General features: G+C 45.2%; 3 protein-coding genes across 3 annotated transcripts; 2 read left to right on the forward strand and 1 right to left on the reverse strand.

Moving 5' to 3' along the window:
• Positions 1-18054: 18054 nt before the first annotated feature.
• On the reverse strand, positions 18055-23009 carry LOC129406451 (tripartite motif-containing protein 75-like). Its single transcript, XM_055144232.1, has 2 exons — positions 21786-23009; positions 18055-18138 (listed from the first exon to the last, which is right to left on the reverse strand). The coding sequence occupies exons 1-2, from the start codon at positions 23007-23009 to the stop codon at positions 18055-18057; spliced, it is 1308 nt and encodes a 435-aa protein (XP_055000207.1).
• A 25454-nt stretch (positions 23010-48463) lies between these two features.
• Positions 48464-50400, forward strand: LOC129406452 (tripartite motif-containing protein 75-like). Its single transcript, XM_055144233.1, has 2 exons — positions 48464-48567; positions 48912-50400. The coding sequence occupies exons 1-2, from the start codon at positions 48464-48466 to the stop codon at positions 50398-50400; spliced, it is 1593 nt and encodes a 530-aa protein (XP_055000208.1).
• A 15729-nt stretch (positions 50401-66129) lies between these two features.
• On the forward strand, positions 66130-67551 carry LOC129406453 (tripartite motif-containing protein 75-like). The gene has a single exon (XM_055144234.1). It carries the CDS (start codon positions 66130-66132, stop codon positions 67549-67551), a length of 1422 nt encoding a protein of 473 aa, XP_055000209.1.
• The last annotated feature ends 4538 nt before the right edge of the window (positions 67552-72089 follow it).

Raw genomic sequence — 72089 nt, forward strand, 5'->3', positions numbered from 1 at the left:
AGAAAAAATAGAGGAATAGCAATGAGTCAGAGGCCAATGGCATTCGGATACATCAGTGGTGGTGAGGGATGTACAGCTGAATATCAAACCAGAGAGTCAACCACCACTGGAATCACGAGACACAGACTTCAGGAACCAGACTTCAAAGTTGACTGTCAAGTTGGAACCTGGGGCTGCAATGGGGCTTGGGTGGGTGGCAGTGGTTAGGACATGGAAACTAGGAGCACTGGTGGAGGGAAGTTGACAATGGTGGTAGGATGGTTGTTCGATCTGTGTACGTCAAAAACCCAACAATGAAAAACTTTGAAGTCACAGTGTTTAATACAATAAAATTGATAGGGCGAGGGAGGGAGAAAATAAAATAAAATTTAAAAATAAAGATAAAGAATTTCCGAGTCTGCTTACGGATTGGCGCAATAGTACTGCAGGGAGGGTGTTTGCCTTGCAAGTGGCTGACCTGGCATCCATTCCTTTGTCACTGTCAGAGAGCCCAGCAAGCTACCAAGAGTATCCTGCCCGCACAGCAGAGCCTGGCCAGCTACTCGTGACACATTGGATACGCAAAAATAGTAAAAACATGTGTCACAATGGAGACGTTACTGGTGCCCCCTTGAGCAAAATCGATGAACAGTGAGTGTGCTTATGTTCTCCCCTGTTGTTTGCTGGGCAGTGGTGTATCCAGGAAAGAAACTTCAAGACCTTGAGCTTCAGGCTCCTGGAGTGGTTTCTTCAGGCCCAGAACTCCCTGCACCCTGTACCCGCTCCCAGCCTTACTGCTGATAGTCTGTAGAGGACCACCGCCCAAACCCTGGGGAACATCCTTTCTTGCGGCCTTCATGCTATGGATCTGACCTGGCTGTGGGGAAATGCTCTCCTGCAAAGCTGACTTCTGGGGATTAAACAGGATCTTACTCATTCTTATTTCGGAATGAGGGTGGCAGGCGAGAGTGTATGAGGAAAAGCTCACCTCAGCTGCCACGTCCTCCATCTCAATCCCTGCAGGCCCCAGCTCTGTTTGCTGGACCTGTTGAATGATCCCAATGGTCTTTATATTTTGGTTTTGCTTACATTATACTAGAGTTTCTTTTGGTTTTTCTTTTTGGCTTTTTTTGGTCACACACGGTGATGCTCAGGGATTATTCCTGGCTCTGCTCTCAGGAACCACTGCTGCCGATGCTCTGTGGATCATATGGGATTCTGGGACTTGAACGCAGGTCAGCTGAGTGCAAGGAAAATGCCCTACCACTGTGCTGCTGGTGAGCGACTCTTCTTTCAGGATGCTGACTTCAGCCTGGCACAGCGCACTGTGTGCCCGGCACTCAGCACCGTGCTTATATACATTATAGGGTGGGTCTGGTGCAACCCACCCAGGAATGGTGGATGGGAGGTAAGGGTGGGCCTGGTTCTTGAAAGGATTTTCAGAGGGGTGATTGATTTCTCCCCAACAATAGTTTGAATATCTGGATTTACACGTGTACGGAACCTATATTTATTTTATAATCTAATCATTGTATGAAGCAAGCCCTTCCTTAGCTTTTGTTGTGCTCCTCAATTTCATTCTTTCAGAGAAAAATAGAAATGCTCCGTGAAGTAGAAATAAAGCGCTGTTGGATCAGAGAGTTAGTAGTGCCATAAGGTGTTTTCCCATGTGATCCCTGCCTTAGTCCTGGGTCAGGAATAGACCCTGATCACTCATTTGTGCCGAAGAACAAAACAAACAATACCAAAGAACCTGAATGTGCTTTGGGTTCACTCTCTCCGCAGGCAGTTTAGCTGCTCCCACTATTTCTTCTTTTCAAGCTTGCTATACTGCAATTGAGGCCATTGAGAATATTTTTCCTCCTACATGTATGAATTATCTCCTGATTAAAGTCAAAAACACTGTTGGTGGGATTGCTGTTGGAACAGTGTACACCAGAAACTTGACTATAAATAATTTGTAAATCATTTTCTCCTAATAAAGAGTTTAAACAATGAACCATTAAAAAATTTTTTTTTTTTGCTTTTTTTCCGTCACACCTGGCGTTTCGCAGGGGTTACTCCTGGTTCTGCACTCAGCGATTACTCCTAGTGGTGCTCGGGGGACCATATGGGATGCTGGGAACCCAAGTCGGCTGTATGCAAGGCAAACTCACTACCCACTGTGCTATTGCTCCAACCCCATTCACGAATTTCTTAAAAAATTTTTATTGAATCACCATGTGGAAAGTTACAAAGTTCTCAGGTTTATGTCTCAGTTATACAATATTCAAACATGTATCCATTAACCAGTGCCCAAAATCCACCACCAAAAATCCCAGTATACACCCCACCCCTACCCCCTCACCCCCAACTGTATAACTGATGAATTTCACTTCATTTTCTCTTTACCTCCATTCAAGAATTTTTAAAGTGAGATTCATTAATCTCCCCAGCTCAGTGATTGCTGCATCCTTCATTTCCCTAGTTTCCTATCTGCACATGTGAAAATATTTGGAACCATCTATTAATTTTCTCATTCTAAAATTTTACTGGGATCAAATTGGTAATATTTCATAAATCTTCTATGTCACATAAATCTTGTTACTCAGGTGATATCTGAGTATGGAGGAAGGAATATATGCTAAGCTCTTCTGGATGAGACCCAGAGACTAAACTACATACGTAAATAAAATACAAAATGAAAAAAGTTCTACATTTCATACAAATAAACTTGTTATATTTAGGAAGTGAATCAGGAATCATATAACACACATTATCACAATTCTGTACTCAGAAATAATTGGTTGTAGATGTCAATATTTTTTCTTCTGTAGAAAAGGCAGTCATTTTTTCAGATTTAGGTGCTTTCATTAGATTCTTTCTAATAATATGTTACTATTTTAGCTATCAAATACCTTCTCTTTCAAATTTATCTCACTGTCACTTTCACTGTCATCCCATTGTTCGTTGATTTGCTCAAGCCAGCACCAGTAACATCTTCATTTCTCCCAGCCCTGAGATTTTAGCAGCCTCTCCTTACTCATCCTTGCCAACGATTGGAGGGTCTTTCAAAATCTGGGGAATGAGACCTCTTATGTTACTGTTTTTGGCATATCGAATACACAATGGGTAGCTTGCCAGACTCTGCCATGTGGACAGATACTCTCGGTAGCTTTCCGGGCTCTCTAAGAGGGATGGTGCAATTGAACCAGGGTCGGCGACATGCAAGGAAAAGGCCCTACCCGCTGTGCTCCAGTTTGTTATGTTTAAAAACCCCAATTAACCCTCTGTGCTAGAGTGTGTTTGTTAAACCACCTCTGACAGCATACGATTGCCAGTAAAGAATTTTTATTTTATAACCAGCCATATAGGGAATTTTGTGTTTCTCAGACCATTTCAAGCAGAACATTTTTTTATGTGTTTGTTGTGTGTTTATATTCTAAACAAACATCCACCCCAGCCCTGATGTAGGTCCTGTCACTCTGGTCATTATGAAGTTCCTGGAAGCTTATTCACAGCAGCTTTGCCAGTTGACAGGTTCTTTTTGTTTATATGTTTATTGTTTGCTTACTTTGGGGCCACACCCAGATAGGATTAATGCTGACCCCTGGCTCTGAGTTATGGGATTTCGCTTGAAGAGTTTGAGGTCCCTACCATTTCTGTTCCTGCAGAGAAAAACTCCCTGTATGGAAGACAGGACCTTAAACTCTATATTGCTGACTTGAGAACTTTTATCTTATTTTATTATTTATTTATTTATGCTTTTTGGGTCACACCCAGCGATGCTCAGGGGTTACTCCTGGCTCTGCACTCAGGAATTACCCCTGGCTGTGCTCAGGGGACCATATGGGATGCTGGGATTTGAACCCGGGTCGGCCGCGTGCAAGGCAAATGCCCTACCCGCTGTGCTATCTCTCCAGCCCTCTCTGTGTATTTTTTAATTTATGGCTATTCTATATAATGGAATTAACCTTCCAAATTGGAGCATGCTACAAATTTTAGTTTTAGTGTATATGTTGACTATTGGTACAAACATAAAAGATAAAAAGAACCCTCACAGGGTTCTGAAGGAGATAATAAATAATCACAATATATTATTTGATATAATAAAGGAGGTTTTTAATTTTTATTTTTTCTCTTCATGACTATTTTTCTTTTTATCATTATATTTTAGGTTATTGCAATACTGTCAGAGCTTTTATCTATGTTCAAAATTACTGCACCCCTGGAACACCAATGTACTCTCCAATGATATCCTTATTACACAGTTTCCCATTAGAAGGAGTTATTTTAAAAAAAATACTACAATACAGTATACCTGACACTTTCTATGGATGCATGAAAAGTGAAACTTATAAAAGATGAAATGCAATATTTTGGCGATATTGCCAAGCGAAGTGTAGAAATGCAACATGATTTCTTTGTTACTGACTGCATTTAAAGATGAGACTCAAGAGATAAATTGAGAAACCCGAAGGTCTCTCAGTGATGAGTGCATACTTTGCTGGCATGAGGTCATGAGTTTGATCCTTAGCACCACGCTACCTGTCAAGTGAGAAGCCAAATCTGTTGTCCTTTAGAATCACACCTTGCCACATCAATAACAAACGGTGTGATTCTCACAGGTAACACAGCCAAGTGTTAAACTTCTGAGAAGCACCATAACTACTGCCCGTGAGCACTAAAACCAACTAAAGCACCCGTGAAAGAACACAAAGTTGAGGGAAAAAAAGGTAAACAGGTGTTGATGAATTAAGTCTATCCATATTGAAAATAATTAAACAAATAAGTAGATTTGAAAATAGGAAGTGCTGCAGAGATTAGGGTTGTAGGTACACCTCACTGAGTGTCTACTAAATGGAAGGAAGTAATCACAGAACACGACTAATTAGGGTTTACTATTTAAGAAATGTTAATTCCCAAACCCAGCTTATCAGCGAGAACCTGAAACGCACCTGTCCAAAGGCTTCTTTTGACGATTCAGCTGTGGATCTAGAGGCCTGCCAATGCCTGCAACAGGTGCTGGCTCCGCCTCACATCCAGGACGAAACCATGGCCACTCCCCTGCATCGGCACAAGTGTCTTGTCACCAGTTCAGAAGAAATATTACACCCAAACCTCTTCTTTTTTTTTTCTTTTTGGATCACACCTGATGATACACAGGAATCACTCCTGGCTCTGCACTCAGGAATTACTCCTGGCGGTGCGCAGGGAACCATATGGGATGCTGGGAATCGAACCCCAGTCGACCGCGTGCAAGGCAAACGCCCTACCTGCTATGCTATTGATCCAGCCCCCACACGCAAGCTGCTTGTCATTTAAAGAAGTTAGGGGATAGAGTACAGTGATTAAGGAGCTGGCCTTGCATGCAGCTGACCTGGGTCTGTTCCCAGTACCACATAGGGTGCCCTAACTACTGTCAGAAATGACCCCTGAGCACAGAGACAAGAGTAAGCCCTGAGCACATTTGGGGGAGTGATGCCCTCAAATCATACAAAAATTGCAACTAAATAACCCACAAGGTACGTAGTGTCTTTCCTGAGGCTGTAGAGAGGGCAGGTGAGGGAGAAAGTCCAGGGAGAACCTGAATGTTAATGTGCAGGAACTAGCAGATTTAGGCGAATACATACAAATTTGAATTTGGGGAAGACTGTGTGTGTGTGTGTGTGTGTGTGTGTGTTTCAATAATTAATCAAAATGCTGCGTGTGTATGCGAGGGAAGGCGTCAGGCCGGGACAGCGGTGGGCAGGCGCACAGTGGGGCCAGGGCGTGGCACGGTGTGGAGGGGGGGGTGGGTATTTGCTGCGGGTGGGCGGGAGGGCTACACATTCTTGCCGCGCAGGCGCAGCTCGCTGCGCTGCAGGTGATTGTAGAGCAACTGCAAGCACATAGGTGAAGACGCACTTGGGGTCTGGCTTCTTGCCCATAATCAGAATGTCCTCCACCTCCACGAGGGGCACGCAGTCCACCAGCACCCTGCAGGGAGGGGGCACGAGGGTGGGGGTCAGCTCCAGCCCCACCTCTTGAGGTGACCCTTTACTGAAAGGTCTTTCCAAGGCCGCGGGTGGCTGGTCTTCCATAAATTCCTGTCTTGAACCCCGCAGCGGTCAAAAACCTTCCAGAAAGGCAGAAAATCCCAAGCCCCACCTAAGCCTGGAGGGACATGTTAGGGATGGGGGGGTTGGGGGGAGGCCATGAAGATGTAGACGGGATGGCAGAAGTAGGGGTCAGGATCTCTGTCCTGGGAAGGTCCTTACTCCAGATCTCCTCTCTGGAGCGCCACCTCCTGGCCACCTTGGGTGGCACAAACCTCACCGCTAGGCCTGGGCACCTGCAGGGCCCTTAGCTCAGGCAGCACTTTCCCTGCATCAGTGATTCTCTGGGCTGCAAGTCAGCAGCCGGCTGCCTTGCCTGGCACCTCCCTGCAGGAAGGAGAGGCCCAGGCACCCTTGTCCTTGCTCCAGGAGGTGAGGGAGAGGTATGTGTGTGTAAGGGGGTGGAGGGACACAGACTAATAACCCCACTTGAGTACAACAGGGGGTGCAGGAAACGGCCCAATAAATACACTGGAGCTATCTACACCCTGGGCACGAGCAGCTTTCAGAAGTATGACCTGCACTTGAAAGATTGGGAAACTGAGTCACAGAGCAGAGGAGTCACTCGTTTTGAGCCTCGCTGCTTAGCGGCACCATCCTCTCCCTCCTAAGGACCCCCCACTACCAGCCCTGGGCCCTGATGCCTGCCTGGAGCCCCTTCCCAACTGAAGTCAGTGGCTGCTGTTTCTCAGTGGCTGCCAGCCTGGAGCCCGGAAACTGGAGTTTGTTCCCTGCCTCCATCTCCCTCCTGTCTCAGAGCAGGCCCTTCTGCCTCCCCGCTGCCGTCTGCTGCCTGCACTGAGAAGCGCTCTGGCGGAGGTGGTGAGTTTTCTGTGGTGCAAAAGACAGAAGGGCAGGACTCATCTGTGGAATATAAAGTAAGAGAATGGGAGACTAACACCCAAGAACGGTAGAGATAAGTACCAAGAGGATTGCTCCACAGCTTAGAAGCCGGCCTCACAAGCTGGGGGAAAGGTTCTCAGATAGAGAAGGGACCACCAAAAAAAAAGGGTGCTAGGAGGGCCCGCTCGGGATGGGAGATGAGAGAGAGAGAGAAAGAGACAGAGACAGAAACAGAGAGACAGAGACAGAGCGCAAAAGGGAATGCCCTGCCAGAGGTAGGGTGGAGGGGGTGGGGTGGTGGGCGGGATACTGGGACCATTGGTGGTGGAGGGTGGGCACTGGTGGAGGGGTGGGTGCTCAATCGTTGTGTGACTGAAACTGAAGCACAAAAGTTTTGCTGTACCTCACAGTGATTCACTAATTAAAAAAAAAAAAAAAGACACAGAAGGGCAGGATCTGCTCCTGTGCCTAAGACCCCGAAGACGGGCGGACGCCTCCTCCCAGCCCACCCCCGCTGCTTTGGAGAAGATGCGGGAAGCAGGTGGGCTGTTTCAGGCCATGCTCTACTCCATGGATGCCAAAAGCATCCTCAAAGCCCTGCCAGTCTCCCCATTTTTCCATCTCTGCCTTCTTTGAGACCTTGGGCACACATCAGACAAGAAATTAGCTCTTGACTCTGCAGCTGATGTGCCTGATGGGCCTCCCTCCCCTCCAGGGCACATTTTTCCTGCTGAGAAGCGGCCTCTCTCTACTCTTTCTTCCTGTCTCCGTTTCCTCCAGCCGTGGCTATCTTCCCCGGGATCCCGGCCTCCCTCCCACAATCTGGAGCTTCCATCCCACCCCTGGTGTCTTCCCCGGAGACCTTACAAAGCCTTTGGTTATACCGGGGCTCACAGCGGAGGGCTCTGAAGACGGGTGTGTCTAGAGTTGAGGCACTGAAGTTATACAGGGACATTGACAATATTATCTACTCTTTCCCAGTTGCCACTGAAGTGATCAGAACTGCCGAAACTTGATCTTTAACCCTATGCTGCTCCTCCACTGTCTTGAAAGTTTCTATCTTTGTCTCTCTCTGATTGTGGGGCCATACTTGACAGTGCTCTTGGGCTTACTCCTTTTTCTGCAAGATTTCAGGCATATCAATAACAGTTGCTGACAAGCAAAGCGCAGCATCCACTTGAATCAGGAACATGGTGGCAACCTTTGGGCCCCTCATCAGTTTTTGAGGACGCAGGAAGTATTCGGGAAAGCCGCTGGTGTTCCAATAGGCAGATCTCTCAATGCTGATTCTAGGAGTGTCTCTAATGTATTTTGTTGTAGATAGATTTTAAAGTGATTCCCTTGTTGGGGCTGTAAGGAAGACTCATTTAATTGGGATGATTAGTAGGAAGGCCTTAAGTAAAACTGTTAAGTACGCTGGTTCGATACCATAAAGACTTAGAAAATGTTGGGTAGTTTTGCATCATATGTGGACTGGAGATAAAATAGATATGTTGGGTGATGTGTCGTGCCCAGCCATGATCATGGGCTGCCCCTGGCTCCGTGTTTAATCCTCCATGGAATGCTGAAGATTAGACCCACACTTCCTGCAGGAAAATCGTGCTCTCCAGCCCTGTGAACAGTCTCTCCCTAAAAATATCACTGCTGTAACTATATAACTAAGGTGGTGATCAGGGTTTTTTTTTATGTAAAGGAAGAAAAATAGAGAAGCTTTTAAATAAAAAAAATGTATCACTGTATCACTGTCATCCCATTGTTCGGCGATTTACTTGAGTGGGAACCAGTAACATCTCTATTTCTCCCAGCCCTGAGATTTTAGCAGCCTCTCCTTACTCATCTTTCCCAACAATTGGATGATCTTTCAGGGTCAGGGGAATGAGACTTATATATATATATACATATATATATATGTCTATATATAGGCATATATATAGACATATATATATACATAGACATATGTATATATAGGCATATATATATACATGTACATATATGTGTGTACATATATATATATATATTACTTTGTCTTCTGAGCTGGAGAGATAACACAGCAGTAGGGTGTTTGCCTTGCACGTGTTCAACCTGGGTTTGATTCCTCCGCCCCTTTCAGAGAGCCCGGCAGGCTACAGTGAGTATCTTGCACGCATGACAGAGACTGGCAAGCTACCTGTGGCGTATTCAATATGCCAAAAACAGTAATGAACAAGTCTCAAAATGGAGACATTACTGGTGCCTGCTCGAGCAAATCGATGAGCAATGGGATAACAGAGAGACTTTGTTTTCTACTATAAATTTATTTCTCTGTCTGAGTCTACCAGAGACTCTTATGTCTCTTTACATAAGGTATGTTTGACTTCTCTTTTTAAAAAATAATCCTTTAAACAAAAGGAGAGTTTTCCCCCCTTCTACCTTATTTTAACAGAGGAAATAATCTGTGTTGATGCTGGTGGCCACAAACTCACTGCACTAAACCGCCACAGATATGGGCACTGGTGAAGGGATGGTTGTTTCAGCATTGTATGACTAAGACTTAAGCCTGAGAGCATTGTAATTTTCCACATGGTGATTCAATAAAATAAAATTCTTATTATAAAAAAAGAAAGAAAATAAAAGGTTATTCTATAAAAAGTAAAAAAAATAAAATAAACCGCCACAGACCCCCCACCCTCTGCTGTGTCCTCTGTGTTCAGACCGACACAGTGATGCTGACACCACGGTACCAACGTTACAAACACTCTAAAAAAATGCAGCAGCTGAAGGCGCACCTGTAGTCACATGGCTGTGCTACACGGCTCTCACAGGACTGGGTGCATCTCCTGGGAACAGGAGTTGTGAGGATGACAGTGCTCCAGACAGGATCCTTTCTGCAGGGCAGATCTGGGCAGCAGGGGGCACTCAGGGCCCACCAGCCCGGGTTGCAGCCCAAGAGCGGAGGGTGAAGGGTCACCCCATACACACACGAAGTTTAAATAAACTCCGTGGTTTACAAGATTGTTTGTGATGATTTGTTACAGACACTCATAATGACTAAAATTTATGTACGTGGTTTATGAAATTTTCTTATATATTTCAACGAAAGAGGAAAAAGCAGCCCCTACAGGCCTCTCTGCCCTGCTCCTGGAGCACAGCCCTGAAGTCCTGTGAGCGAAGCGCCCCCTGCTGGTCACACGCACCCCTGCAACTCTTCCATCTCCCTCAACAGCTTTGTGTCTGGGCTCACAGTGAGGACAAGGGACTTGCCCTCACTGTGCCTCTTGCACAATAAATCATACACGTACGTGTCCTCAGTTACTCAGTTGTTTGCTTAGTTTTAAGGAAACTTGGCTCTTGGAGGTGTCTCTGGTGATGCTGACAGGGGGCTGAAGACGTGGTTTATAGTTTGTGCTTCCATCATCTTCCATCTACAGAGGAACCAACCCAATCCAGCCCCTTTCCAGGGGACTGGCGAACCCAGTCCATATCAGAGCTGGTTATAGAGAATCCAGAAACGGGACAGGTGAGAGACAGTGCCTGCAAGGGCGTCACCAGGCTTGGTCCCAACCCCTGTAACTGTGCCTGGGACAGGGCCCCTGGGGACAGAGACCCACAGTGAGTCATGGGCTCAGAGGCCCCATCCCCACCTTTTAGCCTCTGCCCAGGAGCTACATCCGGGAGCTGACACCAGAAAGAGGAGGAACCAGCGCTGATGTACGTTCCTGCCCACGAGGTCCAAGATCTCAGACGCCATGTCAGGGGGCGAGGGAACCCAAGTTGGAGAGTGTGAACATTATTTTAGTCCTGGTTCCTGAGTGCAGATTTGCATGGAGGGGAGCCTCTGTAGAGAAAGGAGGGGATCCAGGGGAGGCTGGTGTGGGGGCTCCCCTGGGAGGAGGTGATAACTGTGGCTCAGAGCTCTCAGGCCTCTCCCAAGGGCTGTGTCAGACCTGGTGGGCCTCTTCCTTTAGCACAGAAAACATACTGAGGAGCTCTCAGAAAGCAGGAATTGCTCAGGGGGAAATGGCAGCTGGGGAGGAGAGTCCCAGGGCGCCTCAGGTTCCTGACAACCAACCCACCCCCACAGGGCCTCTACCCTGTAGACAGACACCTGATCCTCCTGTGTTTTCAACCCAAGTCCAGCAGACTGGGTGGTCAAAGAATTGACCCATCAGGGAATTTTCTTTTCATGTTAGGTTCTGGTGTATATCTGTTTACAACCCAAGTCCAGCAGACTGGGTGGTCGAGGAACTGACCAATCGGGGATTGGGAAATTTTTTTTCAAGTTAGGTTCATGGCTTGTCTTCCTTTTGTTGCCTTTTTCCTTATTCACCCATATGAGAGGATTAGGGGGTCACAGCAACGAATCCCAGATAAATTCATGTCCCCCGAAGAAGAAAAACTGTGCATCAAGTAGGCATTCACTACCAAGCATTCCACTGGTCACTTTTTTAAAGAAATTATTGGCGATCCTTTCTCTGTCTATCCTTTCTTGCTTTTGATTATGGGACAGTCATTGAGTAAACATAATACGTTTCTCAGGGGGCTTAAGGAGTCCCTTAGGACACGGGGCACTAGGGTTAAGAAGAAGGACCTGCAGAAATTCCTTACTTACATTGGTGAGGTTTGTCCCTGGTTTCCCCAGGAAGGTACTATTGATAAAAAACATTGGGGGAGAGTAGGAGATTGCCTAAAAGATTGTTATGAAATCTTTGGGCCTGAGAAAGTTCCCGTCCAAGCCTTTTCCTATTGGAATCTTATTAATGATATTCTTAAAATTTATCATCACTCCCCATAAAGTAAGGAAGATTATCCAACAAGGGAGAGATTTCTTAAGAACATTGTCATGACCCCCCTCAACCTGCTCTTCTGTTGTTATTCCTATGCCCAATAGTGACAGCCCTCTCACTGGTAAGGCACAATCCAGAGATTTGCCTCAGACCAAGGCACTTTACCCCTCCCTAAAGGGTCCTCCGGACAAATTATCCCCCCAATGATCTTAGAACCCTGAAGAATGAGGCCGCCCATTATGATAATGATTCTCTTCCCCTTCTAGGAGCCTTTCCTACCTTACCCCACCCTATTCTAATCTTGAGCCTATTTTGGCCTCTGCACTCCCTTGTGAGCCTAAAGACCCTCCCCTTTGTGCTCCAATTCTTGATTTTGATTTAGTTTCCAGTTACCTGTCTAGGGTGAAAAACCAATTATGTAGAGGGGGGCTTCCCACTCCATGCATTAGATGAAGAATTAGTGAGAGTTTCCCTCCCTAAGAAAGCCCAATCAAAACATCCCCAAAAGCCTAAATCTTCTGCCTCTCCCTTCCCAGTCACCCGTAGTAAGACCCCCTCAGAGGCTGACCCTGCTCAGGCTGGCACCACTCTGAGACCAGAACCTGCACAAGGCATGGAAACGCCTCCCCCCTAAGGGGTCTGCAATCACCTCTCTCGCAGATGAACCCTATAGCAGTTTCATCAGCCACCTGACTGACGCTTGATTGGCAGCAGAGAAAACAAAAATGCTTTTGTAAAACACCTTGCTAGGAGTGCTTTGCATTTAGTTTGCTGGTTGTGAATTTTGCCGGACCACTGCCTAGATTTCAGTGGAAGGTGCTGCCGCAGGAATGGCTAATAGTCCACACTGTGTCAGAAATTTGAAGCCCAGGCTGTCAATCCAATAATATGCCATTGGCCCTCAACTTATATTATTCATTACATGGATGATATACTTTTGGCAGCTTCTGATGGCTCTCAACTCCTTGTGTGCTGCAAGGAACTGGTTATGAAGTCAGCCACATTTGGCCTTCAGGTGGCCCCTGATAAAATCCAATTGAAAGGCCCATATTTTTACTTAGGTTTTGAATTGCATGGCACTAGGATCTTTACCCAAAAAATGCAATTGCAAACTGCTCATTTGAAAACTCTTAATGATTTCCAAAAATTGATAGAGGATATTAATTGGGTCCGCCCTTATTTACGGTTGACCATGGGAGAACTTGGACCACTCTTTGATATCCTCAAAGGTGACCCTGACCCTTCCTCCCCAGACAGCTTACACCTTCTGGTCTCGCTGCCTTACAGTTGGTTAATCTGGCCATTCAAACTCAAAATATTTCTTTTGTTTCCTATGAGAAACCCCTTCTTTTTGTTGTATGTGCCACCTCCCATGCATCCACCAGAGTGTTCTGGCAGGAAGGCCCCATCCTTTGGTTACACCTTGCATCCTCTCCCTCAAAAGTTTTAGCCTTTGGGCTGGAGCGATAGAACAGCGGGTAGGGCGTTTGCCTTGCACTCGATCGACCTGGGTTCGATTCCCAGCATCCCATATGGTCCCCTGAGCACCACCAGGAGTGATTCCTGAGTGCGTGAGCCAGGAGTAACCCCTGTGCATCCCCAGGTGTGACCCAAAAAGCAAAAAAAAAAAAAAAGTTTTAGCCTTCTACCCATCACTGGTGGCTAGGCTTCTTATGATCTGAAGAGAGTGTAGTCTCCAACTATTTGGTAATGAACCATATACTCTGATTGTTCCCTATTCCCAGTAACAATTGAATTGGCTCATGTGCAAATCTGATGATTGGCCAATTGCCTGCCTTTCCTTTACTGGTAACATAGATAGTCACTATCCAACTAACAGACTTTTACAGTTTGCTAAAGCATATTCTTTTATATTCCCTAAGGTCACCTGCTTTGCTCCCATACAAGGCGCTCTCACCATTTTCACAGACGGATCCTCTAACGGCCAAGCTGCCTATGTGATTGATGGCAACCCCCAGCATAAGAAATCTCCCCATACCTCTGCCCAATTGGTTGAATTGTTTGCTACGTCCAAGTTTTTCAACAACTATCCACTGTTCCCTTTAATCTATATACAGATAGCTCCTATATAACTTTTGCCCTTCCTCTCTCGGAAACAGTTCCCCTTATTAAACCTTCCACAAATGCCTCCCCTCTTTTTGCTCAGTTGCAAGAATTGATCCACTTACGATGCCAGCCATTTTATGTGGGTCATCTTTGCACTCATTCTGATCTCCCCGGACTTTTAGCTGCAGGGAATGCTATAGCCGATGCCACCACTCAGTTTGCCTTCCCGGTTCTCATTGGTTCAGTTACTCAAGCCCAGCGAGCTCATAGCCTCCATCATTTGAATGCTAATACTCTTAGGCTTCTTTACAAACTCACCCGGGAGCAGGCCCGGCAGATAGTTAAAAAGTGCCCTGGATGCGTTACTATGTTGCCCTCACCACATCTGGGGGTTAACCTCTGAAGATCGGTACCTAATGATATTTGGCAAATGGATGTTACTCACTACAATCAGTTTGGGAAAATTAAATATATTCATGTTACTATTGATACTTACAGCAGCTTTATCCAAACTTTATTACAATCTGGAGAGACTTCCAAGAATGTTATTGCCCATGTTTTAGCCTGCCTTGTCTTTATGGGGAAGCCCAGGATGATTAAAGCTGACAATGGCCCAGGTTATGGGTAAGAATGTTCAGACATTTTGTCACCAGTTCCAAATAAAACACATAACGGGCATTCCCTACAACCCGCAAGGCCAAGGCATAGTGGAGAGTGCTCACCACACCTTGAAGGCCTACCTTCAAAAACTGAAACAAGGGCCTTTCCAGCCCCGCTCGAGATCGACCCCAGAGGCAACTGGACCACTTTGGACACGAGCAGCGCCCCCAAAATGCCTCCAAACTGTGTGCTCGGAGCTTCTGGCCCAGGCGCTGCCAGCGGGGTATGGTCTTTTCTCTCTCAACTCTTTCTTTTTGAACGCGGCGAGACAATAGCCGGTTTTTAGACTATGCAGGAAGCCCGGGATAGCCGATGGGCGGGACTCCCGGATCCGCCCTGTGCCGGCCGACATTTAAGCACAGAGCCATGTGGTGACACTCCTTTCTGGCCCGGCGTGAGATCGACCCCGGAGGCAACTGAACCACTTTGGACACGAGCGGCGCCCCCCAAAATGCCTCCAAACTGTGTGCCCGGAGCTTCTGGCCCAGGCGTTGCCAGCGAGTGATGCAATTACCAAAAGAATTTTCCCTGGACTTCATATAGAAATCCAAAACCTAATATCTCTTGATTGTCAGCAACGTGTAAATGTTCCTTTTTGCCAGGGCTTACCGTAGGGGGAAACTCCAAACAATAGTACTGAGTTTTTTGCTGAAGGGTAAAAGATTGTAGAGATAGAATTTTAGGCAGAATTTTCCCTGGACTTTATATAGAAACCCAAAACCGCGCGGCCTCAGCAGCCTAATGTCATCTAATCATCAGCAATATGAAATGTTTCCGTTGTAATGGGATGGACTTTGGGGGGACCATAATAGGGTTAAAATTTGTAGTGATGTGTAATTTCTGGCTGTACTTTCCCTGGACTTTATACAGAAATTCAAAGCCGCGAGGCCGCTGCCATGGCCGCGCAACCTATTGTCATTTAATCATCACCAATATGAAATGGTTCCTTTTTAACGGGTCGAACTTTGGTGGGAAATCCTAACAAGAATAGTAAGTCTTTTGCTGAAATATTGAAGGCTACCAAAGTGGTAGCCATCTCTATAGACTGAACTAAGCAATATCCCCACGCCGGCTGAGAAGAAATATCCTTTCTCCGGAAGAAACGTGGCATGGCGTTAACCATAGTATGATGTCCATTAAACTGACACGGACCTGGTGGCGTGGGAATGGGATACAAGGGAATAAATTATTATGTACTTGGAACAGCGGGACGCTGGTGGAATGTCGAGCCGGGGCCGATACCAGCGTATTACTTTTGGTTCCAGAAACTGCTTGCAGACATTCTACCAGACTATCAACTAAGCCAGAGCCCCACGCCGGCTGATGACGGGAAATAACCATCTTTTTTGGTTTGTTTTCCCTTTGTCAGGCAGCGTGGTGATTACTAAACAGGTGTGAACTCGGTGGCGCGGGACGAGGGGGGAAAAAAATAGAAAAGCTGGGGCTGGAGCGATAGCACAGCGGGTAGGGCGTTTGCCTTGCACGCGGTGGACCCGAGTTCAAATCGCAGCATCCCATGTGGTCCCCTGAGCACCGTCGGGGGTGATTCCTGAGTGCAGAGCCAGGAGTAACCCCTGTGCATCGCCAGGTGTGATCCAAAAAAGCAAAAAAAAAAAAAAAGAAAAAAAAGAAAAGTTATGTAACAAACAGCGGGACTTAATATCTCTGCATTCTCAGCAATGGAGAGCCATCAAAGGCTTCCTTGACAGTGGGACTGTCTTTTCTTTTTTTGGGGGAAACCCTAGCAACAATAGTGAGTTATGTGTTGAAACATGGAATGTAAGCAAGATAAAGCGTAAACGAAGTGAAACTTATCACTTACAAGGGCGGGGACTGGGGGGCGGGAGGGGGCGAGAGGTATAATGGGGTGGTTGGCGATGGAATATGGGCACGGGTGAAGGGAAGGGTATTTGAGTATTGTATAACTGACATAATCCTGAGAACTATGTAACCCTCCACATGGTGATTCAATAAAATTTAAATTATAAAAAAAAAAAACTGAAACAAGGAATTACCTACCCAAACTTGGGTGCTCCTAGAAACCTTTTGAATCATAACCTTTTGTTCTTAATTTTCTAACCTCAGATTTACAAGGATGTTCAGCAGCAGACCGCCTCTGGCATCCATCTACTTAAAATAACCATGCCCTTGCCATGTGGAAATACCCTCTTACCTTTCAATGGAATGGCCCGTGCTTATCTGGGGACTAGGGTCCGCTTGTATTTTTGATAGCCAAGAGGGCACAGCTCACTGGCTCCCTGAATGGCTAATTAAACCCGTGAATATACGTCCTAACACCAAAAAATCCAGGGAGATTCAAATCCCTGAGAATAGATTTTTTTCTCTTCCCACAGATGGAGATGACAATCATACTTCCCCTCCTGTTGGCGCTGACACAGACAACCTACGGTTAAAAAAAAAAGACACACACTGGGAATTTCAGATTCTTGCTGTTGGGTTTAATCCACCTTTGCTTCTTCTTAGGTCCCGATATAATCCCCTAACAGATAGCCACGTAGATCTGTACTTTGATGCCTGCAAGCCCACCTCTGGGCAAGGTTTCTGCGGCAGCTGGGAACAGTCTTATGCCACATCCCATAAATATATTTGTTGGAAGCACGAGCAATCAGGAGACTGTGATGATGCTCAAAAGGGCTACTGCCCTTATTGGTCTTGCCCACACGTGCAACGTTCCTTGAAGGCTAACCTGGAGCTGCTACGACCTACCAGTGAAACTTGCACTCTGGGGAATTGCAACCCAGTTAAATATAAAATCCCTGACCCCAACATTCAGCTTTGGATAACAGGTGCCTTAGCAGGGATTTGAGTGGACGAAAGGGGGACGGACCCCTATGGGCTAATTAAGATTCAGAAAAGATGGGTCCCAAGGCCTACCACTTCCCCCACCGAGATTATTCTTGAAAAGATAGCCAATGTCTCTCAAACCTTCCACTTGCTTGTTCAGCAGCCAGATCCAACACATTCTTGGACCTTTACCCTTTTGCTTAAACTTTTGGAGTTCTCCTTTCAGTTGTTTAATACTACTCAGACTGGGTTTGCTCAAGGGTGCTGGTATGCGCCTCTCTTCTGAGGTCCCCCTAGATGCCTCCATATTGCTGATTAATGATACCCTTAATTCCTCTGAGCTAATCAAGCTCTGTCATGATAATAGACTTTTGTATTATTTTCCCCATTATGTGCTGTCCACAGTTCCAGAATCTAACTTGCTTTAATAATTCTAATTCAGCCGCTATTCCTACACGAAAACTTTCCCTTGATTGTCAAAGATTCCTGGAATCCCCAGTAATGGATGCTTCCCTCACGTATTGTCCCTCATTTAATGCCTCATTTCTTTGTGATACAGGTATCCACCGCCTTTTGTATGGAAATTGGACTGGAATTTGTACTATTGTTTTTGTTTTCCCACACCTTAGTATACTCCCAGCATCCAAACCCATCCCTATACTTCACTTCTGAAAGAACATACTTGTACCCCCCTGTTCCCTGCCTTTATCCCATTCATTGTTGGTCTGGGGGTAGCAGCTAGAGTAGCCACTGGTGCAGCAGGAATCACTACTGCTGTCTCCTTACATAATTCCTTGCAGAATCAGCTGATAGGGGACACCCAACAGGTATTCCAAATTATTTTGACTGTTCAGGAGCAATTAAATTCTCTTGCCCAAGTTGTATTGCAGAATTGGCGAGGACTGGACCTCCATACCGACGAACAGGGAGACCTCTGTGTTTTTCTGCAAGAAGGAGACAGACACAAGAAGAAAGAGACAGACACAGGCAGACACAAGAATGGGAGCAAGCTCCAATTTTATTTCTCCAATTTTACTTTATTTTATTGCTGCTTCTTTGTCAACCAGAGCGGAGTGGTCCAAGATTGAATAAAACAGCTCCAAAAAAACCTTGAGAAGTGGAGATGACTCACTAACACCTCCCAGGGGTGTTGGGGGATGGGAGGAGTACTACCTTTTGTGCATCCCTTGCTTGGTCCCCTTTTCAGTTTTCTGATTGTATTATCCCTGGGCCCGTTTTTGTTTAATAGAATTATGGCCTTCATAAAAGGGAACATTGACTCCCTGGCATCAAAACCCATCCAAATTCATTATCATAGATTGGATCTAGCTGATCGAGGGCTGGAGATACCTGAATGGACTCCTATACCGGCCTTTCTATGCCACTCTCAGGATTAACACCTGTTCCTTGTGCAGCTACTGGCTCCTCACACCCAATCAAGGGTGACTGCATCTCGGGGCAGTTGTAAAAATGCTATGGGCAACTTCAGGGGGCAGAACCAGGTGGTATCTGCCGACGAGAAGCCTTCAAAGGTCGTCCCAAGCTTGTAGAAGTACGCCTATCTGCATAGAGGTTGGATCTGAACAATACTCCTCTCCCCACTAAAAGGTCCTTAATAGTGACTGGGGGATAGGCCCCTACTTCCCCCACTGGTTAAGCCCTTTATTTCTATGGAGGTGAGCTTGCCTTCAGTGAAATGGGTTGAGCCATCTCTGGAGCTGTGAGGGCAGGTTTGCTATACTACCAATACCTAATTACCTATTTTAGAAAATAAAAAGGGAGGAGATGCCAGGAACTGATGCCTGGGAACCACCAGGAACCAATGCCTGGGAACCAATATGTCAGTACAAACTGACCTGTAACTAAGGAACAACCACTTCTTGGGAAAAAATATGAAAGTACCTTTTAAAGGTTGCAGATCAATGCCCAGGGTAATTGCCATCAGGGCCCACATCCAGTTTCATCAAACATTTGCATTCTTTGCTATTCTCCCATTCTGCCCACATCCTCATATTATCAATTATAAAAGACTAGCTTAGGAGAAATAAGATTGGAGCTTGCTCCCATTCTTTTGTGTTTCTCTGTGTCTGTCTCTTTCTTCTTGTTTCTGTCTCCTCACTCGCACACCCTCTCCCGACCACCCATGTTGACCAAATCCCACAGGATGGGACATCTATGAAAACTTATATCCACCCACCGACTTTATCTGAAGATTTTATATAAACATTTTAAAATTTTATTTGCAGCATATTAAATAAGATGGATTTCTTTTTTCAGTGCTTCTTGATGCATTTTGTGGGTGTTTCACTCATACGAATGTAAACTAAGCAAAACATCCTGGTTTATCACTAGTAATTTATTAGAACTGGACTCCACACCAGCCTGTTTTCACTCAGGGCACCCCAAAGGGAGATGGGTGAGAGCCTTCCCCGCCCCAAGCGACCCAGTCCCGGAAGTCGACCTCCACTACCCAACCGCTGCCACGCTCCAGGCCGCTTTCCGCACACTCAGGCCAAGCCTCATGCATAAGTGAATATATTCCTGGAACATGTGGCCTTAGTGTAGCTGCGCCACACATCATCATAAAGGGAAATACATACATATATATATATATATGTGTATATATATATGTATTGCCAGGCTTTCTGAGATATATATATATGTATATATATATATCAGAGATATATAGCTACTGAGAGTATCTCACCCACACGGCAGAGACTGGCAAGCTCCCTGTGGCATATTCAATATGCCAAATACAGTAACTATAACAGGTCTCATTCCCCTGACCCTGAAAGAGCCTCCAATCATTGGGAAAGACTAGTAAGATACCCTTGGCAGCTTGCCAGGCTCTCTGAGAGGGACGGAGGCTCCAGGAAGCACTGCCTCAATAAATAGGTAGAGGAGCAATGAGCAGAAGTCTGCAAATGCCATATAAAATAACACAGCAGAAAGTGTCTAGGAGGGACCCTCTATGCCTAAAGACTTTGATTCCAGAGACCTAATACATTCGGGCATCCAGTGCAGCTTCTTATAGCAATGCACTGGGACTGTGAACTGGGCTACAACCCCGTGCTGCCCGGGGGTGGATCTTTCCTCCTCACCCTGTCTTCCTGCACAGAAAATGGCGGAGGCAGCAATGTCCACATGGCAGGAGCCATCTTCTAAGACTCCTAACCCAGAGGTATATGATTTTTACACTTGGGGCTCCTAGGGAGTCATGGGAAGGGGGTGTAACCGGCACACCCTCGACCCAGATAAATTCGGAGCTACTGAGAGTGAAATGGGCCCTCTGCTCCTAAAGACTTTGATTCCAGAGACTTCTTACAGCAATGCACTGGGAATGTGAGCTGGGCTATGCAATTTCTGGCAGAATTTTCCCTGGACTACAAATGTCAGCAATGTGAAACGGTTCCTTTTTAACAGGTCTGACTTGGAGCTGAAACTCCAAATAATAACAGTGAGTTTTTATTGAAATATTGAAGGTTATTAAAGTAGCAGCCATTTCTCTGAACTGTGAACTAAGCAACAGCCCCATGCCGGCCGAGAAGAGGGAATATCCCTCTTTCCCGGTTGTTTCCCATTTTCAGGGAGAAACACAGCATGGTGTCCACCATACTATGACGCACGGGAAGGGGTATGAGGGGGAAAAAAAAAAGGAAAAGGAAAAAGGAAAAAAAAGAAGAGTTATGTACTTGGAGTAGTGGGGCTACATATCTCTTCATTCTCAGCAGTGGAAAACTAACTATCAAATGCTTCCTTGGTAGTAGGGCTGTCTTTCCTGGGGGGAAACTCCAACAACAATAGTGAGTTTTGTGTTGAAATATGGAGTGTAATCAAGGTAAAGAGAAAATGAAGCGAACTTCATCAGTTATACAGTTGGGGGTGGGTGGGAGTGGGCAGGAGGTACACTGGGGTTTTTGGTGGTGGAATATGGGCACTGGTTAAGGGATGGGTGTTTGAATATTGTATAACTGAGACATAAACCTGAGAACTTTGTAACTTTCCACATGGTGATTCAATAATTCTTTTTTTAAAAAAAGAAAAGAAAGTGTCTAGGAGTTCTGGAAGCAGAGATGATGATGGGCAAATAATGATAAGCTGGAAACACATGAGGTAAAAATACAAAGTAGGTCCCCAAAGGACCAAAGTTGCCCAAAACAAGCATTTCAGGTGTTCTGGGGACTGGTGGCTGCATGTGGTGATGATTCTAGCATTACTAGGGTCTTGCTTGGCTTAAGAGATTCCCTTGATACAAAAGGCTCTCCTGTCAATTTTCTCAGGCAAAGATGAAAGGAGAAAAAAAAGAAGGCTTTTAGCAGCTGTGTAAAAATCTTTATTTATAGTGACCCTTTCAACAGCAGAGGAAGGAAACATAACATATCGCACATTATCCTCTAGTATGTTCACATCATTAGTCTGTAACCATATGAACTTCAAGAGAATTCGATAAAGGTCCAATAGCAAAATATGGTATTACTTTTCCTGAGAATGTACCAGTGAGCCTATGCAAGTATGATCTGTTGGACAAATTATAAAAAGAAACTTCTCCCATTTCATAATCCAAAAAAACACCAATTCTTATTCTCACAAATTGTTCTGGTTGTTCAATGCGCAAATTACCAGGGACAGTCAAGGATACATCCGATTGCCATAAGTCATTTTCAGAGAAGGGAAGTGTGAAAAGCCGATCACGGAAGGATTCTTTACACACTCCTAGGGAACATTCGCCTATGCCTCTCACTTCAATCTGCCAAAAATGCCTGCCTCCATCAAAGGCCTCACAACACAGCACAGCTGGGAAAGGAGTAATCTTGTCAACATGGGGGTCGTCCAGCAGGGGCGGGAAACTTGTTCCAAGGCTGACACTTTTTCTATCTTTGGAGACAGTCAGATTTAGATGGGCGGTCTCAGGATCCAGTGTCAAACCCACCTGGAATTTGCTCATCATTTTGTGCAGACCAACATAATGAGGAGGAAGAGGGCAGCTCTCTTTCTCCAGTTCATATGAGGAGACTGCGGGGGAGGGCGGGTTTTCATACCTGCTCTCCAGGTCCTCAACACTGGCTAGTAAATCCTGGTCAGCCTGCAAACACTTCTCTGTTATGTCACGCAAGAGAGTTTTCACCATGTCCATATCGCTTAAAATTTGGCTCTTGTTTTGCGCTAGCTTTTCTTCCATCTCTCTCTGTCTTTTGAGCAATCTGGCCTGAATTGAAAACTGCTCTTTGTTCAAGAAAATTTTGAACTGCTCAATTTCAGAGCGTAGTTGTTCCTTCCAGGTTTCTATCTTCAACTTCCTTTCCACACTTTGTGCAATTTGATTTTCACACCCGCTTTTAGCATCCCTGATCTTTGTCTTCAGAAGTTCTGTGAATCCTTTGAGCTTCTTCCTTTGACTCTCTGCAGCTCTCTCAGTGGGGATCAGGTGGTGATCCTGATGTTGAGCGGAGACTCGACACTGGGGACACAACAGCTGCTGGTCCTCCTCACAGAACAGGTCCAGGGCCTCACTGTGCTTCTTACACAGGGGTTCCTCTGCCTGCCATTTCCTCTTACTCCTTCCAGTGCGGAGCTGCTTAAGGACCTCAGCGATGTGACATAATTGGTTGTTCCTCTTGAAGTTCCTGTCAGGGCAGTGGTGGAGGCAGACGGGACACGGGAAGACGTCCTGTAGGTCAACCCAGCACTGGTGGATGCAGGCTTCACAGAAGTTGTGGCCACACTCAAGGGTCACTGGGTCTCTCAGGTAATCCAGACAGCGTGGGCAGCTGGCCTCTGCTTGGATGTCAGCCAGGAAAGCTGCAAACGCCATTGCTCTGGAATAGGGCTAACTGAGAAAGTTTCTTAGAATGTTCTAGTTCTCCAGCTACTCTAAGGTTAGAAGTAAAGTTCTTCTTAGTACTCACGTCTTGAGGAAAGCTGACCTCTTTCCAGCTTCTCAGCAAGTTCCAGTACCACAAATTTGTTTTTGCTTTCTCCTCTTCAGATCCTGAATCAGCTGCCAAGTGAGAGTGGGACCAGATAATCACCAGTCACAGTCTCTGGGTCTCTGTGTCCCCTTCTCTCAAATTATCTGGCCATTTGGTTCTTTTTGTTATGAAACAGATACAAGGTCAAAAAGGTGATGAAATTATGTCAAGTAGGGAATATCCAAGTGACTTTGGTTTGATAACTTCACCACAGACTGTCAAAAGAAAAAAATACATATGTAACAAGAGGCATATATGTCAATGCAAAGTACATAAATTGTCTGACACAGATATATTTTGGAATATATATATATAGTATACAAAATCATAACCAAATGCAAGTTGGCATCTAATTTGACTTTACTTATGGTAAAATCATGCTATTATGATTTAAATGTTAGAATAGAGTACATTGTGGAGAATTTCCACTAATATTCACTTGTAGTGTGGAATTTGCTCCGTGATATTAGAGAAGATATAGAATGGTACAATGTTGTATGGCTAGATTTATGAGGCTTATCATATATCTTTTTCTACTCTTATAATTTTAATATGGTTTCTAATTTAAAAATGTAAGTCAGGAACCAAGCTGCTCATACCTACCTGCTGAGAGACTCCCAGGAAGAACTGAGTGTGGCCTCATGAGCAATAAAATGACAGAGCTAAGCCAACACATCCCTGCACCTCACTTTTGGCTGATCTGTTCTACAGAGGAGGGCGGAGAAGCTTACACAAGGGAGAGAGCATACAGCCAGGTATGATAGATGTTTTCAGAGGAAACGAGGGAGAGAGAGGGAGAGAGAGAGAGAAAGAGAGAGAAAGAGAGAGAGAAAGAAGCTCTCGTTAAGATAGAGAACCAGAGGGGCTGGAGCCATAGCACAGCCTGTGGGGCGTTTGCTTTGCACGCGACCGACCCGGGTTCTAATCCCAGCATCCCACATGGTCCCCTGAGCACCGCCAGGGGTAATTCCTGAGTGAAGAGCCAGGAGTGACCCCTGTGCATCGCCGGGTGTGACCCAAAATCCAAAACAAACAAACAAAAAAAGATAGAGAACCAGAGAGCAGAATTAGCCCTCCCCCCTCCCCCCCCCCCCCCCCCCCGTCCCTCACACATATGACTAGCATGCACAAGTTCTGTCCCTCGTAGAACTATCAGAAATCTGACCAGAGACAAGATCTGGTCAGACTCACAATTTTAGTCATGAATTACTTAGTAATTATTTAGTAGTGAATAACTCCCTGATTGACTAAACCTTGATAGCCAAGAAGGAGAGAAGCACCCATGTGAATCTTAAGCGTCAGAATGACAGAAGCTGGGAAACAAATCTGAGTATTTGAACAAGATGCATTCAAAGATTCAGAACATTGTATGATGGAAACGCAGACATGGAAATGTGTAAATCTGTAACTGTACCCTCACAGTGATTCACTGATAAAAAAATAAATAAATAAAAAGAAAAAAGAAAAAAATCTCTATTACACTGAAAACAAAAAAACCACAAAAATGTTAAATGAAGATACTACCAGAGATGGTTTGGCATGAAGAGAAATATCCCTATTATAAGGGTCTCATAGAAAAGAGAATAGGGGGTTACATTTTGGAGAGATAATTTAAGGTAAGAACATCTCCAAGGTACTTAAGCCTGAAAGCATTGTAATTTTCCACATGGTGATTTAATAAAAAAATAAAAATTAAAAAAAAAAGAACATCTCCAAGGTAAGGCTTGATTCATACATTCAGATCCAGGAAGCTGTTTGTTTGTTTGTTTTGGTGCCACACCCAGTGGCGTCAGGGATTACTCCTGGTTCTGCACTTGGGATTTACTCCTCAAGGGCTCAGGGACCTGGGAACGGGATACTGGGGATCGGGATACTGGGGATCGAATCAAGGTCGACTGAATGCAAGGCAAATGCTGCTCCCACTGTACTTCAACTCTGGAAGCTTTAAGATTTTCAAATAAGTCCAAAGAGAAAAACTTCAAAACACATCATAATTAAGTGTCAAAGATAAATACAAACCTAAGAGTAGAGAAGTAGAGCAAAAAAAATTATGTATGAGGGAGTTCTCTTAAAGATCACAATTGGCTGGAGAGAAAGGTGAGTAAGAAACTCACCTTGAATGTGTCTGATGTGGGTTTTATCCTCAGCAGCCCACGTGGTCCCAGGAACCCAACTGAGAGCAGTCCCTGAGCACAGAGGCAGGAGTAAACCCTGAACAGATAGATGCTCAAAAACCAGTTTCGACCCTTCGCACAGATAGATGTCAAAGAACAACTAAAAAAAGAAAAAATGAACATTATTTCATTCATATGTGGAGAATAAAGAAACAAAGCAAGGAAATAGACAACCCCCAGTTACACAAACCCTGCGATATTGTCCACATAATTGTTAACTGAGCATGCAATGTGGGTGACGGTACGTCGGGGTAAAACTTGATTTAAAAAATAATTATGTCCAACCCAAACTACTAATGTGTCACTAACCACACTCTCTGGACACGCCAATTTCCATATTAGTGCTTATCTTTTTCCCTTAAATTCAAAACTGTACTCCAATCTCCCTCTGCCTCTCTGTCTCTCTGACTCTCTCTCTTCCTATGTGTGTGCCTGGGGTCAAACCATGGTTAGATGCATACAAGGAAAGTGTGTTACCTTGGGCTACTTCTATGGTCCTCTATTTAAAGACAAAAAATGTTATTCTTTAGATAATAAGGCCATTATAGCATTACAGCTATGGGAAGCTATGGAATTGGTATACAAAGTGAGTGTCCTCACCGACAAAGTACCCACTAACCGTCCAGCTCTTTCCCTAAGTCACTTCCAGTCCAATATTCCTTACTGAGACTTTCTAGAGGATTCCACCAGTGACTGAGACCAGCTCCTTCAGATGGTTCATCACAGAGCAGGTGTCAGACACTGTGTCCCCTCTGCACCCTAAGTCCCACAGTGCTCCCGTCCATCACATTCCCCCACTTTTTCTGATCTAGGTCAGGGTGCAAATTGATCTCTGAATTTAGCAAGAATATATGTGATGAAGAGAAAGGTGAAGGAACTGGAATTTGTAATAACGGAAAGTCTTTCCCAGTAAACTAAACAGAGGCTGCATTTCCTTTGCTGGTGCAGATCTCTGTCTCGGCAGGGCCAGAAATCTCCAGAATCTGTGTCCCTTCAATGTTCTACCTCCCCACATTCCACATCATTTCATTTCCCTGCTTACTTGGATGGCCAATTGCAAAGGTCTTGAATTCCTCTGGGCTCGGTCTGCAGCGGATCTCCTGGATGCTCTGTGGCGGCAGCCTGGCAGTAGTGCGTGGACGCTGAGCTGGCCAGCTCATTTATAGGCTACTGGGTGGATCTCTTCTGGGTGGGTCTTCCAGCTCCAGCGACCAATCCCAGCTCCAAAGAGCGATGACTTCACCTCCAAGTAACAGGGGCTAGACTTGCCTGGGGCTAAAGGGCTATTTACAGCAACCCTTGCACCTTAATCCTCACTAAATCCTTTCACTGCCACCAGGTACTCTTAGTCTAAAAAGAAACTGAAAGGACATGTTCTTTTGTTCCCCACTGAAGAATTAATTGAATTCATAACTTCCACCCTAGTCCACTGTTAGCAGTTTCCTGCTGCCTGGACCCATTTTAAATGATGGTTCATCTAACAGGTACAAAATAACTCTTAACTAGAAAATGTCTTCATCTGACACACACACATGCTGGCACACGCATGCACACACAGATATGTATATGTGTGTGTGTATAGATATATTTTGTTGAGTGTGTGTATATAGATAGATATGTATTTATGTATATCATCATCAACATCATCATCCCATTGGTCATTGATTTTCTGGAGCGGTCTCAGTAACGTCTCCATTCATCCTAGCCCTGAGCTTTTTTTTTTTGCTTTTTGGGTCACACCCGACCCAGTGACGCACAGGGGTCACTCCTGGCTCTGCACTCAGGAATTACCCCTGGTGGTGCTCATGGGACCATATGGGATGCTGGGAATCGAACTCGGGTTGTCCACGTGCAAGGCAAATGCCCTACCCTCCGTGCTATCGCTCCAGCCCCATAGCCCTGAGATTTTAGAAGCCTCACTTTTCTTGTCCTTCCCAATGGTGATGCATTGGAGGCTCTTTCAGTGTCAGGAGAATGAGACCCATCATTGTTACTGGTTTTGGCATATGAATATGCCACGAGAACTTGACAGGCTTTTCCATGCGGGCAGGAAACAGTAGCTTGCCAGGTTCTCTGAAGGGGAGAATTAGGCTATAAAATGCTGGCACTTCTGGGAGCTTGGTCAATGGATGTTGATCATTGATGGGATTACATAGTGCCAGGGGCAGTTTCTGGGTGTGACCACCTAGCTACTGGAAAATGGGGGATCTGGGAGGAAGAGGCTCAGTCCCGATCTGAGCAGGCATGGAGATCTGAGCCCCGGATCTCACACCTGGGTTCTTCTGCCGGTTTCTTCATGCGTGAGGCTCATCTGAATGCGTGGAGAGGGGCCTTGAGCATGACTGTGGCTGGGTTCCGGAGGTCGTTGGGTGCCAGGGCTCTGCTAGGGGTGGGGAGGGAAACTCAACCCACTCCCTCCGAGGGGCCCTGGTGAAGAAAGCCAGGCGCTGTCTTTTCACCTTCTCCAAATTCTCTCTGCATATATATTATATACATATATATACATATATATATATGTATTTAAGTATATATAGACATGCACACAAACTAAGGAGTGAGGGGTTCATCAGTTTACGAATCCTTACTCCTTAACCACAGGACTCATCTCAACAGCAGTTGTTGACTCAGTGTGAAGCTACATCACAGCAAAACATTTCACACTGGTTGCTTAGAGCATCCCATGCTGTTGTTCCCCTGCCTCTGTTCCCACTTTGAGCTCCCACATAAGTTATTTATTTATTTTTATTTTTAAAATTTTTTTATTAGTGAATCACCATGAGTTACAGTTACAAACTTGTGAACTTTCATGTTTGAATTTTGTTTATATCCCTCCACCAGTGCCCAGTCCCCTCCACCAATGTTCCCAGGATCCCTCCCACCCTCCCACACCATCCCCCCCCACCTCTGTGGCAGGGCATTACCCCTTGTTCTCTCTCTCTCCTTTTGGGTGTTGTGGTTTGCAACAGAGGCACTACATGGCCATCGTGTTTGGTCTATATTCTATTTTCAGCGTGCATCTCCCATCCAGTGCAGGTCCTCAAACCACACTTTACCTGGTGTTCCCTTCTCTATGCGAGTTGCCCCTTCCTCCAGCATGTGGGGCCAGCTTCTAGGACTTGGAGCCAACCTCCTGGTACTTATCTCTACTATTATTGGGTATTAGTCTCCTATTCTGTTACTTAATTTTATATTCCACAGATGAGTGCAATATTTCTAAGTCTGCCTCTCTCTGACTCATTTTACTTAGCATGATACTTTCCACCACATAAGTTATTTAAAACCTTTCAGAATACACACTGTTTAAAGATAACCAGCCTTGGTATTTGTAACTCTAGTACAGTTAAAGCAAAAGCAATTTCAAAACCCCACAGCCATCTTCTAGCACGGGGAAACAGCTCCAGGAAAAGTGACTGTTGGGGACATTCAATAGCAAACCAAGCTGGTGCCTGCTGGGACGGCGAAGGGGAAAACAGCAGAAGAGGTTGGATTCTCTATCCTAGTCTCTCACCTGCAATTTATTACTCATCTTAAAGTAATAAAAATGTGATGCTAATGATGATGATGATAATAATAATAATGTAGCACTGTAGGACTATAGCACAGTAGTCCCATCGTTCATCGATTTGCTCGAGCGGGCACCAGTAATGTTTCCATTGTGAGACTTGTTACTGTTTTTGGCATATTGAATATGCCATGGGAGCTTGCCAGGCTCTGCCATGCAGGCGAGATACTCTTGGTAGCTTTCTGGGCTCTCTGAGAGGGACGGAGGAATCGAACCCGGGTCGGCTGCATGCAAGGCAAATGTCCTACCTGCTGTGATATCGCTCCAGCCTAATAATAGTAATAATATGAATATTATTTAATCACCTGAAGGAAGTTTTTGGAAAAATTTATTTCCCCACAGGCCTGGTCAGATTGGAAGCAGGACGGCAGTTGGAATGGAAATCAGTGGCCCTTGGGGTTTCGAGGCGAGTCCTCTGCAGACTGGCAGCAGCACGTAGGGGTCATGGGGTGTGTGGGACAGGGAGATCTGGGCCCCAAGGAACTGCTCGAGAAAACCATGTGCTCAGTTAGTTCCTTTCCTGAAACTGCCATCACTGCAAAAAACAGGGGTGACCATAGCCAAGCTCTGCTATTCTTTTTTTTTTTTTTAATAATTTATTTATTTTTAATTAGAGAATCACTGTGAGGGTACAGTTACAGATTTATACACTTTTGTGCTTATACTTCCCTCATACAAAGTTCGGAAACCCATTCCTTCACCAGTGCCCATTCTCCACCACCTGTAAACCCAGTGTCCCTCCCACCCTCCCCAATCCCATCTCCCCCCCAACCCACCCTGCCACTGTGGCAGGGCATTCCCTTCTGTTCTCTCTCTCTAATTAGCTGTTGTGGTTTGCAATAAAGGTGTTGAGTGGCCACTGTGCTCAGTCTCTAGCCCTCATTCAGCCCGCAACTCCCTTCCCCCACATGGCCTTCGACTACAATGTAGTTGGTGATCGCTTCTCTGAGTTGCCCTTTCCCCGGAACGTGAGGCCAGCCTCGAAGCCATGGGGTCAACCTCCTGGTACTTATTTCTACAGTTCTTGGGTATTAGTCTCCCACTCTGATATTCTATATACCATAGATGAGTGCAGTCTTTCTATGTCTGTCTCTCTCTTTCTGACTCATTTCACTCAGCATGAAACTTTTCATGCCCATCCACTTAACTACAAAATTCTTGACTTCCTTTTTTCTAACAGCTGCATAGTATTCCATTGTATAGATGTACCAAAGTTTCCTCAACCAGTCATCCGTTTTGGGGCATTCGGGTTTTTTCCAGATTCTGGCTATTGTAAACAGTGCTGCAATGAAAATACATGTGCAGATGTTGTTTCGATTGTACTTTTTTGCCTCTCTGGGATATATTCCCAGCAGTGGTATTGCTGGGTCAAATGGGAATTCAATATCTAATTTTTTGAGAATCGTCCAAATTGTTTTCCAGAAGGGCTGAACCAGTCGGCATTCCCACCAGCAGTGAAGAAGGGTCCCTTTCTCCCCACATCCTCTCCAACAGCGGTTGCTTTTGTTCTTTTGGATGTGTGCTAATCTCTGTGGTGTGAGGTGGTATCTCATGGTTGTTTTGATCTGCATCTCTCTGATTATTAGTGATGCAGAGCACTTTTTCATGTGCCTTTTGGCCATTCATATTTCTTCCTTGGTAAAGTTTCTGTTCATTTCTTCGCCCATTTTTTGATGGGGTTGGATGTTTTCTTCTTGTAGAGTTCAACCAGTGCTTTATATACCATTGATATCAACCCCTTATCTGATGGGTATTGTGTAAATATCCTTTCCCATTCTGTGGATAGTCTTTGGATTCTGGTCACTGTATCTCTTGCGGTGCAGAAGCTTTTTAGTTTAATGTAGTCCCATTTGTTGATCTCTGTTTTTACTAGATTGCTTAGTTCCGTGTCACCTTTGAAGATACCTTTATCTTCAATATCGTGGAGGGTTTCGCCGACCTTGTCTTCAATGTACCTTATGGTTTGTGGTCTAATGTTGAGGTCTTTAATCCATTTTGATCTGACTTTTGTGCATGGTGTCAGGTCAAGGTCTAAACCCATTTTTTTGCATGTGGTTGTCCAGTTTTGCCAGCACCATTTGTTAAAGAGGCTTTCTTTGCTCCACTTCACATCTCTTGCTCCCTTATCAAAGATTAGATGATCATACATTTGGGGTTGTGTAAGCTCTGCTATTCTTAGTTCACAGGGTGAAAACATGCAGGACAGGAGGATTACCCTGCAGAGGGCCCCTATAATTCCTTTCCCATCCCACATGTCTAGTTCTAGATAGTTCTTTCTGAACTTTTTGCAAATTCCTGTACCTGTGTTTCTTAAGATTAATTTTACTAAATAATTTTTTCCTCTTTTTCTTTCTTTGTTTCTTTCCCTTTTTTTTTTTGTTGTTAATTTTTGGGCCACACCAGACCTAGTGCTCCGGTCCTGTTCCTGGCTCCTGGTTTGGTGCTCAGGGCTGCTGCTCAGGGTGCTCAAGGCTTTAAGTGTTGCTGAAAATTCACCCCTGGGTTCCCCTGCAAAGCAGGCACTCCAGCCTCTCAGGCTGTTTCTCTGGACACTAAGTTGTTTTCTGATTCCAGACCATGTTCCTCATTGCTTTATACATGTTCTGGCTTTGTCGTTGTTGCTGTTGGATGTACCGAGCATTTGGAAAAACCGCCCTGTCTCCATTATCACAAGGTTCTCTGCCGACGGACTTCACTGATGAAGCAGAAATTATTTCGGTCTAAAATTCTGCCTTAAGGGAAACCTTCACTACTAGAACCCACCAAGCTTTTCTGAGCAAGCCTCCTTCCTGGCGCTGTGTGCGCCATTCTCTTGGGTGCAGGCGTTTGTCTTCTCCCGCCAGCCTGCCGAGAGTGGCCTCTTGCTCGCGCTCCACACACTGGTGCTCTGCACCTGGCAGCACATTTACATACATCAGTGGTGGAGCTGGAGATACTCACCCAGGAACGACTGATGGGGTGTAGGGAGGGGCTGAACTGATGAAAGGATTTAATCAGTTTGATTGGTTGCTTCAATGATTGGTTGATGGTTTGTTCCCAGCTGTTCTATTCTGACTACATGGGATTATGTGTGCAGGGTACCTGCCTTTATTTCAAAAATCTGGGCTGGAGCAATAGCACAGCTGTTGGGCATTCTCTGTTTACGCAGTCGATCCGAGTTCGATTCCTCCGACCCTTTTGGAGAGCCCGGCAAGCTACCGAGAGTATCCAGCCCACGGCAGAGCCTGACAAGCTACCCGTGCGTATTGGATATGCCAAAAACAGTAATAATAAGTCTCTCAATGAGAGACATTACTGGGCCCACTTGAGCAAATCGATGAGCAACGGGATGACAGTGACAGTGACAGTTGTAGATGTGAATCAAGCCCTTCTTCAAACGTCTTCATGTTCTGAATCCCATCTTTTTTTGAGGAAAAGTAGAAATGCTCCATGAACTAGAAACAAAGCACTGTTGGAGCCAGAGAGATGGTAGAGCCTGTAAGGTGACTGCCAGCTGTGATCCCTCAACCCAGCACCAGGAAAATCCCCTGGCAATATAGGGTGTGGTCATGCAACAAAACAAACAAAATACCACAGTCCCAGGCTATGCTACAGGTTCATTCTCTCCCTAGGGAAGTGTAACTAGGCTCCCAATTTCCCCTTTTCAGAGTCTACAGTGCTGCAATGAGGCTTTGAAAATATTTTTCCTCGAACATCCATACAGTACCTCTGGGTGCAGCCAGTAACACTGGTGGTGGGGCTGGTGCCAGAATAGCTGTCATCCCGTTGCTCATGGATTAATCGAGCGGGCACCATGGGTAATATCTCGATTGTGAGACTTGTTGTTACTGTTTTTGGCATATCGAAAATGCGCTTTCCCCCGGAGATCTCTCCGGCCCGCGGAGAGACAGCAGTGGAAAGCGCTCCTAATTGGGTGGGTTCTGTGAGCGGTTCCGACCTGAAATAAAACTAGTGAGGATAATAAATAGGGGGCCCAAGACGACACATGCCGATCAAGGGCAACTTTATTAACTGCCACGCTGGTTTTATACTTTTCTTAGCAGGGGGTTGGTACATAAGTTGTCAATCATCAGGGAAGTGTCTTCTCAGACCAAATAAGGAAAGGTTCGGGGCGTACTTTGGTGGGCTTACAACATTCTTCAAGAGTAGACTGAGAAATAGTGGGGAGAGGAAGGCAAGGGTTTATCTGGCAGGAGCATCTGGCAGGAGGAAGGCACAAGGTAGAGGAAGGTATTCTACTTTAGGGCTTTATGGGGTCTCTCAGTTAACTGCCCTGGGCTACTTTTACCTCTTGAGTTTGGCTATTTCCTTTGTCACAAGGGCACCTTTGCCTCAGGTCATGCAAAGCTGGTAATGGAATTTTCCGGTTTGTCCAGGGTAAAGGTTTCGGGGTCCTCTTTTGTTCAGGGTCCTGAGCAGTCCCCAACATCTCCCCCCTTTTTCTATTATAAAAATGAGCGAGTGGGTGGAGTGCCTGTCTTAGGTTACTTAGTGGGCTCCCAGTTCTGGACATGGCAGTGACCAAAAAGGTTAGAAAAATGAGCGCACGACTGTAGGTGGTGCCATGTTCGCACCCAGATACTGGCACCAAGCTATCCCCGTCTTAGGCATTTCCACAGCCGGGAACAGAGTGAGCAGGGGCTGTATGCCAGGTGCTCGAACTCCGCAAAGCTCAGGGGCTGAAGTGTGGGCTTTTCCAAGTTATCCAGCCCTTCGGGGTCGTGTTGGGAGAGCTGCTGAGAGTGGACCTGTACTGAACGTTTGGTTGCCTCATCAACCTGGTTCTTAATGAAATTTATGAGTCGGCGGAATGCCCATGGGCCAAAGAAAACTAGCAGTAAGAACCCAATGAAGGGTCCAAGGAAGCTAGGCAACAGGGTCGAGAGCCAGGGTGAGGTGGAGAACCAATTTTTATACCAAGATTCCTCCTGGTCTCTCAATCTTTTACTTTCCTCTAAGTTTTCTTCCACTCGTCTAATGCTATCCTTAACTAGCCCAAGCTTATCTTTAAAGAAACAGCATTCCTCCTAAAGAGCGGCACACACTCCCCCCTCTCTCAAAAAGGCCAGGTCAGGGCCGTGACTGTTAAGGTGGACGACCTCAGCCAGAGAGCCAACAGTGTCAGTTAGGTAGTTAAGGCCCTGTTTAAGTTCGCGGACATCAGCCTCCACAGCAAGGGACAGTTGGTGGAAGTTTTCCTAGAGGAGACAAGGGAGTAGATGCCCGTATCGGCGCCTGGAGCACCCAGACTGAGAAGGAGGGCAAAGGTGATGGCAGTAACAGGCTCACGTCGGTGGCGCAGGAGAGAGGAAGAAGAGGAGAAGAGCAGGGCATCGGCAGGGCGAACCGTGAGGTGTGGCAAAAGCAGAACCAAGATGCAGTAATCTCTATGTGCCAGGAAGGCAGATGTAACAATGTGAGGAGTCAGGCCAGAGGAACAGGCGAAGTAGGTATCAGCGGGGGCCACGACTTAGGAAGGATAGAAGGTGGCATTAAAGCGGAGGGAGGAATTGGATATAACAAGAGTCTGATTGCAAACGGGTACTAAATCATACGGGGGGAGCATATTGGGCCCCAATAGGCAAAGTCCGGATCCCACCACATGTCCCAAAGTCAATCGGTGCGTGGGCCCCACTTCCCAGCGGAGTTCGTTGGTGTCAGAGATGTTCAATGGAGAGCCGAGGACAGCAATGCCTTCGTAGAATGGCGGGTGATAGGAGTAGCAGATCCAGCATTGGTCATAGGCGGGGTTGGTGATGGCGGCAGCAGAGGCGTTGACCATATCCAGGATGGGCTGAGAAGAGGGTGCTGGACCCGCAGGCAGAGTAGGACGGAAGAAGGATGTGGGTGGCGGGGTCCCGGAGGGCGCCGGTGGGTAGCGACGGGGGGTAGGGGGGCGATGATGGTGAAGGGCGTTGTTGGGACCCATGGAAATAGGGCATGAGGAGAGGGCAGTTTTTAGAAGGCGAAGGGAGAAGGTGAAGCCTTTATTGTAGCCGAGGTGATACAGGCGAAGAGCCCAGGGCAAAGTATTGGACCAGGGATGCCGTTAGCCAGCAGAAGTGAATTGGATGGTGAGGAAATTGAGGTGCTCGTCGGATCGTGATAAAGTCCCAGGGGGAGGAAGGTTTCCTATAGGTGTCGCCCGTGGTCTCACAGCCCCAGGTGGCACAAAAAAAAAGTCAGGGCGATCGCCACAAGTGTGGGCAAGAGAGGGGTTATGTTGTAGCCTGTGGCGGCCGCCAGGGCAAACGTAGATGGAGTCAGAAAGAAGTTTCTGGCGGTGGCGGCAGGCGGAGCAGCCAGAAATGACGCTATGGCCAGGAACGGCTTTGGGCGCGCGACCGCCAGCGTAATCAGGGAGAGACCAGGAACTGCTGGGCATTGGGAGGGCGCAGAGGTCAACCCAGAGCTCAGGCCAGGGTGTAGTGGGAGCAAAGTGGAAGTGGAATTGACAACATCGCCCGCTTCATTAAGGACTTGCCAAGTAAAATTAAAAATCTGGGAGGAAACAGGGGAGGTACCCAAAAAAAAGGAGGGGGACTAAAAATCAGAAGGAGATGGGGAAAGGGGAGGTGGAAGCATGAGCCCCGTCATGGTGGACAGGAGAGTCGGGCGTCACGGCGTCCTGGGCAGGGTCAGCAAGGTCGCGAACCGCAGCAGTCAGGTCGGCAGGACCTTGTGGGTTGTGGAGTCTGGGTCAGTACCAGGAGGATGAAGTTTACTCCAGATGAAGCCATAGCAGGACCAGGAGTACATTAGTAGGTGTTATCTGTTAAAATATAAGCATAGACTTTTCCTCCTACAAGGAGATTTCCCACTATTTCTTTTTTGTGTGTTCTAATGCAATATAAGAATCAATTGTTTCCCATGCCCTTTCTCATTCACAAAGTTGCAAGAACCAGATACTTGGAAGAGTCAAAAAACTGGATTAGCAAGTCTTATCTGCTGGGCAAAAGTGTGATTAGAATTCACTGTTGAGGAGGGTCTGCATTTTCCAGTCTGACTGGGGCAGAGCTGGGAATGCTGGGGGGGTGGGTGTAGATCCAGGGAAGTCTTTAAAAACCCTCAAACTGACATCTGAGATTAACTCCTTATAACCCTGAGCTAAGTAGCTTAATTTTTTTTTTTTAATCTCAAATCAAATAAAACACTGGTAGGACAAGTTTTGCAACCAATTTTAGAACTCCAAAAAACTCATGTTTTAACTAAATCATTACTCCCCGAACCTGTTTTTATTACAATTATTTCAGCTCACATTCTAATGCAGATGTATATGTACATTGACACAACAGCATAAGACCTTTAAACCATCAATTTTCATGAAACATGAGTAAATCTTCTTTGGCTTAAGTTCAAAAGTTTTTGTACCTTAGTTCAAATCATGAGCTTTCTAACTTTATCAATTCCACAATACAAGCATGCTGTCAAACACAGAAAGAGCCCTTCGGGTATTTATATATATATATATATATATATATATATATATTTTTTTTTTTTAACCAAACTTCGATAATAGCATAGAAGAAAAAAAAAATTTTTGACTATCAAATGTCTACGGAAACACAAGTAACTTTGTTTATTTTGAGGGTTTCTGTACCTTTGTTGTTTGAAAAACAGCTAAATTCCTCATTAAAATTAGCAGAGGCTTATAAGATAAACCTTGCACTCTGAATTCCCAATTCACTTTTAGATTTCTGGCTCTAGTTCTGTAGCTGTTTCTAGATAGTACAGATACTGGAATTCAAAAGAATTTCAATTGGTAATAACTATTAATGTTCTTCAAATAAAAATTTTAGACTAAAAATTTCAATTTCGTTGTAGGCACCACATTCTAATTAGAAATCTTTGTTTACACCTGGTCTAACAGGTTCCAAAATCACATAGATCCTTTAAATTGCTGAACTGCATATCACCCTGATCTCTTGAGATGATCCTGTTTTCCCCAGGCCTAATTTTTACCACTGATTCCCACTCTGGCTCCAGCACTCAAGTGTTCCACATAGACAGACAGACAGACAAACAGACAGACAATAAGTTCACTAAAAACACCACATGTACATGTCCACACATCTGCAGTTGATCTATCGATCTGACCCTTCAGAAATGGCAGGGAAAAAACTGATAGACTGAGAAAGGAAGGAACAAGTCCCCAGGGCAAAGTTAAGCCCTGTCGGCCGATTGGGAACATTGCTCCCCGTTTCTCTGCCCGACCAGCCAGTTTCCTGCTTGTTAAGAATGGGTCAAGAAAGCGCTTTTGTTGATATAAGCCGGCAAAACAATCCATGACAAAGTTGTTGAAACCTAAGATGTCAGATGTCACAATTTTAAGATCAAGACTACTTCTGAGGTGGATAGACCACCTTAGCGACACTCTGTTTCATTCCTGATATTATTAAACACTCAACCACATGATCTTGCATTTTCCTGACTTCTCTGCTGATAATAATAAGCATAACTAAGAGAAATATAATGAGACAAATATACACACACACTAAGGGCACACGCACAAATCACACTCCTGCACTCGCTGGGACCGGTCCTCTTTCACGCGGGTGCGCACCCCACGCACCACATTCACACAGAAATTCTTAAACCTGCCCTACGGGCGTCCACATTACTTTTGGTCTTGTCCCCCTGACAATGGGGTTGCTACAATGTACATCGGGCTCTTTCTAATAAGAAGCTAGCAATCTAGAGGCAAAAGGGGTGGGGCGGGGGGGGGAGTGATCTTCAGGATGCAAGGGAATTGAGAAAAAGCAGTCTTTTAAATCGAGTACTGTCTTACACATTTCTGAAGGAATGGCTGCTGGGGACGGCAGTCCAGGTTGAAGTACCCCAAAAAATGACCATGGTATTATTTACTGCTCATAGATCCCGTAGCAGTCACCAACTGCCAATTTTTTTTTTTTTGTCTGTGTTCCAGGGAGAGGGGGTGGCGATATAAAAGCTATCTGTATAAAGATTAAAGGGTTGAGGGGTCGAGGCAAATAATTTGGACACGGCAGCAAGTTCAAAACCAAGGAAAAGCTGGGGAGGGTGCATCTGTATTATCCTAGGAAATGTGGAAACCCCTGTGTTGCAGCGTCTGAGTCAGATGCTGCGCAGCCGAGTGAAGCAGGTCAGCGGCTGCACTGGCCAAGAGGATGTTGTCCATGTAACGAACAAAGTAAAAGGAGGGATAAAAGAGCGCAAAAAGGGTAAATTATGGAAACAACGTATTTTTGGCAAAGGGTAGGGCTATAGGACATGCCTTGGGGCAGGACTTTCCAATGGAAGTGAGGGCTGGGGCCCAGCGCAGTTTGTGACAGGGAGAGAAAAGGCAAAACGCTTGCAATCCTCTGGGTGGAGGGGAATGGAGAAAAAGCAATTCTTAAGAATAAGGACAATCTTAGAGCTGCCGTGGGGAATAGCCGACGGGCAAGGGATGCCAGGCTGGGTGGCATCTATGGGGATCATAGTTTTATTTATTTCCCGGAGGTCATGGAGGAGCCTCCAGTTACCGGATTTCTTTTTTTATCACAAAAATGGGGGTGGGATGCCGGGCTGTTCCTGCACTAACAACTTGGCGGCCTGTAATTTTTCAATGGGAAGGGGGCCCTAGGTGTCAATTAGGGAAAAGCCCATTTGTGAGAGAATATCCCTGCCCCAGAGATTGACAGGGAGCCCAGGCAGAACATAAGGGCATACAGTCCCGGATTTGCCCTCCTCGGTGCGCCAATCAAGTGGGGACAAACTTAACATAGGGTTTTGGGATTGGCCTGTACCCTGAAGGTGAGTCAGCAAGGAGGTGAGGGGCCACTCTTTGGGCCAGTCTTTTTTGGCAATGATCGTTACATCTGCACCAATGTCAATCAGACCCGAAAGCCCCTTCCCGTTGATTTCTAAAGTCATCATGCCCTTGTCCGGGGGCAGGGATTCGGGTCTCGGAGGGTGGGGATCAGAAGCAACAGTAGGAAGGTCTGAGAGGGATTGGGCGCGAGAGGCGGCGCAGGAACAGTCCCTGGAGACCACCTCTAAGCGCTCTTGGGCCGTGCTAATAATCTGGGCCGAACGGGGGTTGTCGTGGACACTAGTGATAATGGATTTGAGGAGCAACCAGTATTGGAGCATAAATCTTTTGTCAACCTCCGACCCTTTAGAAGCAAAAAAGGAAGTGAGCTTGAGCCTACCCGCTCCCAAGAAACACAATTGATAGTGGGACAAGTAACAACAAACCAGGAACAAATCTTGTGAACAAAAAGGAGGAACTTTAAAATAACCCTATTCCTAACCTCGAGATGTCTATCACGCAATTCTTCTGAATGCCTTTAATAAATCCAGCCTCCTGGCTAACACGGGACCCCATCTTTAAGAGGGGTGGATGGGACGGCGGTGGAAAGGTACCTTATTAGACTAACCCAGCTCTGCGTCGCCCTAGAGGGAGTACCTGACGTCTTACGAGTGGCTCCGGACTCGTCGCTCTGCCGTCCGATCGGTGACCTTTCTCACGAATCCACGCTGGGCGCCAGTTGCGCTTTCCCCCGGAGATCTCTCCGGCCCGCGGAGAGACAACAGTGGAAAGCAGTCCTAATTGGGTGGGTTCTGTGAGCGGTTCCGACCTGAAATAAAACTAGTGAGGATAATAAATAGGGGGCCCAAGACGACACATGCCGATCAAGGGCAACTTTATTAACTGCCACGCTGGTTTTATACTTTTCTTAGCAGGGGGTTGGTACATAAGTTGTCAATCATCAGGGAAGTGTCTTCTCAGACCAAATAAGGAAAGGTTCGGGGTGTATTAGGTGGGCTTACAACATTCTTCAAGAGTAGATTGAGAAATAGTGGGGAGAGGAAGGCAAGGGTTTATCTGGCAGGAGCATCTGGCAGGAGGAAGGCACAAGGTAGAGGAAGGTATTCTACTTTAGGGCTTTATGGGGTCTCTCAGTTAACTGCCCTGGGCTACTTTTACCTCTTGAGTTTGGCTATTTCCTTTGTCACAAGGGCACCTTTGCCTCAGGTCATGCAAAGCTAGTAATGGAATTTTCCGGTTTGTCCAGGGTAAAGGTTTCGGGGTCCTCTTTTGTTCAGGGTCCTGAGCAGTCCCCAACACGAAAACACCACGGGCAGCTTGCCAGACTCTGATGTGCAGGCACGATACTCTCGGTAGCTTGCCAGGCTCTCTGAGAGGGACAGAGGAATGGAACCTGGGTTCGCCGCATACAAGGCAAATGCCCTATCTGCTGTGCTATCCTGTCAAGTAATTTTAATTATCCCCATTTACAGCCAAAACAACTTATACAAAGCAATTCTCAAATATTTGTTTCATTACGTTGCATTCTTTGGACTGTTAAAAACAAAATTCATTGACTCATGAACACTTGATTCCATTTACTCTAGATACAAATTACTACTTTTTTGCATTCCCATACAGAGTAGCATAGCCACAATTTCTACTACAAATGCCTTGGTAGGTTGTGGTGCCCTAGTAAAACAATTAAATAGTAAATGAAATAAACTGTTTTTAAAATGACCTTGATTAGTCCTCACAGCTCTGTGATTGTGCCACAATATGCTTGCCTATTTGCATATGTGAAACCCTATCTGCCTACGTGAAAATCTTAGTATTGTCTTTGAATTTTCTCATTCCTAAACTTCACCAAGTCCACCAAGAGCAAACCCTCCTCTCAGTACCATGAAACTGCTCTTGCTGTGGTCATGCCCATGGCTGCAGCGTATGATCACAGCAGTGAGGGTGCTAACCTTCCATGCAGCCAACCCACGTTTGATCCCCGGCATCCCAAATGGGCCCTGACACTGCCACGAGTGATTCCTGAATGCACAGCCAGGAATATCCCTGAGCATTGCCAGGTATGGACCAAAAAGAAAACAAAACAAAAATAATCAATTTTCCTCCATTTCTTAGTATTTTTTTTGTTTGATTGCTTTTATCCATAATTAGCGGTGCTCCAGGCTTACTCAGGCACTGTGGTGAGGATTCATGTTTGCTGGGGACACGTGGAATAGAAATATGTCGTACTAGGGATCAAAGCTGATGAGCCTCATGCAGATGAATGCCCTACCTACTGTACTCTCTCTCTGACTCCATAAAAAGAAACACAATTTGGTAAGAGGTTGATTATTCTTTCTTTTTTTTTTTTTTTGCTCTTTAGGTCACACGTGGCAATGCACAGGGTTTACTCCTGGCTCTGCACTCCATAATCACCCCTGGCGGTGCTCAGGGGATCATATGGGATGCTGGGAATTGAACCCGGGTCAGCCGCATGCAAGACAAATGCCCTATCCACTGTGCTATTGCTCCAGCCCCAAGAGGTTGATTATTCTGTGTGTGGGCTCACAAAATTACTTAAAATATTTTCTGAAAGCTTTTATTCTTGGAATGTTTTGATCCCAACAAGCATGGTGCGCTTAAAAATAGTAACAACAAGTCTCACAATGGAGACGTTACTGGTGCCCACTCAAGTAAATCTATGAACAATGGAACAACAGTGCTACAGTGCAGTGCTACTTAAATAAATAAATCAAAACATTTACTATTATATAATAATATGCCTACTCTCATTTACATAAATAATTCTCAAATCTGGTATCTAAAACAATTGCACTAAATTTTTTTTGGACTTCTGATAACAAATATTATAGTAAGTATTAGATTGTATGGTACTATCTGTGTGAACAGATCCTTTAACTCTTCTAGAGGGCCTGTCCTGTCCAGTTTGACCCTGGTGAATTAGAGTTTAGGGCCAGATGTCCTGGTGGGAGGTAAAGAGAAACACGTGCCTGTGACCTGGAGACACTCCTTGGTCTTAGAGCACCTGGCTTGCTTATGTGATGCTGAGGGGTTATTTGCAGGACAATAACAATTTTAGATTAGCCACAATATTCAATGTTCTCCCCAGAACTAGGAAGAATACATGTAACAAGGGTAAGATGAATGTACTATGGTTTGAGTAATGACAGGTTGTTCATGTTGTGTGTTAACATTAGTACTAAAACATGCAGTCAATATAAACTAAATGAATTTTTTAAATAAGCATAAATTGTTTTAGTGGCATTTCAGAAAAAAACCTATTGTTCCCACAATTACTGAGCCCAATTAGTCATTAACGGAATTTATATTATCTATAACTGTTAGAATGAAATTCTAATTGCTTATTATTCAATTGAAATATTTATACCTATTTTGCTTGACTTTTACAATGAATGTTCAGTGACTCCTCACATCTTATATAAATTTTTTTGGCCGGGGTGGAGGAGGGGTTTGGCCATATCCAATAATGTTCAGGGTCTTCTCTTGGCTTGCTCTGCACTCATGAATTATTCCTGGCAGTGCTCTGGGGGCCATATGAGATGCCAAGGTACCCGAGACAATTCTTTTAAGTAAAGTATTGAAACATTCTTTATTATTATGGTACTTTTTGTATCGACTGCCTCTTCAGTGAAAAATTATGCAATAGATATTTTATATATGAGCATGTGTATATACGATAACCATTAATATGTAAATATTTGTTATATTAAAATATATTTAGCATCATGAATACATTTTATTACAAAATAGTGGTAGTATTTTCTACTGTATTCTCATTACTCTTAGTTTGGAAATATTCTTCATTTAGAATAACACATACAATCTTATATTTCCAATCAAAAACAGGGAAATAAATGTTATAGGAATAAATGTAATTACAGAAAGAAAGACGATCCATCTCCAGGTTGATAAAATAATAATAACTGAAAATATACCATATTTGTTAGGATCAGAACATTCCGAGAATAAAGGGTTTCACAAAGTACTTTAAGTAATTTAAGGGACTATAAAGCAAAGCTCCCGGAAGAGAGTAATGCGAAGTCTCCTGCCTCCGCGCCTGTTTGTCTTCACTGAGGCCCCTCAGAGGGGGGGCGGGTTGAGGGGTTGAGCACCCCCTGCCAACAGACCCCCAGCAGCTGAAGACCTCCAGAACCCAGTCACAGCCATGCTCAAGGCCACTGTCAAAAGGTTCAGACGAGCCTTACACACGAAGGAACCAGCAGAGGAACCCAGGTGTGCGGGACCTGGGATCCGGGACCAAGATCTCCAAGCCTGCTCAGATCTGCACTGGGCCCCTATTTTCCAGTAGCTAGGCGGTCACACCCAGAAACTGCCCGTGGTGCCGTGTAATCCCATCAACGGTCAACATCCAGAGACTATAAAACCAAGCTCCCAGAAGCGCCAACATCTTATAGCCTAATTCTCCCTCTTGGAGAACCCGGCAAGCTACTGAGAGTTTCCCGTGCGCTAGGGAGAGGCTGGCAAATTCTCCGTGGCATATTCTATATGCCAAAACCAGTAACAATGATGAGTCTCATTCCCCTGACCCGAAAGAGCCTCCAATGCAGCACCGTTGGGAAGGACGAGTAAAAAGAGGCTTCTAAAATCTCAGGGCTAGGATGAATGGAGATGTTACTGGGACCCGCTCCAGCAAGTCGATGAACAATGGGATGACAGTGATACAGTGATACAGTGAATTTTGTTAGTCCATACCGAAGAAAAATTAACCTCCCTTCAAAATTTGTTGATGTTTATGGAGAGCGAGAGAGGGAGAGGGAGAGAGAGAGAGAGAGAGAGAGAGAGAGAGAGAGAGAGAGAGAGAGAGAGAGAGAGAGAGAGAGAGAGAGAGAGAGAGAGAGAGAATATGGTAGTAGGTAGGGCATTTCTCCTGCTTCGATTCCAATTACTACATATGATCCACCAATTCCCACATGATCCCTGAGCACAGTATCAGGAGTAAGACCTAAGCTCTGCTAAGTGTTTGGACAGAACCAAACAAAAAAATAAACCAAGAAAATAGTGAAAAATTGTTTGTTTGTGGGGAGATTGTTATGGGTGGGGGGGTGACACCTGGAGATGCTCAAGAGTTATTCCTGGCTCTGCATTCAGGAATTCTGGCAGTGCTTAAGAGACCATGAGGGTTAAACCCAGTTGGCTGCATGCCAGGCAAGTGCCCTATCTGCTGTACCATCTCATGCCCCTCAATTTTTGACCCTTATGGTTCTGCACAAGTACAAAAAAGAGGAAGTGTCTGTATCGAGTCCACCCAGGGCCTTCTACAGTGCAGCAGGGCAGGCTTGCTATGGACCTGGATACCTAATCTAAAGGTCCTTGTGTTCACTCAGTGGCTTTGTGAGACACGCTGGTTCTTATCCTCAGGAGAGCAACGTAAGCCAGGAGAGAGCTGCTCTATTATTATCCTGGGAAGGGAACTAGCTAGGCCAAGTGCCATCACTCACAGGGTCACTGCTAGGAGACAGGGAGGGTCCAGATGTTACACTGAGTCTCCAGAGCTGGCAACAGGGAGTGACACACGTTGCCTTTGGTTCCGTTCTCTACAATTACTTGCAAGGCCTCACTTAACTTACAGGGGCTGAGTGACTATATTTAACTTGAAGTGTAAGAGGACATACTTTACTTTTACCACAAGTTTTTTTGTTTGTGTATTTTGTTATAGGACCACAATACAACCAGTGATACTCAGGGGTTACTCCTGGCTCTGTACTTAGGAATTACTCCTGGAAGTGTTCGGGGAACCCTCTGGGATGCCAGGGATTGAACCGGGATTAGCTGCATGCAAGGCAAACCTTTGCCCACCTGCTGTTCTTCCTCAGGCCCAATTTTACCACAATTTTCCATTCTAGTTGTGTATTAATGAGATTTATATTAATTGTACATAATAATTAGAATTGTAGAGTACCAAGGAAATTGATGAAAAATTTGGCATCATTTATTAGCAGTTATTCAGCAACATTTTTCACATATGAGATAACTCAGATTTTTTTCTCTTCCAAGACTTATTTTTTTGTTTAAATTAATTTTTTCCCCACTTTTCCTCTCTACTTTATATAAGCAGTGTGGTTTACAAGGTTGTTCACGAGAAACAAGTCTTTTAAGTAAAATAAGTCTTAAAATAGTATTCATCAAGAAGAAATGCAAAGCATTGCCACTGTCAAATATTGGTGATTTACTGGAAAAAAATTAAAAATACTAGGAAGGACTGATAATACTTGTCATGCATGTGACCTCCCCAGATTGAATCTTGGCACCCCATAGAGTTCCCCAAGACCACGAGGGGTGACCCCTGAAGAATAAGCACTGAGCCCGCTAGATGTGGCAAAAAAAAAAAAATGACACAAGAGTCTCTCAGGGTAACTTTTAACACGTTGAACTTAATAACAAAATAAAATTAAATAAAAATTCTGAGGTCAGCACTATAACAGGGACTAGGGCTCTTATCTTCCACGCAGCTGATCTGGTTTTCTCTGCTGGAAAACAATTGGTAGATACCCCAAACCCTCCCAGGAGTAACCCTAAGCACAGAATCCAGAGTAAACCCTGATCCCAGCTCTTTGTGCCCCCAACTAAGCAAAACAAACTAACAAAAATAAACATGTAAACAAATAGAACCGTTCAATTGGCACAGTTTCTATGAATAAGCATCCAGGAACTTCATGACCAGAGTGATAGGACCAAGGCGAGGTCTGGGATGGAGGTGTGCTTAGAACAGAAACACACACAATTAGAGAACAGAAAATGTAGCCTTTAGAGGATCTGAGAATCAAAAAATTTCACTAAACAGTTAGTTAAAAAACAAAAGTCCAACACTGGTTTGTTCAATCTTTCAGGGAATACCATACTAATTGTCAGTGGTTGTTTCTCAAGCACATACCCAGCTCTGAGGATAAATCTGAGGTTTTCAAACATAAAAACAAGTCCTCTGCTCGGATTAACAATTTACTCTGTATCAATGCCCCTAAAAAACTTCTCTTAATTTTTATTTATGTCAAGGAAATTACCATGAATCCAGCCCGAAGCATTACATTTGTAAAGTCATCTTAGGGTTAACAAGACATGTGCAGCTACAACTTGGTCTCCCCAGTGTAGATCTTGGAGTTGAATCTTTCAGTTTGGGGTAATTAAAAAATATATACATCTGGGAGTGAGCCTCTTCCAATTCACGATAATTGTTTCCTTTCTCTTCTCTTTGATTTTCATTTGCTAACTTATCTTGTTACTGTCATATTCTCCTATGAGCAGCAAAAATTAAAACAAACTTGCTTAAAATTTTTATAATCCATATAAGTATTGGACATTGTTCAGTTAACAATTCTACTATTCTAAATCAAAAATCTCTATTCCCCCACCAGAAAATAACACTTCTCATATTCTTTGTGTCCCAATATAAGCACCTAGAATTTCCAGATTTCAGCCTGCATACTCCTAAGGACTGCATAGGATTTTGGTAAAAAAAAAAAATTGGTTTTATGTGTTTGAGGTTTCCAACTGGGCTAGTTCATCTCATAATCTATACTTTGCGCAGTCAGGACCTGAGAAGAGGAAACCTAATTCAATTGACTTCAGGAGATAATTGCTGTAGGTCAAAGATAGTTCAAAGAACTGAGTGCATGCTTTGCTTGTAGGAGGCCCAGACTCAATCCCTGGATAACTGAGGCATTGCAGGAAGTGACACCAAACACAGAGCTGGGTATAGTGGAGACCAAAAATGAAAAGGGGACAATTATCCACTTTGAATCTTGTCCAATAGGAGGTGGAGGGAATACATACCTCTGACTCCTACTCACACTTCAGCTCAAATGTTGACACTGAAGCTCATTTTAAGTAATAATACAAGAAGTCTGGAAATAGTATTTTCAGATTTATCTTGGCATATGGGCTAGAGCGATAGCACAGCTGGTAGGGCATTTGCGTTGCACAGAGCCGACCCAGTTCAATTCCTCCACCCCTCTCGGAGAGCTGGCAAGTTACCGAGAGTATCTCACCCGCACGGCAAAGCCTGGCAAGCTCCCTGTGGTGTATTCGATATGCCACAAACACTGACAGTAACAACAAGTCTCACAATGGATACGTTACTGATGCCCGCTCCAGCAAATCGATAAGCAATGCGATGACAGTGATACAGTGACGGTGATCTTGGCATATGAATTTAAATTAAATTTGGCAACAGAATTTTAAAAATCCTGTAAGTATTATCTACCAGATAAGAGTTTTCCTGTGTTCATCAGAACAAAGCTTTTCCCTGGGCACTGGTGTGGCCCTCAAGATATGTGAGGAGACCGTTACAAGGCAGAGGGCACAGGCTGGGGGTGTGTACAGGGTGGACTAGATGAGGTTTTGGAATGAGAAAATGCACAGATGATTCTGATGATTTTCACATGCTCAGAGAGGCAAATAGGTAAATAAATGGTGGCACAGTCTCAGAGCTATGGACACTTATCAATGTCATTTTAAAAAATGTTTGAGGCTGTCTGCCCAGACGAGGCCCGGAGCGGCCGCACACGAACGGCCCTTCTGCTCCTAAAAGACCATGATCCCAGAGGCCCACTAACTACTTTCGGCACCCAGCGGCTTCTTATAGAAATGCCTCTAGACTCTGAACTGAGCTGTGACCCCAGCCGCCCTGGGAGAGGAAAGGTTATACTCTCTCAGCCTTTCCTTTCTGCCGTGGCGGCCGAATGGTGACTACCATCTTATTGAGCTCACTAACCGGAGGTACGCAAAGTTGCAGTGATGCAACTTCTGGCATCTCTGGACTTAATTACTAAAACACCAGAAATCCAAAACCTCATATACTCTTCATTCTCAGCAATGGAAAACAAATTATCAAATGATGCCTTTCAGCAAGTTAGATTGTTGGAGGAAAATTCCAAATAATAATAGTGAGTGTTCTGTTGAAATATTGAATGTAATCAAAGTATAGAGAGAGTCAAGTGAAGATCATTAGCCACACAGGTGGGGGTGTGTAGGATGGGAGATATACTGGGATTCTTGGTGGTGGAACATGTGCACGGGTGAAGGGACGGGGGTTTGATCATTGTGTGACTGAAACTTAAACCTGAAAGCTTTGTGACTTTTTTCATGGTGATTCAATAAAATAAATAAATAAATAAAAAATTTTTAAAAGTTAAAAAAAATGTTTGTTTGATTTATTGTTTAAACTTTTTATCAGGGCACTACAATTTACCAAGTTATTCATAGTAAAATTTGTGGTGTACAGTGTTCCACCACCATGCCACCCCTAGTGTCAGTGGCTGCAGCTTTCAAAACCTAATTGCAGCACTGCAGACTCTGGAGAAAAGACACTGTGGACCCACTTATACTCCCTGGGGAGAGTGAACGGGCAGCGCAGGATTTTCTTTGTTTATTTGTTTTATGGTGGGAACAGACACCGCACAGTGCTTGGGGATACTTACCTGCCTCTGGGCTCAAGGATCAAACTTGGAAAACACCTTAGAGTCTCCACCATCTCTCTGATCCCAACAGCGCGTCATTTCTAGTTTATGAACCATTTCTACTTTTCCTCAACAAGGATGGGATGGGGAACATGAAGACAAATGCAGAAGGGCTTGCTTCCCCGTGAAAGCTAGTTCCCTGGTGACAAAATAGAGCTCTGGAGAATCGATCACCCCTCTTGATCGATGGAAAATCCCTTTTGTCCCAGCCCACCCTGCCTCAGGGTGGGTCTCTCCAGCCCCACCCTCCGATGTATATAAACGCTGTGCTGAGTGCATGGCAAGCAGTGCTGCCCTGTGCCAGGCTGAAGTCTGCATCCTGCAAAGAGAGCAGCTCACCGACAGCACCAAGCACTGCGCCAGGCCAGAATCAGGACCAAGGTAAGCAGCGATCCATCACTGGCTTGGCCTTCTGTGGGGCAGGGGTGGGGCACAGAGATCAAACCGGGGGGTTGTGGTATTTACTGGGCCAGAGCTTAACTCCCACAGCTTCCCTAGTGCCTACTGTGTGCAGGGTCTAGAGGGCATCTTTATGATTATCCTGTATCTTTTTTCTTGAAACAGGGGACACAAATGCATGAGACTCTAGCAGTTAATTTGGTCTTAGAGAGTACAGATAGGGAGGCCCTTGAGTCCACATGTGCTGGTCATCAGAGAGACCCATTGCTGAGGAAACCATATTGTGTTCAGGACAGAGGACTGATGTGTAACTGTTTTACTGGCAGGAGAGAGCCTGAGGATCTCAAACTTCTGAGGAAAATCACTCCCGTCCTGCAACCCCGACACCTGAGGATGGAGGAGGTGACGGCAGCCCTGGCCAACATGCAGGCAGAGCTCATCTGTCCTGTCTGCCTGGACTACCTCAGTGACCCCGTCACCATCGACTGCGGACACAACTTCTGCGACTCCTGCATCCGCATGTCATGGAAGGACCTGCAGGACACGTTCCCTTGTCCCGTCTGCCGGCACCCCTGCCAGGAGAAGCGCATCAGGGCCAACGCCCAGCTGGGAAGGCTGGTGGACCTGGCCCGGCTCCTCCACAGCTCCAGCAGCAGCGAGACGGCGCCGGGAGAGGAGCACAGGTGTGAGGAGCACAAGCAGGAGCTGAGCCTCTTCTGTGAGGATGACCGGGAGCTGCTGTGTCCCCTGTGCGCCCAGGGCCCTGCCCACCAGGGCCACCACGTCAGGCCCGTGGCCGAGGCAGCGGCTCATCACAGACAGAGGCTCAGCGGTGACATCGAGGCCCTGAAGAAGAAGCTGGCAAAGGTGCAGAAGCTGGAAGTCGCCCAGGACAGAAACCTCGCGCGGCTGAGGGAGGACGTGGGGAAGCAGCGGAGGCAGCTGGCCTCGGAGTTGGAGCTGCTCACCCAGTTCGTGGAGCGCGAGCAGGAGGCGGCTCTGGGCAGGCTGGCAGCAGAAGAGAAACGCCTGCAGCAGCAGCTGCGCGCCAACCTGGAGGCCTACTCGGACCACATCTCGGCGCTGAAAGACCTGCTCCGGGAGGTGTCCGAGAGGGCCGTGATGTCCGAGGAGAAGGTGCTGAGGGGCCTGGGGGGCCTGCAGCAGCGCTTGGAGAGCCTGGAGCCCCCGGCCGTGCAGCCCCTGCGCTTCCGCCCGGCGGCCTACAGCCTCCCTCCGCTGTGCTCGGCGCTCAGCAGCGTCATGCAGAGATTCCGAGAGCGCGTCAGCCTGGACCCCCGCGCGGCCCACCCCAGCCTGCGCGTGTCTCGGGACCTCACGTCGGTGACCTGCGTGCGGAAACGGCCCAAAGGGGACGCGGACCCCGGGCCCTGGGCAGATGCCACCGAGCTGGTGGTGCTGGGCCGCGAGGCCTTCGCCTCTGGCCGCCACTACTGGGAGGTGCAGGTGGGCGCCAAGCCCGAGTGGGCCGTGGGCGTGTGCACCGTCGCCCCTTCGGCCCAGGCCCCGCGGGCGCAGCCGGCCCCCAAGAGATGCTGGACGCTGCAGCGGCAGGACGGCGACTACCTGGCCGTGGGCGCGGGGGTCGTGCCTCTGGCCCTCGGGGACCCGCCCGCGGCCCTCGGCGTGTACCTGGACTGGGAGCTGGGCCAGCTCTCCTTCTACAACGCCGCCGACAGGGCTCACCTGCACTCGTTCACCGAGCACTTTGCTCAGGAGCTCAAGCCGTACTTCCGCGTGGGGCCCGACTGCGCCCCTCTCTCGGTGGGCGCGGGGAGGGCAGAGGAGGGCTGATCATGCCCTGGGCTTCCCCCCTGCCTCATGTGACCGCGGCTGATCTTGTACTTATCGGACCGGTTGCATAAGTGTTCAATTTGGATGGGGTGTGGGTGTTTGCACGGACTCTGGAACATTGGTGGAGGGAATGGACACTGGTGGAGGGATGGGTGAACTGTCACTGTATGACTGAAATCAAACAAGAAAGTTCACTAGTTTGTAATTGTATCTGAGGGTGATTCACTAATAAAACACTAAAAAAACAAAAAAAAATTGTGGGTAGGTGAGGGAGATCTCTTCTGGCAACTCTTTGTAACCTCTCTGATTATTTTGCATCTGTTTGTCTATATCTAATAAAATAGATTTTTACAGCTAATAAACGTTTTGCTTCTTTTTAATAGAAAAATGTTTTAAAATTCATTACAAAAGTGTCACATCCATTCCCGCAAATTAGTTCATATCTATAGTGAATTTTATTATGAAATTTAACCAGTTTCCCTCAATTAGAGAAACTCTAGGAGTTCTGATCTTCGTGCATAAAGCAAGGAATATCCCCTAAGGCCAACTCTGTCAGGTTCTAAAACAAAATAAGTAAATAAAAATATTAATACTAAAATATATATTTCACCCTGGGTCACTATCATCCCGTTCCTCATCGATTTGTTCAAGCGGGCACGTGTAACATTTCTCATTGAGAAACTTATTGTTACTGTTTTTCGCATATCCAATACACACGGGTAGGTTGTCAGGCTCTGCAGCATGGGCTCAATACTTTCCATAGCTTGCTGGGCTCTCCTAGAGGGGCGGAAGAATCGAATTTGAGTCAGCCTCGTGAAAGGCAAACGCCCAACCACTGTGCTATTGCTCCAGCCCAAAAATAAATACTTCAAATACTAAAAATTAGTAAAAAAAAATTTAAAAAGAAAAGTTCTAGATTTAGTTTTGATATATTCACTGTATTTACAAAAGAGAATTTGGACTAAAATATCAGATGCTGGTTCATTCATGCCTGAGGCTGGTCGGAGCATGAGGAGGGTGGCCTTGAACATAGATGGAGCTCGGTTCTGGACGTCTTCAGCTGCCTTGGCTCTGCTTGTGGAGGGGACGTAAATTCAATCTGCTCCCCTCTGAGGGGTCCCAGTGAAGACACCCAGGTTCAGGGGCAGGAGGCTCTTTAGATAAAAAATTATAAAAATTAAAATAGTTGTTCCTGGCTTAGTCCTAGATTCTGTTCTTAGGGATCCTTCCTGACAATCCCGTCATCATTTAGAGTGACAGGGGTCAAACCCAAGTTTTAGTGTAAGGCTAATACTTTACCTACTATTTGTTCTTTGAGCTCTTAACATTCTCAAAGAAGAAACCAAATGGTCAAAAGACCCATGAAAAAGTGCTCCTCATCATTAATCACCAGGGAGATGCAGATCAAATGAGATACCATTTCCCACCACAGAGACTGGCCCGCATCCAAAACAACAAAAGCAAACGGTGCTGGTGTGGATGTGGGGAGAAAGGAACTCTCTTTCACTGCTGCTAGGAATGCTACCTAGTTAAGCCCTTTTGGAAAACAGTATGGATGCTTCTCAAAACATTCGAAATTGAGCTCCCATTTGACCCAATGTACCACTTCAGGGAATATAACCCAGAGATGCAAAAGAGTATAGTAGACATGATCTCTTCACTTATATGTTCATTGCAGCACTGTTTACAATAGCCAGAATCTGGTAAAAACCCGAATGCTTGAGAACAGATGACTGGTTAAAGAAACTTTGGTACATCTACACAAAGGAAAACTATGCAGCTGTTAGAAAAGATGAAATCATGAAATTTGCATATAGGTGGATCAACATCAAAAGTATCATGTTAAGTGAAATGAGTCAGAAAGAGAGAGATAGACATAGAAAGATTGCACTCGTTTGTGGAATATATAGTAACCGAATGGGAGACTAATACCCAATAGTAGTGATAAGTACCAGGAGGATTACTCCACAGCTTGGAAGCAAGGCTCGCATGCTGGGCGAAAAGGCAGTTCAGATAGAGAAAGGGCCACGAAGTAAAGGGTGCTAGGAGGGCTTGTTCAAGATCGGAGATGAGCGCTGAAAGTAGAGTATAGACCGAACATGATGGCCACTTAATACCTCTACTGCAAACCACATTGTCCAAAAGGAAAGAGAGAAAAAAGGGAATTCTCTGCCACAGATGCATGGTGGAGTGAGTGGAGGATGGGGTAGAGGTGGTGGGAGGATTGCTGGGACCATTGTTGGTGGAAAATGGGCACTGGTGGAGCAAGGATGGGCACTCGAACATTGTATGACTGAAACGCAAGCACGAAAATTTGTAAGTCTGTAACTGTATCTCACAGTGATTCACTAATCACTGTATCACTGTCCCTGACAGTGACAGTGAAATTGATTTACTAATAAAAATTTTTTTAAAAAAAGAGTTTTTTGATGCTACCCTGGAGTCTATGGAATTAACAAATTTTAAATCCGTCATTATTGTCCCTATTTACCTATTCCTAATGTTGTGAGGTCAAGAAAGAACCTTATATGCACCATCACAGACTGCCTTTTAGCAAAACAGGCAGTAGGTCTAAGTTTCTGGTTCCTCCCATAGGGGACCCCAGCCCCCCACAAAAAATTCCCTGAGGTCCTTCGCCAAAGCTGGAAATTCCCTAGATGCCTCTAGATAGTTCTATAATAAGTAAGATATCTCTGGGCAAAGCGGGTGGGCTTAACCAATTAGCTCACAGACTTGTGACTATTTTCTCTCAATTCATGGGAATAGTGCCACTGTTGCTTATGTAACCATATGTAATATATTTTCTGGAACTAGGATTCGGTTCCTTGTTCAGACTCCACTTCATTGGATGAGGCTTGTACCCTGCTTGAACTACCAAGAATGGTTCCTTTGCTTTTGCATTCTCACTTGGGGAACTGGTCTCTCTGTGAACGGGAAACCCAGAAAATAAGCAACACATGTTTATTTTTCGTTTTTCATATTTGCCTACAATATTTTAGGTAGGATGGAATAGCTAATTTTACTGAAGGTCCCGTTACATGGTCTCTGCAGTAAAAAACCATTCAAGAGCCAGTGTGATAAGTAGAAAATAAAATTGATTGTCAACAAACTGGCAGGTTGGAAAATGGTAAACCCAGAGCCTCCTAGTGAACACCTCATCTTACAGTCAAGAGAAAGGGTTTTTGTAGAAAAAAAACAGGGAAGCACATCTTTTTTTGGAAAAGATTGTTCAGGAGGGTCAGAGTATCAATAAACTCTTTTCATTTATTAAAACCCCATTGGGGTGCCAGCAGCACCAGCAGTTCTCAGCCTGGTATTCAAAGTTCTTACTCAGTCCCCAACACTTAAGCAAGGCCCCATAGACCAGAGATGGTAGAGAGGAAAGTGGCAGAATCCCATATCATGGCTACTAGCTCTCTTCTCCCTCTTCGTGCAAATCACTTGCAACAGTTCGAATTCAAAATGGTGATTTGAAATAAAAAAAAAATATGCTGAAAGTAGAATATACACTGACATGAAGTCCACTCAATACCAGTATTACAAACTACAATACCAAAGAGGAGAGAGAAGAAAAGAGAATGCCCTGACATAGAGGCAGATTGGTGTGGTGTGGGATGGTGTGGGGGTGGTGGGAGGGATACTGGGAACATTGGTGGAGGAGAGTGTTCACTGGTGGAGCGATGGGTAAACAATCACTGTATGACTGAAATGCAAACACGAAAGTTCATACATTTGTAATTGTACCTCATGGTGATTCACTATTAAATTTTTTTAACAAAAACTTCATTTGCAATGTTCCTTTCAATATCAGAAACATACCACATAATCCTCTACTTTGCTCACATCCCTAGTCTGTAACCGCACACAGTGTAACAGAATTCAAGGTAGATCCAAAAGCAAAATATGGAATCACATTTTCTGGAAGTTTACTAGTAAGCTTATGTAAGCATGACCTGTTCTTCCAATCCAAAAAGAACATCTTCCCAACTCACAATCCAGAAAAACACCAACTCTCTCAACTTGTTCTGGTTGTTCAACGCACAGATTTCCACCAAGATTCAAGGTTAGATCAAATTGCCAGAAGTCGATCTGAGAGAAGGGAGGTGTCAGAAAACTTCTGGGGAATGATTCTTGACACACTCCTAGGGAACATTCGCCTATGCCTCTCACTTCCACCTGCCAAAAATGCCTGCCTCCATCAGAGGCCTCACAACACAGCACAGCTGGGAAAGGAGTAATCTTGGCAACCTGGGTTCGTTCCAGCAGGGACAGGAGACTTGCTCCAAGGTTGACACTTTTTCTATCTTTGGAGTCAGTCAGACTTAGATGGGCGGTCTCAGGATCCAGTGCAAACCCTCCTGGAATTTGCTCATCATTTTGTGCAGACCAGCATCATGGGGAGGAAGAGTGCAGCTCTCTTTCTCCAGTTCATATGAGGACACTGCGGGGGAGGGCGGGTTTTCATACCTGCTCTCCAGGTCCTCAACACTGGCTAGTAAATCCTGGTCAGCCTGCAAACACTTGTATTTTTTTTCACGTAAGAGAGCTTTCACTGTGTCTATATCGCTTAAAATTTGGCTCTTTTTAAAAATTTTTATTTTATTTACATAAAGTAGTTCACAATATTTGATTACATTTATTATTGGAACACCAATCCCACCACCAGTACACCTTTCAACCACCACATTTTTGGTGTTTCCATCCAGACCCCTAAAACCTATACCAACGCAGAACCAAAATAATTTATTTCATATTGTTTGTTATGAATAAACTGCTGAAAATGCTTCAAAAAAGTTTCCTTAGAGGAAATTGTGTGACGATTTTGTATTTCACCCAGGGTCCATTAAGCCCTTCTATAAGAGATTAGTAACATGGTGTCAAAGGTTGAGCCTTGTGTGTTCATACACACAAACACACACTCATACACGCACACACACATATATAAACATATATATACGTAAAATATATTTCTCTCTAAGATTGTTTGCCTCTTACTCTAAATCCCATCAAATGTGGTGTGTTATTCTTGGAATATTAGTGGTATGAGGTGTGAGATGTCCAAGAATAGGTTCACTCATGGGTGAGGCTCCCCTGAGAGTGTGGAGAGCCGCCGTGAGTATAGCCACAGTTGAGTGCTAGAGGTTTTCAGCTTCCGGGGCTGGCTCTTTGTGTCCTGGAGAGGAATTCACCTGCCCCCTCTGGATTTCCTGAACAAATCGTTGGCTCTTATTTTGATCTAGTTTTTTTCTTCTTATCTTTCTCTTTATTGAGCGGTGTGGTCTGAATGGAAACTTGCCCTTAATTTGATTTCCACACCCCTTTAGCATCCCTCATCTTTGTCTTCACATGTCCTGTGAATTGTTTCAGCTCCTTCCTTTGACTCTCTGCAGCTCTCTCAGTGGGATCAGGTGGTGATCCTGGTGGTGAGCAGACACTGAACACTGGGGACACAACAGCTGCTGGTCCTCCTCACAGAACAGGTCCAGGGCCTCACTGTGCTTCTCTCACAGGGGTTCCTCTGCCTGCCATTACCTCTTACTCCTTCCAGTGGGGAGCTGCTTATGGACCTCAGTGATGTGACGAAATTGGTTGTTCCTCTTGAAGTTCCTGTCAGGGCAGTGGTGGAAGCAGACAGGACATGGGAAGACGTCCTGTAGGTCAACCCCGCACCTGTAGATGCACGAGTCACAGAAGTTGTGCCCTCCCTCAAGTGTCACTGGGTCTCTCAGATAATCCGTACAGAGAATGCAGCTGCCTCTGCTTGGATCTCAGTCAGCAAAAATGGAAACTCTTTTGGGCTGGAATAGGGCTAGCTGAGGAAGTTCCTTTGAGAAAATTCTGGTTCTCCAGCCACTCTAAGGTCAGAAACAAAGATCTTCTTAGCCTCCACTCTTTGAGAAAACCTGACTTCTTTCCAGGTTCCAGCAAGTTCCAGTATCATCCAAAGTTCTGCTTCCTCAGATTCCATATATTTACATTTCCCTGCTCATCTGGACAGTAAATTTCAAAGATCGTTGAATTCCTCCGAGGCCATTGTACAGCAGATTTCCCGGATGCTCTCTGAGGGCAGGCTGGCAGCAGTGTGTGGTCTCTGAGCTGTGCAGCTCATTTATATGCCAGCTACGGCGGCCAATCCCAGGAGACAGCAATGCCTCTGCAGCCAAGTAACAGGCTAGACTGACCTGGGGCTATGAATATATTTACAGAAACTCTTGCACCTTTAAGCCTCACTTAATCATTTCAGTGTTACCAAGCCCTCTTTGTTTACAATGAAACTGGAAGGACATGTTCTTTTGTTCACCATGTTGCGTTAACTGGATTCATAACTTCCAACCTAGTCCACAGTGTGCAGGAACCATTTGCATTTGAAATGACAGTCATCATCCAGCAGGTGGAAAATATCTCTTAACTTGCAAATAACCTCCACTGTTTATATACATATACATATATATATATTTAATATGTAATGTTATTTAGGCAGTTAAGCTCAATAACTTTTACCAAGTTTATCTCAAAATCTAATAAAATTGAGGAATATACAAATGCCCACGCTGAAATTAATTATGCAAATGAAAAACTTTTTTAAAATCATAAAATTTTTGTGAGAGGATATCACTTGTGTATGTGGAGTTCTGCGTCAGTCCCTAGCACATACACATCTAGAGATATATCTAGAGATACATAAAAGTTGTAGTTTTTTAAATCATAAACTTTTCTTAAATATAAGTATGTAAGTAAATAACATTACAGATTAACCTTTAACAGCTTAATGGCAGGCAGCACTTGTGATTCTGTTTGATAGATGAACAGTCACTGAACTTGCCCAAATAACAGGGGGACTGGGGCTCCAACTTGGCAGTCTGGCTCAGGAGCCCATGCATTTATCATATGCTTTAAGGTAGAACCTCAACCCTTAGGACTGGCTGAATATATGTTTTTGGGTGCCCATTTGAGGACCTTCCTGTAGTGGTATATTTCTGTGAACTAATGTTCTATATTTTACTTTATTTTTGGAAATTTAATTTATAGAGATTAGTTCACAATAATTCATTATATTTAATATCAGGACTGGAGCAATAGCACAGTGGGTAGGGCATTTGCCTTGCATGCATCAAACCCAGGTTCTATTCCTCCATCTCTTTCAGAGAACCAAGCAAGCTACTAAGAGTATCCTGACTGCACGGTAGAGCCTGGCAAGCTACCCATGTCATATTCGATGTGCCAAAAACAGTAACAACAAGTTTCATTATGGACACGATACTGGTGCCCGCTCAAGAAAATCAGTAATCAACAGTACTAAAGTGCTGCTACAGTGCTACAGTGCTATATATGTATATGTATAAAATATATATGTATGTATATATAATATTTTAATATTCATAATATGAAAGGCTAGAGTGATAGCACAGCAGATATGGCATTTGCCTTGCACAATGCACACCTGGGTTCAATTCCTCCATGTCTCTTGGAGAGCCCAACAACCTACTAAAAGTATCCTGCCCCCACGGCAAAGCCAGTCAAGCTACCCGTGGCACATATGCCAAAAACAGTAACAACAAGTCTCACAATGGAAAGGTTAATAATGCCCGCTTGAGCAAATCGATGAACAAAGGGATGACAGTGCATAAATATATATAACATATATAAATATATATGTGTATATTTAAACCTATTTTCTAGTATCAACTCTGTTATGAAATGCCATTTACTTATGAGCAACTGTAGAAAGTTTTGGAGATGAAACCCTTGGATTGATTGCACAATTGCACACAAGCACCATGTCCCAGTACTCTCCCTCTGGCTTGGGCATGTTTATGAACCTCCTTACTCCTTAACCGCAGGACTCATCCCAACAGAGTCCTGGGAATCAAAGTGAAACTTATAAAGGCAAAACATTTCACACCCATTGTTTCACTCCTGTTGCTTCCCACCTGTTGCTTAGAGTATCCTGTGCTGTTCCCTTGCCTCAGCTCCCACCACGCTGAGGCCACATTAGTTATGGAACATTTTTTTTGCTCCAAGTTTTGTTTCTCGAGAGTCCTGCCGAATTATAGTCTGTAGAGATTCTTATTAATCTTACTACCAAGACTAGAAAATTAAAGACTGGATATTTTTCCAAGGTTTAGCTATGAGGAGGCTTATAAAAGTGTGCAAATGTGGAGCAGGGTGATGGTACACAGGTAGGGTGCTTATCCTGCATGAGGCAGACCCTGGCATACCACTTTGTCCCAAGAGCACTGCCCGGAGAAATTCCTGAATGCAGAGCCCGATGTAACCTCTCAGTGTCACCAGGTGTGGCCCCCAAACAAAAGCAAACATCAAAAAAGATCAAAAATAGTCCAATTAAATTATAGCCTTTAGGGTCATACTGCACACTGTCCCCAGCTCTGAACACAGAGCCAGGAGTTAGCCCTGGCACTTCCTGGTGCGGGTCCCTCAAAAACCAACATGCACAAAACGTGTCAGCTTTCAAGGACAGCCTGGAGTAAGCACCAAGTCTGGTCTGGTGAGACCTCTGAGCACTGCTGGCGGTGCCCCCCCTTCATCTCCCCAGATAGTCTGCTGATATTTCTAATTAAAATTTCCAAACCATTTAAAAACTATTTTTAAATCCGCAAATCAGGATAAAATCCGGGTTTTATCATTTCTCTCTAGAATATCTCATGTTTCTATGTTCCTAGAACCCCTCTATTCTATTTAGAATCTTCTCTGTGTATTTCAATAGTTATTTAATTCGCTCAGTTATTAACCAGAGTTTCAAATTTGGTTTTAGAATAAACCCAGTATCTGGATTATGTGTCAGTAACGTTTGCCTCAGTAAATAAATTGTGTTAAATTTATAATATGAAGGTAAGGAGGGTTTCTTTTTTTGATCGTTTTTTATAAGGTCTCTTCAAGTGATTGTTTAGAACAGACCAAAAACAGATGCTACTTAAGGTTCACCAGTCTTGGGAGTTGTAACTCTAGTAGCTGAACTGCAGTGATGTGGGAGTGGCAGGGAATATCAGGAAGCAGAAGGACATTTGTTTGAACGATATCAGGGTAGCCGATGGTTATGGATACATAGAAAGTTGTTTTGGGGGGCTGGAGCAATAGCACAGCAAGTAGGGCATTTGCCTTGCACGCGGCTGACCTGGGTTCGATTCCTAGCATCCAATATGGTCCCCTGAGAACTGCCAGGAGTGATTCCTGAGTGCAGAGCCAGGAGAAACCCTGGTGCATTTCCGGATGTGACCGAAAAGGCCAAAAAGAAAAAAGCTAAAGAAACTCAGGTAAAGTTTAAGCGAAACCAAAATCCAAAGGCCGCCCTCTGGTGTGTGGAAGCAGCTCCATGAGCAACTGGCTCTTGGGACCATTCAACAGGTCCAGCAAAAAGAGCACGGGCCTGCGGGAAAGGAGGAGGAGGAAGTGGCAGCTGAGGTGAGCTCTTCTTCCTACACTCACTGCTACGCTCACTCTGAAACAAGAATGAATAGGATCCTGTTTAATCCCCGGAAGTCGTCTTTGGAGGAGAGCATTTCCCCATGGCCAGGACAGATCTGTAGCATGAAGGCCGCTGGAGAGGGTGTTCCTCAGGGTTTGGGCGGTGGCCCTCTGCAGACTATCAGCAGTAAGGCTGGGAGTGAGTACAGGGTGCAGGGAGTTCTGGGCCTGAAGAAACCACCCCAGGACCTGAAGCTCAAGCTCATAAAGTTTCTTTCCTGGATCCACCACTGCTCAGCAAAAGACAGTGGAGTTGTAAGCAAACTCACTGTTCATTGATGTTACTCGAGTGAGCACCAGTAATGTCTCCATTGTAAGACTTTTGTTACTTTTTTTTGGCATATTGAATACACCACAGGTAGCTCGCCAGGCACTGCCCTGTGGGTGGGATTCTCTTAGTAGCTTGCCGGGCTCTTCAAGAGGGACAGAGGAATTGAACCTGAGTCAGCCATGTGCAAAGCAAATCCCCTACCCCCTGTGCTATCGCTCCAGTCCATAAGCAAACTCGGAAATTTTCTACCTTTATTTTTAAATTTTATTTTATTTTCTCCCTCCCCAATCAATTTTATTGTATTAAACACTGTGACTTCCAAAATTTTTCATAGTTGGGTTTTTGACATACACTGTTCGTACAACCATCCTACCACCACTGTCAAATTCCCTTCACTGTGTTCCTAGTTTCCATATCAATGATATCATCCTTTGTTGTCCTTCCTACTTCATTCATTTAATATTCTTACTTCTGTAATTCTTAATTTTACAGGATGAAAACTTTCAGGACTGGAGAATTACCCTAAAAAGGTTTCCGGATATCCATTCCTATCTCTGTTCCCATCTCTGTTGATTAGTTCGATATAGTTTTTTTGTAAAGTGGTAATTCCTGTATCTGTGTTTATTGACGATGACTTATACTAAATAATTTTCATTATTTTTCTGTTTAAAATATGGGTTGGATTGAAGCGATAGTACAGTGGTTAGGGCATTTGCCTTGCACATGGCCGACCTGTGTTTGACTACTCTGTCCCTCTCGGAGAGTCCCGCAAGTTATCGAGAGTATCCCACCTGCACGGCAGAATCTGGCAAGCTCCCCGTGGCATATTCGATATGCCAAAAACAGTAACAAGTCTCACAATGGAGACATTACTGGTGCCTGCTAAAGCAAATGGATGAACAACGGGATGACAGTGTTACAGTGCTACAATATTTGGGTCACACCAGACTCAGTGCTCAGCAACTCCTCCTGGCTTGGAGCTCAGGGTTGCTCCCTGAGGTGCCCAAGGGGAGGAGTGTTGCTGGATAGTAACTCCAGCTTCCTGTCTGCACAGCAGCCCTCCAGCCCATTGAGCTATTTCTCTACACTAAGTTTTCTTATTGCAGACCACTTTTCTTTGTTTCTTTGTATGCATTCTGGCTTTGTTGTTGTTCCTATTGGATGTAACTACCGTTTAGAAAAATCATCCGTAGGTCTCCATGTTCATGCTGGCTCTGTGTCAACACATGTCACCGATTACGTAGAAATTCTTTAAGCCTAGGAATTTGCTTTTAGTGGAAACTTTATTTCTGGAACCCTGAAAGCATTTCTGAGCATGCAGCTTTTCCAAGCCAGTGCATTCTCTCGTATGCAAATCTACCTTTAAATGTCTTGATATTTTTTTAGGTTTGGGATGCACATCCAGCAATGCTCAGACCTGACTTTTAGCTCCACATTTAAGGATTATTCCTGGCACAGCTCAGTGGACCACCAGGGGTGCTGAGGATTGAACCTGGCTTGTCCACGTACAGGGCAAGTGCCTCTCTGTTGTACAGCGGCTCCTGCTGAAATGTCTTGATTTCTTAATGAGTCTCACCTTAGTTTCCACTGGGGATTGCCTAGTCTATGGTATGCTGCCATCATCATATTCTGCCTCAGATTTCTGTGGTCTTAATTTCAGGGGATACTGATTTTCCTAGTTTGTTTATTTTTTTAATCTTATTTATTTATTTATTTATTCTTAGTGAATCATCATGGGCAACAGTTACAAGCACAAACTGTCATGTTTGCATTTCAGTCATACAATGATCATTTACCCATCCCTGCACCAGTGCCCATTCTCCTCCACCAATGTTCCCAACATCCCTCCCACCACCACACCCCATCCCCCACCACCCCACCTTGCCTCAGGGCATTCCCTTTTATTCTCTGTCCTTTTAGGTGTTATGGTTTGCAATAGAGGTATTGAGAGGCCATCATTTCAGTCTATAGTCTACTTTAGGCACGCATTTTTCAACATGAACAACATCAGAATCATCAAAGTATGATGATTTTCCTTTTGTGAGCCAAGACAGAGGCCAGTATTCAAGTAGCTTCTGACAGGTTAGGAGGTTGGATGAATATTAGGAAACAATATTTCATTCTTCTCTCACTGACTCCATAAAGGGAAACAAAACAGATTTTTTTCTTGCTTTTTAGGTCACACCCAATGATGCTCACGGATTACTCCTTGCTCTGCACTCAGTAATTACTCAGAGTGGTGCTTGGGGGACCATATGGGATGCTGGGGATCAAACCTGGGCCTGCCCCGTGCGAAGCAAATTCCCGACCCAACCTGCTGTCCTATCTTTCCGGCCCCTTGAAACCAATCTTAAACTCCCTCAGACCAGAAACAAGGAACTTGGGAGGCATAAGAGCAAATGAGATGAAAAGCCCCTTCCCATTTTTTTCTACTTCTCAGATTTGTTGTTTATGCTTCAAAGTGAGCTTGCAAGTAGACTTTCCCTCAAGTGTTAAAGTAGTTCAACTAGTATTAATTTAAGGTTAAACTAATTTAAATTAAATTAATTTAACATTAAATCGAATGTAAATTAGCATTTGTCTGTGTGGGAAGGGTAGGGTGGGGTTGCTATTGCGTGTTTGCATCTCACCTGGTAGTGTGCAGGGATTAAGCCTGACTCTGAGCTGAGGTATGATTCTTTGAAGTATTGGGATTGAAACTGTGTTGGTCATATACAAGGCAAATGCCTCAACTCCATTTTTTATTATATTGATTTTTTTTAATTGGTGAGTCACAGTGAGGGTATAGTTACAGATTCGCACATTTTCGTGCTTGTTTTTCCCTCATGCAATGTTTAAGAGCCCATCCCTCCACCAGTGTCCATTTTCCACCACCCATGAACCCAATATCCCTCCCACCCCGCCCAGTCCCATCCCCCCACCCCCCTGCCTCTGTTTCGGGGCATTCCAATTTGATATCTCTCCTTCCTTTAGGGTCTCAATTCTTCTTAACAGTCTCAGATTAGTGTTTTCTAAAACTTGATCATCCAACTGGGGAGGCTTCACGGGATCTTATTATCATCAGAGAAGCTCACCATCATCACTCGAAACAAAAAAAGGAAGCATTCACTGTAAGATTACTTGAACTTGGTAAGATTCTACCCACTATTCACTGTTTAAAGGCTGAACAAAAAGCAAACTCACAGTGAATATATTATTATCGCAGACAGAAAAGTCTGGAAGAAAAATAGAAACCTGATGCTTACGCAAAGGCACCTGTAGATCAGAAATGGTCTCCGTGCATGAAAAAATGAGATGGTTCACAGATTTTGAAAAGCTGAGTCACATGTGTTACATGTAGGAGGCTCTGGTTAGACACACAGCATGACGTATACTTTTCTGAGCATGGTCAAGACTGCCTTAACCATTAATCCTGGGGTAATCTCTTATCACTGCTGAGCATGACTCCAAAACAAAACAAAACACAATTTTAAAAATTCCATGAGACCTTTCTAATATTATGCAGAGACCCTTGACTTAATCCATCGCCCAGGTTGATGCAATCTTCTAGAATATATGTCAAAGGAAAAGCAAGAGCCCAGATTTTCCGGGCCTCTGATCATCTTTCTGTTAATTATTCATACCTACTGTGACCCCAACTGAGTGACTGGTCCTGCTGAAAAGCGATAACACATGTAGAAAGTCTGTCTAGAAACTCTCAGTAAGGGATGATTATTTACATGTGTGTTGTAGATGAATTATAGACAGGTAGATGGGAGGGGGTGGGCTCTTGAGTTTCTCTTCTGGTAAGGAAGTCGCCTAGTCACTAGCCCTGAAGCTGGCCCCAAGCAGGACTGTGGTTTACCTCTGAGAAGCAGACTGAGTACTTTGGAGACGGAGAAAAGAAATTTGACCATTTTGGAGCTACTTTATATGGGAGCAATTGTGTAAGCTCGAAGAAGATTTCTCATTAGTGTTCCTGAGGTAAATATACATTCTCCGTTCATTTTGGAAAGTCCGGCAAGCTGCCGAGAGTATCCCGCTCACACAGAAGGGCTTGTCAAGCTCCCCGTTGTGCATTCGATATGCCAAATACTGTAACATAACAGGACTCATTCCCCAGACATTGAAAGACCATCCTATCGATGGGAAGGATGAGTAGGAGAGGCCGCTAAAATCGCTTGCTCGATCAAATCATGGAACAATGGGATGAAAGTGACAGTGACAGTGAGCTAAATTTGTAAGAGAAAATATTTGATGGATAAATAGTAACATATTATTAGAAAGAATCTAATGAAAGCATCTAAATCTGAAAAAATGACAGTCCTTTCTACAGGAGAAAAAAAATGACATCTACAACCAATCATTTCTGAGTGCAGAAATGGGAGAGTGTGTTTTATTTGATTCCTGATTCACTTCCTAAATGTAACAATTATATTTGTATGAAATGTAGAACTTTTTTAGTTTCATAATTTATTTACTTATGTTATTTTAGTGTCTGGACATCATCCAGAGGAGTTTAGTGTATATACCTTCCTCCATACTCAGATATCACCTGAGTAGCATAAAATTTATGTGACATACAACATTTACCAAAATGTTATCAATTGAACCCAGGAAAATTTTGGACTGAGAAAATTCAAGGATGGTTCCAAATATTTTCACAAGTGCAGATAGGCAAAAAGGGAAATGAACGACAACGTAACAATCTCTGAGGTGGGGAGATTAATGAATCCCATTTTAAAAATTCATTAACGGTTCATTGTTTAAACTCTTTATTAGGAGACAAAGATTTACAAATTATTTATAGTCAAGTTTCTGGCGTACACTGATCCAGCAGCAATCCTAACACCAGAGTTTTTGACTTTAATCAGGAGATGATTCATACATGTAGGAGGTAAAATATTCTCAATGGCCTCAATGCAGCATAGCAAGTTTGAAAAGAAGAAATAGTGGGAGCAGCTACACTGCCTAGGGAGAGACTGAACCCGAAGCACAGTCAGGTTCTTTGATATTTTTTGTTTTATTCGGCAGCCACACCTGAGTAATCGGGGTCCATTCCTGACTTTGGACTAAGGCAGGAATCACACTGGAAAACACCTTATGGCACTACTAACTCTCTGATGCATCAGCGCTTTATTTCTACTTCATGGAGCATTTCTATTTTTCTCTGAAAGAATAGAATTGAGGAGCAAGACGAACCTAAGGAAAGGCTTGCTGCATACAAAAATTAGATTGTAAAATGAATACAGGTTCTCTGCATGTGTAACCCCGGATATTCAAACTACGGTTGTGGAGAAATCAATCACCCCTCTGAAAATCCTTTCAAAGTCCAGGCCCACCCTACCTGCCATCAGTCATTCCTGGGTGGGTCTCACCAGCCCCACCCTATAATGTATATAAACACGGTGCTGAGTGCGGGGCACACAGTGTGATGTGCCAGGCTGAGGTCAGCATCCTGCAAGGAGAGTCGCTCAGCAGCAGCACCGAGCACTGAGACGGCCAGAGTCAGGACATAGGTGAGTAGTGACCCATCAGGGAATATGCTACTAATCAGGGCTGAGCGGAAGGGATAAGGGGACATCAACTCTCACAGCTTGCTTAGTGCTGCTCGTGTGCAGGGTCAAGAGGGAAACCTTTGGATTATCTGCTAATATTTTCTTTATACTATATTTTATTATTGAGCTCCCTTTCATCTGATTTAAATGGACTCATTATTTTATTGCAAGAGAGTGGTGGTCTATGGAGGAATATCACTTGAAACAGGGGTCCTAAATGCATGAGACTCTAGCAGTTAATTGGGTCTTAGGAGACTATGGTTAAGGAGGCCCTTGAGTCCAGATGGGCGCCGGTCATCAGAGACCATCCCTGAGAAAGCCATATTGAGCTCAGACAGAGGACTGAGTGTGTAACTGTTTTTCTGGCAGGAGAGAGCCGGAGGATCTCAAACTTCTGAGGAAAATCACTCCCGTCCTGCCCCCCACCCACACCTGAGGATGGAGGAGGTGGCGGCAGCCCTGGCCAACATGCAGGCAGAGCTCATCTGTCCCGTCTGCCTGGACTACCTCAGTGACCCCGTCACCATCGACTGCGGGCACAACTTCTGCGACTCCTGCATCCGCATGTCATGGAAGGACCTGCAGGACACGTTCCCTTGTCCCGTCTGCCGGCACCCCTGCCAGGAGAAGCGCGTCAGGGCCAACGCCCAGCTGGGAAGGCTGGTGGACCTGGCCCGGCTCCTCCACAGCTCCAGCAGCAGCGAGACGGCGCGGGGAGAGGAGCGCAGGTGTGAGGAGCACAAGCAGGAGCTGAGCCTCTTCTGTGAGGATGACCGGGAGCTGCTGTGTCCCCTGTGCGCCCAGGGCCCTGCCCACCAGGGCCACCACGTCAGGCCCGTGGCCGAGGCAGCGGCTCATCACAGACAGAGGCTCAGCGGCGACATCGAGGCCCTGAAGAAGAAGCTGGCAAAGGTGCAGAAGCTGGAAGTGGCCCAGGACAGAAACCTCGCGCGGCTGAGGGAGGACGTGGGGAAGCAGCGGCGGCAGCTGGCCTCGGAGTTGGAGCTGCTCACCCAGTTCGTGGAGCGCGAGCAGGAGGCGGCTCTGGGCAGGCTGGCAGCAGAAGAGAAACGCCTGCAGCAGCAGCTGCGGGCCAACCTGGCGGCCTACTCGGACCACATCTCGGCGCTGAAAGACCTGCTCCGGGAGGTGTCCGAGAGGGCCGTGATGTCCGAGGAGAAGGTGCTGAGGGGCCTGAGGGGCCTGCAGCAGCGCTGGGAGAGCCTGGAGCCCCCGGCCGTGCAGCCCCTGCGCTTCCGCCCGGCGGCCTACAGCCTCCCTCCGCTGTGCTCGGCGCTCAGCAGCGTCATGCAGAGGTTCCGAGAGCGCGTCAGCCTGGACCCCCGCACGGCCCACCCCAGCCTGCGCGTGTCTCGGGACCTCACGTCGGTGACCTGCGTGCGGAAACGGCCCAAAGGGGACGCGGACCCCGGGCCCTGGGCAGATGCCACCGAGCTGGTGGTGCTGGGCCGCGAGGCCTTCGCCTCTGGCCGCCACTACTGGGAGGTGCAGGTGGGCGCCAAGCCCGAGTGGGCCGTGGGCGTGTGCACCGTCGCCCCTTCGGCCCAGGCCCCGCGGGCGCAGCCGGCCCCCAAGAGATGCTGGACGCTGCAGCGGCAGGACGGCGACTACCTGGCCGTGGGCGCGGGGGTCGTGCCTCTGGCCCTCGGGGACCCGCCCGCGGCCCTCGGCGTGTACCTGGACTGGGAGCTGGGCCAGCTTTCCTTCTACAACGCCGCCGACAGGGCTCACCTGCACTCGTTCACCGAGCACTTTGCTCAGGAGCTCAAGCCGTACTTCCGCGTGGGGCCCGACTGCGCCCCTCTCTCCGTGGGCTCGGGGAGGGCAGAGGAGGGCTGATCACGCCCTGGGCTTCCCCCCTGCCTCATGTGACCCCGGCTGATCTTGTACTTATAGGACCGGTTGCATAAGTGTTCAATTTGGATGGGGTGTGGGTGTTTGCAAGGACTCTGGAACATTGGTGGAGGGAATGGACACTGGTGGAGGGATGGGTGAACTGTCACTGTATGACTTAAATCAAACAAGAAAGTTCACTAGTTTGTAATTGTATCTGAGGGTGATTCACTAATAAAACACTAAAAAAACAAAAAAAAATTGTGGGTAGGTGAGGGAGATCTCTTCTGGCAACTCTTTGTAACCTCTCTGATTATTTTGCATCTGTTTGTCTATATCTAATAAAATAGATTTTTACAGCTAATAAACGTTTTGCTTCTTTTTAATAGAAAAATGTTTTAAAATTCATTACAAAAGTGTCACATCCATTCCCGCAAATTAGTTCATATCTACAGTGAATTTTATTATGAAATTTAACCAGTTTCCCTCAATTAGAGAAACTCTAGGAGTTCTGATCTTCGTGCATAAAGCAAGGAATATCCCCTAAGGCCTACTCTGTCAGGTTCTAAAACAAAATAAGTAAATAAAAATATTAATACTAAAATATATATTTCACCCTGGGTCACTATCATCCCGTTCCTCATTGATTTGTTCAAGCGGGCACGTGTAACATTTCTCATTGAGAGACTTATTGTTACTGTTTTTGGCATATCCAATACACACGGGTAGGTTGTCAGGCTCTGCAGCATGGGCTCAATACTTTCGGTACCTTGCTGGGCTCTCTGAGATGGGCGGAGGAATCGAACTCGAGTCGGTCTCCTGAAAGGCTGAAGCCCAACCAATGTGCTATCGCTCCGGCCCTAAAATAAATACTTCAAATACTAAAAATAAGTAAAAAAAAATTTAAAAAGTTCTGGATTTAGTTTTGATATATTCACTGTATTTACAAAAGAGAATTTGGACTAAAATATCAGATGCTGGTTCATTCATGCTTGAGACTGGTCGGAGCATGAGAAGGGTGGCCTTGAACATAGATATAGCTGGGTTCTGGAGGACTTCAGCTGCCTTGGCTCTACTCGTGGAGGGGACGTAAATTCAATCTACTCCCCTCCGAGGGGTCCCAGTGAAGACAGCCAGGTTCAGGGGCAGGAGGCTCTTTAGATAAGAAATTATAAAAATTAAAATTGTTGTTCCTGGCTTAGTCCTAGATTCTGTTCTTAGGGATCCTTCCTGACAATCCTGTCACCATTTAGAGTGACAGGGGTCAAAGCCAAGGTTGTGTGTAAGGCTAATGCTTTACCGACTATTTGTTCTTTCCAGCTCTTAACATTCTCAAAGAAGAAACCAAATGGTCAAAAGACACTTGAAAAAATCCTCCTCATCATTAATCACCTGGGATATGCAGATCAAATGAGATACCATTTCCCACCACAGAGACTGGCCCACATGCAAAACAACAAATGCAAACGGTGTTGGTGTGGATGTGGGGAGAAAGGGACTCTCTTTCACTGCTGCTAGGAATGCTAACTAGTTAAGCCCTTTTGGAAAACAGTATGGATGCTTCTCAAAACATTAGAAATTGAGCTCCCATTTGACCCAATATACCACTTCAGGGAATATAACCCAGAGATGAAAAGAGTATGATAGAATTGTTACCTTCACTTATATGTTCATTGCAGCAATGTTTACAATAGCCAGAATCTGGTAAAAACCCGAATGCTTGAGAACAGATGACTGGTTAAAGAAAATTTGGAACATCTACACAAAGGAAAACTATGCAGCTGTTAGAAAAGATGAAATCATGAAATTTGCATATAGGTGGATCTACATGAAAAGTATCATGTTAAGTGAAATGAGTCAGAAAGAGAGAGATAGACATAGAAAGATTGCACTCGTTTGTGGAATATATAGTAACAGAATGGGAGACTAACACCCAAGAATAGTAGTGAAAAGTACCAGGAGGATTACTCAAAAAGCTTGGAAGCAAGGCTCGCATGCTGGGAGAAAAGGCAGTTCAGATAGAGAAGGGGCCACGAAGTAAAGGGTGATAGGAGGGCTTGTTCAAGATCGGAGATGCGCACTGAAAGTAGAGTATAGACCGAACATGATGGCCACTTAATACCTCTACTGCAAGCCACATCATCCAAAAGGAAAGAGAGTAAAAAGGGAATTCCCTGCCACAGATGCGCGGTGGAGTGAGTGGAAGATGGGGTAGAGGTGGTGGGAGGATTGCTGGGACCATTGGTGTTGGAAAATGGGCACTGGTGGAGGAAGGATGGGCACTCGACCATTTTATGACTGAAACGCAAGCACGGAAATTTGTAGGTCAGTAACTGTATCTCACGGTGATTCACTAATCACTGTATCACTGTCCCTGACAGTGACAGTAAATTGATTTACTAATAAAAATTTTTGAAAAAAAGAGTTTCTTGATGCTACCCTGGAGTCTATGGAATTAACAAATTTTATATCCGTCATTATTGTCTCTATTTACCTATTTCTAATATTGTGAGGTCGAGAAAGAACCTCATATGCACCATCACAGACTGCCTTTTAGCACAACAGGCAGTAGGTCTAAATTTCTGGTTCCTCCCGTAGGGGATCCCAGCCCCCCACAAAGAATTCCCTGAGGTCCTTGGCCAAAGCTGGAAATTCCCTAGATGCCTCTAGATAGTTCTATGATAAGTAGGATATCTCTGGGCAAAGCGGGTGGGCTTAACCAATTAGCTCACAGACTTGTGACTGTTTTCTCTCAATTCATGGGAATAGTGCCACTGTTGCTTATGTAGCCATATGTAATATATTTTCTGGAACTAGGATTCGGTTCCTTGTTCAGATCCACTTCATTGGATGAGGCTTGTACCCTAGCTTGAACTACCAAGAATGGTTCCTTTGCTTTTGCATTCTCACTTGGGGAACTGGTATCTCTGTGAATGGGAAACCCAGCACCCTGTATAACATCACATGTTTATTTTCGTTTTTCATATTTGCCTACAATTTTTCAGGTAGGATGGAATAGCTAATTTTACTAAAGGTCCCATTACATGGTCTCTGCAGTAAAAAACCATTCAAGAGCCAGTGTGATAAGTAGAAAATAAAATTGATTGTCAACAAACTGGCAGGTTGGAAAATGGTAAACCCAGAGCCTCCTAGTGAACACCTCGTCTTACAGTCAAGAGAAAGGGTTTTTGTAGAAAAAAAACAGGGAAGCACATCTTTTTTTGGAAGATTGTTCAGGTGGGTCAGAGTATCAATAAACTCTTTTCATTTATTAAAACCCCATTGGGGTGCCAGCAGCACCAGCAGTTCTCAGCCTGGTACTCAAAGGTCTTACTCAGTCCCCAACACTTAAGCAAGGCCCCATAGACCAGAGATGGTAGAGAGGAAAGTGGCAGAATCCCATATCATGGCTACTAGCTCTCTTCTTCCTCTTCGTGCAAATCACTTGCAACAGTTCGAATTCAAAATGGTGATTTGAAATAAAAAAAATATATGCTGAAAGTAGAATATACACTGACATGAAGGCCACTCAATACCACTATTGCAAACTACAATACCCAAAAGGAGAGAGAACAAAAGGGAATGCCCTGACACAGAGGCAGAGTGGTGTGGTGTGGGATGGGGTGGGGGTGGTGGGAGAGATACTGGGAACATTGGTGGAGGAGAGTGGGCACTGGTGGAGGGATGGGTAAACAATCACTGTATGACTGAAATGCAAACGCGAAAGTTTATACATTTGTAATTGTATCTCATAGTGATTCACTAATAAATTTTTTAACAAAAGCTTTATTTGCAATGTTCCTATCAATATCAGGAACATACCACATAATCCTCTAGTTTGCTCACATCCCTATTCTGTAACCACACACACACTGTAACAGAATTCAAGATAGATCCAAAAGCAAAATATGGCATCACATTTTCTGGAAGTGTACTAGTGAGTCTATATAAGCATGACCTGTTCTTCCAATCCAAAAAGAACATCCTCCCAACTCACAATCCAGAAAAACACCAACTCTCTCAACTTGTTCTGGTTGTTCAATGCACAGATTTCCAGCGAGATTCAAGGTTAGATCAAATTGCCAGAAGTCGCTTTGAGAGAAGGGAGGTGTCAGAAAACTTCTGGGGAAGGATTCTTGACACACTCCTAGGGAACATTCACCTGTGCCTCTCACTTCCACCTGCCAAAAATGCCTGCCTCCATCAAAGGCCTCACAAGACAGCACAGCTGGGAAAGGAGTAATCTTGACAACCTGGGTTTGTTCCAGCAGGGACGAGAGACTTGCTCCAAGGTTGACACTTTTTCTTTCTTTGGAGACAGTCAGACTTAGATGGGTGGTCTTAGGATCCAGTGTCAAACCCTCCTGGAATTTGTTCATCATTTTGTGCAGACCAACGTCATGGGGAGGAAGAGTGCAGCTCCCTTTCTCCAGTTCATATGAGGAGACTGCGGGGGAGGGCGGGTTTTCATACCTGCTCTCCAGGTCCTCAACACTGGCGAGTAAATCCTGGTCAGCCTGCAAACACTTCTCTGTTATGTCATG

Source organism: Sorex araneus, chromosome 7 (genome assembly GCF_027595985.1).
Source record: "Sorex araneus isolate mSorAra2 chromosome 7, mSorAra2.pri, whole genome shotgun sequence".
In the NCBI taxonomy this organism is placed as follows: domain Eukaryota; kingdom Metazoa; phylum Chordata; class Mammalia; order Eulipotyphla; family Soricidae; genus Sorex; species Sorex araneus.

Coding starts and splice junctions, on each gene's coding strand:
- LOC129406453 (XM_055144234.1), top strand. CDS start 66,130: ATGGAGGAGGTGGCGGCAGCCCTGGCCAACATGCAGGCAGAGCTCATC.
- LOC129406452 (XM_055144233.1), top strand. CDS start 48,464: ATGGCAAGCAGTGCTGCCCTGTGCCAGGCTGAAGTCTGCATCCTGCAA. Junction 48,568..48,911: donor AGGCCAGAATCAGGACCAAG/GTAAGCAGCGAT, acceptor TTTTACTGGCAG/GAGAGAGCCTGAGGATCTCA.
- LOC129406451 (XM_055144232.1), bottom strand. CDS start 23,009: ATGGCGTTTGCAGCTTTCCTGGCTGACATCCAAGCAGAGGCCAGCTGC. Junction 18,139..21,785: donor TTGAACAACCAGAACAATTT/GTGAGAATAAGA, acceptor TCCTTCTTGCAG/AAAAACACAGAGGTCTCCCT.